A 71793-nucleotide genomic window follows, 5' to 3' on the forward strand; every position below is an offset into this window, starting at 1 on the left:
TTGGAAAACAGACTGGGTCAAAAAATTTGGGGAGACAGTGGGAACCCAAAGTCCATTGAATTTCTCCATTATGAAGGCATCTTAGAACGTCTCACTTGCTCTTATGCCTTATGACTGGGGAGGAACCAATTCTATGTAGTGGTTCCCAAATGTATTTAGTCACAGGATATTTGTCCCCACCTATTTCAAAGGCTATAGTTAAAAAAAATTTTGTTAATTTTATTTAAGAGACAGAGAGAGAGATAGAAAGGCAAACAGACAGAGTACCCCTCTGGTTCACTGCTCAGATACCTAGAATGGCAGGGGCTGGGCAAGGCACAAAGCAGGAACTCAATCAAGGTCCCCACATCAGGGTAACAGAGACCCAACTACTTGAGCAGTCACCTGCTGCCTCCCAGGGCCTGCCCTGGCAGGAAGCTGAAACTAGAAGCCAGAGCTGGGAGTCAAACCCAGGCATTCTGCTAAGCCGAACACCCAATGCAGGGCTAAGGTTTCTTGAAGTACTCCTTGGGCTGTGCTCTTCTGGAACCTAATGCTTACTGGTGGCTCTCAGAGGAAGACTCCAGGAGGATTCTGACAATGAGAAAGAGCAGGACACTGTATCCCTGTCTCCAGAACTGGCTTGGCCCTTTAGGCAAAGACTTGAGTCATAGATTAGTAGCTCCAAAGATGGAAGGAAGTGACTGGTGTAGCGGCTGCAGAAGCACAAGCCAGGGCATGAATCCTTGCTCTACAGCTTACTAACTGTGTGACTTTGAGTCAGTCATCCTCTCTGAGCCTTGGTTTCCTAATCCCCAAAATGGGGACACCAGTACGTACCTATCTGGTAGGGTCACGATGAGGCACAAATGAGTTGAATGCATACAGAGGACTGCGCCCACTGCTCAGTACACAGTAAATGTTCAGTGGAACTCTTATTATTACAATGATGCAAAGATGTCATAACATTTCATGTACACCCCATTTTTTCTCCAGTTTTCTATTTCAGGGGAGAGGGAGGAGATGAGGAAAGAGAAGAGAAAGCGCAAACATCCTGGCTTGGAAGGGAATTTCTGCTTTGAGGCTGACAAGTGTAATTTGTCTTGAGACTCCCAAGCTCTCGGTTGAGCCTTCATATTGGAAAAAAAGAGACGGGGGAGATTAATCTGGGGCCTTCATTACTTACTCCATCTGGCCCGGCTTGGCACGAGCCCTTCCCTCTACGAACCGGCTACTCCTTCAAAGCCTCAGCAGAGTGGTCGCTAATGGGTTCTGACATGGCAGGGATGGGGGCTCACGAAGTCGGAGATAAGAGCCCCAGCCTCAGGGCCAGACGCTTCCGGAGCTACGGCCCAGATGCTCTAACAGAAGGAAGCAGGCTGAAAAGGAGCCAAGGCCATGGCGAACCTGAGAATTCCCAGGAGGGCCTGGGGTCCCATAGAGGGCAGCAGCAGGAGCCCAGGGACTTGGATAATTGATGGAGGTGTGTTCCAATGACCAGGGACACTTTTTAATCTGGCAAAAGCCCGTCGTCACACTGAGGACGGAAGGTGCCTGGGAGGAGTGAGGCAGGTGTTGTTTCCGATATTCGCTGTTAAGAACTTGCTGATGATGCTCTCTCACAGAATTCACCTTGGGCTGATGGCAGCAGGGACAGGAGGATGAGGGGTGGAGGGAAGAGAATCTGCATTTTTTTTGCTAAGCCACCACTCTGTTCCCAGTTTGGTGCCAGGGGCTTCCACGCTGCTGACTCCACACAGCACAAACCTGAGAGGCAGACATTGCCACCCTCTTACTGAGAGCAGGTAAGGTGCTTCTGCTGAGTCATGGTATGAACAGAGACTGTCCACGTGCACACCATGTGGGTAACTGTGTGAGTTTACATTCGCAGTAACCAGCTACATTTGGGAAAGAACTCATGAGTAGTGAGACTTCCACAGCCCCAGGAGGTACCAGCCCTGGGGCCTGAGACTTTTCTCCCAGGACATCTTAAAGCCTAGAGGCTGAGAGGAAGCCTTGAGCCACTTTTGGGAAAGTAGATTTGTCGAGCAGAGGACGGAACCAAATCCATCAATAGTGGGGGGTGGGGGTGGGGTGGGGGTGTTTATCTTGGCTTGGGGACAGTTGCGGAAACAAAGGCACTGCTTCACAGCTGCCTGAACACTCACAGCTCTTTCAAAGAGCCATGGACGTAGCTTCTGTGTCTTGACAGGTCAAGGCCCAGCCCGGTATCTCCCAGGCCTCAGAAAAGGGATTCTGGGAGGGTGGGTGAGTCAGAGACTATGCAACACTGCCATCTCCCGGGAGCCAGGTCCACTCTGGCCTGCTCACACAGAAACCCGGCTCAGACAGCCTGATGAGACGGCTGGTGACACCGTCTGCTTCCCCAGGGAGCCCTCCACACTCACTCTGTGAATCAGGGCTGCCAGTGTTTATTAGTCAACAGAGTCCCTGGAGATCAAACACAAGGGCTTCCAAGCGAAACACTCACTCATGCATGCTTTTTTAATTTGGCAAATATTAACTGGGCACCTATTTTGAGCCAAATACTGTGCTAGGCACCAAGTACCCAGTGAGGATCAGAACAAATGGTCCCTAATTTCAGGGAGCTCACGGTCCAGTGGAGAAGATGGACTATAAACCAAGAATTGTCTCACTGTAAACAAAGAATGTGTTGATTATTCCTGTGATGGACACTTAGGAGGAAAAGCACAAGGGGCTGTAGGAGGGGAGGTTGGGGAGCCCTGGACGAGTCCAGCAGTCTTAGAGATGTCTTGGGAAGGACACAGTCTACAAACGGGCACCTGGACAATGTGTTGGAGTAAGCCAGGAAAGCAATTTAGGAAAACAATATTTGTGAGCAAGAGACAAGAAGGAGCCAAGCACATTTGAACAAGGGAAAGAAATTCTGTACTGATGGATCACTGGAAGAGAGGAGAAGAGCGGTGGGGGTAGGAGTGATTGGTCCAACTTGGGAGTCAAATGCCCACCCATTGGACAAATCACTGTCCACAGGGATGTGGGATGATGATTGGCCAATCCTGGGCTGTGGTCCTACCCCTGTGGCTAGAACGGCAGTGAAGGGAAAAGAAAGGAGGGTCAGGGGCTACTACTGACAGCCCAGGGCCATATAGAATATGGGTGGAGTTTCCTCCAAGGAAAAAGAGAGATGCTTATAGAAGAGAAATGGGAAAGATTGTGGAATACTAAAAAAAAAAAAAAAAAAAAGAGAGAGAGAGAGAGAGAAAACAATAACATAATGAATAGAAAGCTATGAAAAGTCACTGAAAAGTTATGTGAAAATGAAAAACCAGAAATTAAAACAAAACTTTTTTAAAAGTAGGTGATTTTTGGGTCCAGCATTGTGGCACAGTGGGTTAAGCCTAGGCTTGCAACGCTACCATTCCCATACTGGAATGCTAGTTGAGTCCAGGCTGCTCTACTCCCAATCCAGCTTCTGGCTAATGCCCCTGGGGAAGCAGCAGAAGATTGGCCCAAGTATTTGGGCTCCTGCCACCCCCATGGGGGACGTGGGTGGTGTTCTGGGCTCCTGACTTTGGCCTGGCCCAGTCCCAGCTGTTGCAGTCATTTGGGGGATGAATTGGTGATAGAAGATCTCTCTCTCCCTCTCTTTCCCTCTCCCTTGCTCTGTCAGGCATTTTGCAGAGTGAATGAGTGGATGGACCCTATGTCTCTGTCACTCTGTCTTTCAAATAAATTTTTTAAAAATAAACATTTTTTAAAAGATGGTCTTAGAACTTAATTAGTTGAGGTGTTGGTTAAGAAGTCTTTTATAGTTTGGTTCTCAATTGAAATGGTTTTGGGGGCTGGTTCTGTGGGTGCCAGTTTGAGTCCTGGCTGCTCCACTTCCGATCCAGCTCTCTGCTGTGGCCTGGGAAAACAGTGGAGGATGGCCAAGTCCTTGGGCCCCTGCACCCGCATAGGAGAACCGGAAGAAGTTCCTGGCTCCTGGCTTTGGATCGGCTCAGCTCTGGTTGTTGCAGTCATTTGGGGAGTGAACCAGCGGAATGGAAGACCTCGCTCTCTCTCTGGCTCTACCTTTCTCTATAGCTCTTTCAAATAAATTTAAAAAAAATTTTTTAAAGAAATGGTTTTTGAGTAACTTTTTTTAAAAGAAATTCATATTTAGTTATTTGATTTATTTGAAAGGCAGAGGAAGAGAGAAAGAGACAGACAGAGGAGAAGAGGAATCTCCCACCTGCTGGTTCACTCCCCAAATGCCCTCAACAACTGGGCCAGGCCAGGCTGAAGCCATTAGCCTGGAACGCCACCCTGGTCTCCCACACAGGTGGCAGGGACTCGATCACCTGTTGACTTCAGGGTCTGCATTAGAAGGAAACTGGAATCAGGGGTGGAGCCTGGACTGAACCCCAGGCACGCTGCTATGAGACGTGGGCCTCCCCAGCGGCATCTTACCACTCTGACACACGCCCACCCTGAGAAGATCTTTTTAAGAAATCACACTGGCTCTTATAAGGCTGGAATGGAAGTTGCATGAGTAGAAGTACAAAGGACTGAAGCTTCTAGACAACCTGAAATAACTCCCAGTACCCACACATTATCCGGAAATGCTCAACAAACAATAGCAAAGGCCCACTGGAACACACAGTAAAACTTGCACGAGGGCACGCAACGTCCTCGTGGGCCAATGACAAGGAGGAAGCAGGAAGACCGAGGTCCCCCTGCGTAGCTGAACTGCAGCTGCCTTGGAAAGTTCCTTCCCCCTTAGGTAACCGAGAGGCCTGGAGAGACGAGCTCTTGGCCCTGAACGAGACAGGTTTTAGATCTGAGCAGCTCACTGCCCACAGCAAGGTACTTGAAAAAGCTCATGGGAAAATGGAATTATAAATTTATTTTGGTGCAAAAATAATCTTGAAATCCATGCAGAGCTTGTTCATAATATATATTTTCCATGAACTCTTTGAAGACCCCTTATATGGCTGGACACTTAGCAAATGGTGAAATATGGAAAAAAAGAAAACACTCATCACCATGGAGAAATGACAAGGGGTATTTGTGTCTCTGTCTGGGTGCTGGATGGAAAAAAGCCTTTGAAATTTTATACTCATGAGTGTTTTCAGGGGGCTGGGTTAACACTCATCCCACTGGCAGGGTCCTGAAATCCTCTAGCTAATACCTTGAACATGCTGCCAGTCCCATCAGCTCCTGGGGGTACCTGGAAGAAGTCCAGAACTTCTCTATTTTTTTTTTTTTTTATTTTAGAGGCCCCTCCCAACTTAGAGACACGGAGTTCCCGTAGTGGAGCCCCAGGGCTATGCCCAATCCCACACTGGCAAACTCGGACGTCTCTTCTGCCCTGCGAGGACCACTTGGATCTTTGCCTGGCCTCCAGCCTCCCTGGCATTTGTGACCCTCCCAACCTGTTTCTGACCTTCTGTGTCTGTGGCTCCACTTCCAGCCTGTAGCCTGAACAGAGCCAGCCATGGCCCTTAGATTTGCACCCTTGCTCTGGCTTAGACATTCAGCTTCTCTCTCTCTGTCTCCTGTCTCTCTGTATCTTTGTCTCTCTCTCAGCCTAATCTGGCCCTCTGTTTCTGAGGCCTCTGGCTGCCCCAGTCACAAATTCTCTCCACCATGTAAGCTCAGGCTGGCCTTAGGGTCCTCCTTCCTGGAACGACTCCATGTGGGTGAGGTCCCAGCGTGTCCTGGCCCTGCATGCTGCACCCAGACAGAGGAGCAGGGGAATTGGAAGCAGGCTCTGGGCTGGTCTGTGTTCCAGCCTGTGCCATCTCCTGGAGGTGTCAAGGCCTTAAAAAGCCTAGGCTCCCCCTGAGCCCATAGCCCCTGCACCCACCTGCTGCCAGGCCCACATCTGGCAAGAGCTAGCAGTAGGTGTGAAAAGGCTCTCCTGACCTCCACCCACCTGCATGGAGGAGTGCATTCTTTGACCCAGCTCCAGGAACTCAAATTCCTTTGCACACTATGGCCTGTGCTGGTGGGGCTGGTAACGCTGAGTGCTGGCACTGAGTTCTGATGTGGAAACCAAATAGCTATCTGACTTGGGAAAACAGATCCAACACAGCCGTCTTTGTGAGAAGAGCAAAGCCCTGAGTAGGCCAGAAACACCCAGGGAGCTGGCTGGCAGCTGCACTCTGCCCTGCAGTGGGAAGCCGCTTGCCCTCTTGAGAGACAAAGGCAAGGCCTTCATAGCCACTGCCGGGGCCACCTTCTCCACCTTAGGTGCCGACAGGCCAGGGCCAGGACCCTTCCCGGAAGCCCCCCAGGGTGTTGAGGAAGGGCAACAACAAACCCGAAGAGCTCTCACACGGGATCTGCTCTGCCAAGCAGCAGACAGGAAGGCTAGCTCAGGCCCGGGGCTGTGTGTCCTACACAGGTGCCTGCACCCTTCCATTCCTACAGCTCTTGATGTACACAGACCTGATACAGGGCAAGCTCATTGTGGGCTAAAGGACCTTGATTTTTATTTTTCCGTGGCCTCCCACGTGGTGTAATAGTTGGCACATGGTAGGGGCTCAATAAATTGCTACAAGTGCTTTATGGACTTCCATTTTCTCACTGTAGACATAGGCAATTCAACGCCATTGTTTAAGGGCTTTCCACTGCATGCAGTTTAGAAGTGTGATGCTTCAAGTCCATGGCCAGGAATCCAAGTTCTGTCTTCTCCACCTGCTAGCTGGGATGTTCAATAAGTTATTTCACTTCCCTGTGTTTCCTGTCTGGAAAATGGGGACATGACAGTACTGATCTCATGGGAGTGTTAGGAGGGTACAACAAGGCGACCTCTGCAAAGCAATCGGCCCCATGCTAGGCTGACAGTGAGCACTCAGCAAAGTTCAGACTCTCAGTCCCTTTAATGTCTACACACATGGACTCATAACTCATTGTGAATTCAGAGCACCACGAAGACAAAGATTAAAAGAACCATCTCCCTACTGGCGGAGCTCACAGTCAGGGGCCTTGGCTTCGTGCTAACATAGCGCTCTACAGACACAAAAGGCCACAGGGTCTACAATTCCATTAATATAAAGTGGCCAGAACAGGCAGGTCCACTGAGACAGAAAGTAGATTTGTGGCTGCCCGGGACTTGAGGAAGGAGCACAGGGAGTGACTGCTCTTGCGTACGAGGCTTTCTGGGGAGGCAGAGGCAAGGGAGATGTTCTGAAATTGGATAGTGGTGGTAGTTGCATAACCTTGTGGATCCACCACAAACCAATGGAGTGTCCACCTTAAGAGGGTGAATTCTGTGAGTTGTGTCTCAATTTTTAAAGACTCTACAGTCTGCCTGCCTGCCACTGACAGCCACTTGCCCCTGGCCTGCTGCACAGCTTCCCCGTGCCTCAGTTTCCTCACCAGCACAATGAGGATGAGAATAATCATCCCTCGGACCACAGAAGAAAGTAACTCACTCATTGTGTGGACTTTTCCAGTGTGCTTTCCCTCTGCAGTGCCATAAAGCCATGCCAAGTCGCTAAGCAGGGCCTGACGAGAGTCAGCCCCATTTCAAAGCATCTTTGATGAACACTCCATTTGGGCTTTGGGATCCTTCACGGCGCAGGATCTGCAGAAACCCCGGATGCGCTGGGACCGACACCACGCTGTGACTGACGCTCTTGACTTGCAGAGGAGGGCGACCTGGGACGCAACTCTGCTCTCTGGAACATTTGACTCAGAAATTACAGTTTTCAAAAGCAGGCAAGCATACAGGCATCGAACAAGAATCCCTTCTTAAACCAATGGCAACTTAAATTAATATTTCAAAACACATCATTTCCAACTATATTTAATCAATTTTCCTCTACATTTCCTAGAATGTCCCTGGCAGAAGGCAAGCACACTAGGTGTTAGAGCTAATTATTACAGCACAAGAAGTTCCCCGTCAAAAGTGTGGATAAATTACATACGAATGAAATAAGTGTTGAAGACACGTGAAAAAGGAAGGGACAACGTATGGTGGAAAGGAGCTGTAAGTGAGAAAAGCATCTCATATGTTCCTTCTCAGTACTTCCTGATCCAGACAGAGGTAAAATCTGAGAAGTGGTTAGGAGCAAGGACTTGACCTGACCCTGTTTTATCCGGGCCCGGTTACTTACTACCAAGGTGACCTTGAACAAATTACCTAAACTCTCTGCATTTTTCTTTTTCATATAGCAAATGGGAAGGCAAATCATATTGCCTCTATTATTTGAGCACTAAATGAATAATGTTAAGTGTTCGAATTTTAAAATATTCTGATGGCCTAGTGAAATTGGGTCAGAGACAGATTTAAATTGCTTTAAGATAATAAAGAAAAGTGAATTTATTTTTTTTGGCCCATCTGCATTTGTGGATTCACTACACATCTACTGATCCCCTAATGTAGCTCAGGCATTGAACTAGACCCTAGGGTTATAATGCAAGACATCACTCTTCTCCAGAGAGCATCTGTAAGAAGTATTAAGCATTAAGAAAGTATGAAGTGTCATTGCCATCTAGAGGAGCGGTCTGACTCCTGGCTTGGTAAATCAAGGACGTTGCGTTTCTTCAAACTTCTCAGAGAGAGTCTGAACTTTTCTGCGCCAAGCTGTAGGTCCTGGGTTGTGCAGCACTAGCTAGCCAGTGGATTGGGTTCCCTTGAGTCAGGTGCTCACCTCTATTCCAATTAGCTGTGCTTAGGGACTGAGAGCGTGGCTCGTGGTACCAATCATGACCTTGGCCCCTCCTACAGGAGCCAGTTTCCCTTAGAAGGGGAACTGAATGGATGAACACCAGGACTTGGCAGAGGAAAGTGTTCCAACAGAGGGAAGAGCAGGTGCAAAGTCAGGCCGGTGCAGTAAAGTATGGGATACTTGGGAAACTGTGGAGTGCTAGACTGAGATTGGACTGAGCTGGGAAGGGGGGTGGGGGGGCAGGAGCAAGCTGGGAGCCAGGGAGTTTTGTTCCCTTGCTCTGGAAGCCTGGACATTCTTGTAGGGTGGGAGTGAGGACAGCAGAATTCATGATCTGACAGACTCACTGAGGGCCCCTTCTGGGTGAGCACTGGAATGGGAGTCCCTGGTTACTGCTGCCAGAACTCACCCCTCACCAAAAAAAAAAAAAAAAAAAAAAAAAAAGGTATCTTGAAGATAATCTTTAATTTCTTGGAAGTTGTTAAACACATATAAGATAAAATAAAGTCTACCTTGAGTATGGAGACACACAAATATGAAGGCAGAGGTCTTGAATGAGCTGCCGGTCCTTGGGGTGGCCAGCACTTGCCTGGCAGAACACCCGGGACAGGTCTAAGGCAGGGAGACTATGCAGACGCGACAGCCCTTCAGAATCGGCCAACCTGCAAGGGGTGATCTATGGGTTACACTTAGGAACCTGAACTCAGCTTCCATTTTAAATTAGCTTTGACCGCTTCTTTGTAAATGTGTCTCCCATCATCAGTCAAAAACATGATAATCTTGCCAAGAACACCATATGAAAAATTAGATCTAAATAAAATTTTATTTTCCAAAGGAAGCATCTGAGGTCTTGTCTGTAGTTCTAGATTTTACTTGGACTTCAGAGCACAACTGACTTGAGTTCAAATCCCATTTCCACCATTTGCTAATTTTGATCTTAAGCAAGCTATTTAATATATCAGAACTCCATTTCCTCATGTATACAAAAGAACCAATAATAGCCACCTTTTGTATAAAGAGAATTGAAAATGAATCTTGATGTCAATGGAAGGGGAGTGGGAGCGGGAAAGGGGAGGGTGGGTTGCGGGTGGGAGGGAAGTTATGGGGGGGAAGCCATTGTACTCCATAAGCTGTACTTTGGAAATTTATATTCATTAAATAAAAGTTAAAAAAATAAAAAGATAAAAAATAAATAAATCTTTAAAAAAAAACAAAAAAAATAGCCACCTTTTGGTTTGTGATAGAATGAAATGATGCAGTGTAAAGTGAATAAATGCTTCCTGGTACCTAAAAGATGATCAATATACTAGTACCAGTAGTGACTTGCATGACTTGGGAAAAAGAATATGATTTTGAAATGTCATGTTTACTGCAAACTTACCTATTGTCTGTGAAGCTCAAGTGTGAGATATGCGCTGAAGTGCTTGCAAAAGCACTATGGGGGCGGCGCTGTGGCGTAGCGGGTAAAGCCGCTGCCTGAAGTGCTGGCATCCCATATGGCCTGGGAAAGCAGTAGAAGATGATCCAAGTCCTTGGGTCCCTGCACCCATGTGGGAGACCCAGAAGAAGCTCCTGGCTCCTGGCTTCAGATTGGCATAGCTCCAGCCCTTATGGGCATTTAGGGAGTGAGCCAGCAGATGGAAGATCTTTTTCCCTGTCTCTCTCTTTCTCTCTCTCTCTCTCTCTCTCTCTCTCTCTCTCTCTCTAACTCTACCTCTCAAACAAATAAGGTAAAAAGAAAAAAGCATTATGTAAGCTTTAGGAATTGTGCAGCAAGAGGGACTGTCACAGTTCAGGCCCTGAGCGGGCATATGGAAAGAGCCTAAGTATTGAAAAAGCTGGAGTCAACTTTTTAAATTTACTTGTGAATTTTTTAAAAACTGTAAAATTACTTTATCAATATTTTATACTATTTCTAAAGTCAATTATAATTTATCTCATTGAATAGTAACCACTAATTTTCTCCATATTTAGCACACATTTTTCATCAATTTACAGATTGTCTGGTCTATTTAATTAATTAACTATTTTCATTTTATTTGATGAGCAGAGAGACAGACAGGGACATAGAAATGCAGCACACAAGAGAGATCTTCCATCCACAGAGTTCACCTGTAATAACCAAGACAGAGTCAGGTATAGGTCAGAAGCCCCGAACTCCATCACGAGTCTGACACAGCCCCAGGAATCCCACTTGGGTGGCAGAAACCCAGTTACTTGATGCATTACCTGCTACCTCTTGAGTGTACATTAACAGGAAGCTGGATTGGAAGTGGAGTAGGCAGGACTTGAATCAGGCACTCCGATATGGGATGCAGGTGTCCCAAATGATACAGGTGCTCCAAGAACAACTGAATTATTGAGCCAAATTTCTGCCCCATGGTCTATTTTTAAATAGGCTTTTGCACTCAAAAAATATTAAATACTTGTGAAAGTAATAAGGCAGGAATATTTCTCAGAAATGGCAAATAGTTTTTATTCACATCTCCACTGCATTGGATTAATATTTCTTTTTAAAACAGATTTATTTACTTAAAGTCAAAGGAACACACATAGATACACACACACACACACACACACAGACCTTCCATCTTCTGGTTCACTCCCTAGATGGCCATAACAGCCAGGGCTGAGCCAGGAACTTCATCTGGGTCTTCCATATAGGTATCAGGGACTCAAGTACTTGCACTGTCCTCTGCTGTTTTTCCCAGGCCATTAGCAGGGAGCTGGATGGGAAGTGGAGCAGCTGGGACGTGAACCAGTGCCCATATGGGCTGCTGCTATCATTGGCAGTGGCTTTTTCCACTACGCCACAACACCAGCCCTAGTATTTCTTGTCCAGTACATTTTATCGAGATTTCTGGAGTCCTATTGGGCCTTAGTGAAATAGTGCTGCAATTGATTTATTGTCTGTCACGGGCAAAGAAATGTGATAATAACCCAAGTCTATTTCTATATCATTGACAAATGGATGACCGTGGTGAAAATAGTTGAGGGAGGAGCACTAATCTGAGAACTGTAACAGATTCGGTATGATGGGTTGGCTGACAATTTTTCAACTTTACAATGATGCAAAAGTACAACATGTATTTTTTACTTTAATTATAGTATTCAACAAATTACAAGAAATAATCAATTCATGATTATAAAACAGACTGAGTTAGATGAGTAGTTTCCTGCAGATTTTCTAGATCCTTGAGATGAATTGAAAGCTCATCACTCAACATGGATTAAAGGCTTAAATCTAAAACCTGACACCATCAAATTATTAGAGAGCATTGGAGAAACCCTGCAAGATATAGGTACCATCAAAGACTTCTTGGAAAACACCCCAGAAGCACAGGCAGTCAAAGCCAAAATTAACATTTGGGATTGCATCAAATTGAGAAGTTTCTGTACTGCAAAAGAAACAGTCAGGAGAGTGAAGAGACAACCGACAGGATAGGAAAATATATTTGCAAACTATGCAACTGATAAAGGGTTGATAACCAGAATCTACAAAGAAATCAAGAAACTCCACAAGATCAAAACAAACAACCCACTTAAGAGATGGGCCAAGGACCTCAATAGACATTTTTCAAAAGAGGAAATCCAAATGGCCAACAGACACATGAAAAAAATGTTCAAGATCACTAGCAATCAGGGAAATGCAAATCAAAACCACAATGAGGTTTCACCTCACCCCGATGAGAATGGCTCACATTCAGAAATCTACTAACAATAGATGCTGGAGAGGATGTGGGGAAAAAGGGAATGCAAACTGGTTAAGCCACTATGGAAGTCAGTCTGGAGATTCATCAGAAACCTGAATATAACCCTACCATTCAACCCAGCCATACCACTCCTTGGAATTTACCCAAAGGAAATGAAATTGGCAAACAAAAAAGCTGTCTGCACCTTAATGTTTATTGCAGCTCAATTCACAATAGCTAAGACCTGGAACCAACCCAAATGCCCATCAACAGTAGACTGGATAAAGAAATTATGGGACATGTACTCTATAGAATGCTATACAGCAGTCAAAAACAATGAAATCCGGTCATTTGCAACAAAATGGAGGAATCTGGAAAACATTATGCTGAGTGAATTAAGCCAGTCCCAAAGGGACAAATATCATATGTTCTCCCTGATCAGCGACAACTAACCGAGCACCAAAGGGGAAACCTGTTGAAGTGAAATGGACACTATGAGAAACAGTGACTTGATCAGCCCTTGTCCTGACTGTTGAAATACAATGTAATACTTTATCCCTTTTAGTATTTTTTTTGTTCTAGTACTATTGGTTGAACTCTGTAATTAACACACAATTATTCTTATTCTTTAACTTTTCAGTTAAAATTTAAAGTTAAAAGTTTAAAAAAGAGAGGGAGGAGATGTACAATTTGGGACATGCTCAATCGGACTTGCCCCAAATGGTGGAGTTAGAAACGTGCCAGGGGATTCCAATACAATCTCATCAAGGTTGCATGTACCAATGACATCTTACCAGTCCAAGTGATCAATTTCTATTCACAATTGATCACACTGATAGGTCTAAGAGTCAAGGGATCACACAAACAAGACTAGTGTCTGCTTATACTAACTGATAGAATCAAAAAGGGAGAGAACGATCCATCATGGGAAGCGGGATACACAGCAGAGTCATAGAATGGCAGATGTCCTAAATAGCACTCTGGCCTCAGAATCAGCCCTTAAGGCATTCAGATCTGGCTGAAGAGCCCATGAGAGTATTTTAGGCATGGAAAGCCAAGACACTCTGGAAAAAAAAAAAAAAAAAAAAAAAGGACCTAAATGAAAGATCTCTGCGAGTGAGATCCTAGTGGAAAGAACGGGCCATCAAAGAAGAGGTACTTTTCTCTGAAGGGAGAAGAGAACTTCCACTTTGACTATGACCTTGTCGGAATAAGATCGAAGTCGGCGAACTCAAAAGGCTTCCATAGCCTTGGCAACTCATGACAAGAGCCTAGGGAGATTACTGACGCCATAAACAAGAGTGTCAAATTGTTAAGTCAACAACAGGAGTCACTGTGTACTTACTTCTCATGTGGGATCTGTCCTTAATGTGTTGTCCAATATGAAGTAATGCTATAACTAGTACTGAAACAGTATTTTACACTTTGTGTTTCTGTGTGGGTGTGTTGCTCCTCCGTGGGCTTGCGGGAGAACGACACCAGACGCTGTATTCTTTCCCCGGTCCTTCCTGGATTTGCTGCCGCTCCCCCACCTCCGCGGAGGAGCGGCACCAACGAGCTCTCCGACCGATTCTCTCATGGGGCCCCGCATGTTGTCTCTCTCCCCCTTTTATAGTCCTCTCCCACCAATCCGTGCTCTGCTGCCCGCGCGCTGAGCACGCCGCCTTCCTCCAATCAGAGGTTGGATCAGGAATCAGCCAATTGACGAAGCAGCTGTGCAAGATTTGTTTACTCCCTCTCAGCGCCACATGGTGGGAGATCAGACGCATAGAGCTAGTTTCAGTCCACAGTCTCAGCACCTATCTGTCTCCCGGGCGCCCCGCCATGTTGCAGGAGACGGACCCTGTTCCCCACATGAGTGCAAACTGATGAAATCTTTACTTAATATTTACTGAATCGATCTTCTGTATATAAAGATAATTGAAAATTAATCTTGATGTGAACGGAATGGGAGAGGGAGCTGGAGATGGGAGGGGTGCAAGTGGGAGGGAAATTATGGGGAGGGGGAAGCCAATGTAATCCATAAACTGTACTTTGGAAATTTATATTTACTAAATAAAAAAAAAAAGATGAGTAGTTTCCAACATAGGCTAATGTAAGTGTTCTGAGCAAGCTTAAGGTAGACTAGGCTAAGCTATGATGATTAGTAGTTGTATGAAATGCATCTTTGATTTGTGATATTTTCAATTTACAATGAGTTTCTCCATTACTTTACTGGTTCGTAAACCCTTCCTAAGCTGAGGAGTGTATGTACTTTCCAGAGATGACCACAGTATCTCCCACATCCCACATACCTCCACAATGTGTCCTTGGGACTCCTCCACCAAGAAGTGGAGTGCAGCCCCCCCACCCCCGCCCGAAGCTGGGCTGGCCTCAGTAAGCTGGTTGTAACTGACTAGAGATGGCCAAAGTGATGATGCAGGATTTCCAGACGTAGGTAGGAAAGGAGGACACAGCTTGCATCTAGCTGTCTTGGGAAGCTTGCTCTTGGAAGCCAGCACCATGCTGTGAGAAACCCAGGCTACTTGGAGAGCTCACGTGTAGGTATGACATTTGACAGTCTGTGCAGAACCCAGACATGGAGTCATCCCAGCCATGAGCGTGAGAGCGCATCCAGACCACCCCAGCCCCAGCCATCTGAGTCATTGCCAGGTGAGGCTCCAGACGTCGCACAGCAGACAAGCTATCTCCACTGCCCTGATTTCCTGACCCACGGAACCTGTGAGCATGAGAAAACCAGGCAAATATTTGCCACCACTAGATTTGGGAATGCTTTGCCAGATAGCAATGGTTAACCAGAAAAAGAAAAAAATATCCCAAGGGTGGATGGAGGTGGTGTGTGTGCTTCATCGTGATTGTGGGACCCTGCAGAGGCCACATCAGTTCTCACAGTTTCCATTTCTTTGTCTTGGATAATAACAGCCCTCCTATCATGGTGTAAAAATGAAGTCAGAAACCAGTGGAGACAGAACGTTTCCAAAACAACAGTCCCCACGAAGCAGCTGCTGTAGATTGCACAATTCGCCCGTCTGCCTGTGGGGAGCAGCACTCCATGTGTCGCAGAAAGCGTGCTTTCTAGAAAACAGGTATCAGCCCCCAGCCACAAGTCCAACCTCATGTTTTTCACATTTGGTGAAAGACAAACAAAAGGCCTCAAAAGTTCCCAGAGAGCAGACAGACAGACATGAGGCATGGTCCTGTCGATGGTGACCTCACTTCTTATGCAGCAGGACACCAATTTGTGAGCATGGTTTTTATTCCAGTAGCAGAAAGCAAGGTCCCCTCAGCCTTCCAGAAGTGCACGCTGCGTGCCTGCCGGGGCAGGCCCAGGGCCAGGGCAGCCACCTTACTCCAAATGGGCTCCTTTCTGTGAATCTGCTCAGGGGAGCTCCAGGGCTTGGGTCCTGCTTTGTTGATTCTACTCCAAAAGAAAAGTGAACACATTCTGTATTCAACGGAACTCTGCCCACACTGTACCCTCTCCCAGTTAGTTTTTGTAGCAGGGGGAGATAAAATGCTCTCTAACATCTAAATTTTTATTCCAAGTGATCATGATACGTAGCTCCCATCTGTGGCTAGTATCCCCCCCTCTCCCTTGGGTGACCTCACCATCAATCTCTACAGCTTTATGAAAGAGTTCTTGGTCAGCCAGGCCCTAGGTGTGAAAGTTGGCCAAGTCACTTGTCACCTGTAAAATTAAGATAATCCTACCTCATAGGTCAGGAAGGTCATAGCATAATGAAACACTCTGCATGCAAATAGTAGGTTTCATTCACTCATTCCAAAAGTATTTAATGAGGTTTTTGCCATGTGCCAGACACAAGCCTAGGTCCTGGATAAACACTGGTGAGAAAGGCAGCCCCTGGTCTCCAGCACTGCCTGGTGCAGTAGGAGAAACAGAAGGTACACAGGTGATTAACCTAGAGTGTGATAAAGGCCACGCAAGAGGGAACCCAGGTGCGTTAGGAACACTATGAAAAGCTCCCAAACCAGACACTGGAGGCTCAGAAAAAGCTTCTTGGAGGAAATGAGGTCTAGGTTGAGTCCCAAGGAACTAGTAGGAGCTGCAGGAATATGGGGGTGGGCGGGGAGAGAAAGGAGATTCAGGCAGAGACAACAGGTGCAAGGGCCTCGAGACAAGAGCCTGTTAATCCCAGGGAACTGCAGGTGGTCCTACTTGGCTGAAGCATGGGATGCAAGGCAGGAAGTGGAAGGAGACAAGCTGGTGGGATGAGTGACAGGAAGTGGAGGGAGACAAGCTGATGGGATGAGTGACAGGAAGTGGAGGGGGAGAAGCTGATGAGGTGACAGGCAGGTCACGGGGGCCTTGCAGGCTACACAGAGGACTTTGGACTTGCACGGACTTAGCCAGTGATACGGAGAGTGGATCAGAGGGCACCGGTGAAGGCTGGAAGGCAGGGACTCCAGCACAAAGGCTGTCATTGCTTTTGGATCCAACCACATTCCCTCCACTGCGGTGTCTCTTACCCACAGGGCAATTGGTTTTCTGGAGGATTCTTAGGCAGCAAGGCCCGCTTTATTTTTCTTAAGATATATTTATTTATTTGAGAGGCAGAATTACAGAGGAAGGGAGAGAGACACAGAGAGAGAGAGGTATTCCACCCACTGGTTCACTCCTCAAAGGGCTGCAATGGCCAGAGCTGGGCCGATCTGAAGCCAGGAGCCAGAAGCTTCCTTCGGTCTCCCATGTGGGTGCAGGGGCCCAAGCACTTGGGTCATCTTCCATTGCTTTCCCAGGCCATTAGCAGGGGGCTGGATTGGAAGTGGAGCAGCTGAGACTCAAACCAGTGCCCATGTGGGATGCCAGCACCGCAGGCACAGGATTAACCTTCTACACCACAGCGTCGGCCCCAGGACCAGCTTCTTTCTAATGAATCAACATCAAATGCTGCAGACAGCACCATGGGTGAGCTTTGAGGAAGTGAAAGCTGAGGGACTCAGTTTTCAAAGCCTAGCTTTGAAGGGCCCAGGGAATGACACCCCCAGCGCTGCAGAGAAGTTGGCCTCTGCTTTCCCTGGAAGCCTGGCTGTTTTCTGGGCCCAGGGAACATCCCAGAACAGGAAATGGCTTCTCAGACATGAGAGCTGAATGTCAAGGCGGAGGAGAAAGTGAAGTTCCAGACAGTTCCACCCTGATGTTCATGCCACACCCCAGTGAAAACATGCCTGACTCACAGACCACATCAGCCCCGGGACGCAGGGAAGCCAGGCCGTGTGCTGCTGCCCAGCCTCTCAGAGTTCTGTCTCCCACACCCACAGTGGGCACACGTGCTGGGGTAGCTCTCTGGCATCCATAGAGGGAGGAAGGGTAGCCCCTACCCATGCCCACCTCCATTCTCCATGACTCCAGCCACCTCCCTCTTCCTCCCCTGAGCTTTTAGCTCCAAGCTGCAGCTGAGTGGGGTGAGGGAAAGCAGCTGATTACGATCAGGGACAAAGAGGAAATATTTGAAGCCATTCCAGGGGCCACAGAACTGGGAGTGTCTGCAGCTGATTCAACAGACGTGGAGGAAGAAAAGAGTCAAGAAAGTGAACAGATTTAGGATCAAAATCCCAATGCGACCACATGGACCTGAGCACCTGGGGCAGATTCTCTCTGCTGAGTTTCAGTTGCCTTGACTCTAAAATGGGAACAGTGTCTCATTTGAAGGCTGCTGGAGAGCATCTTGCCCAACATCTGAACTAGAACAGGAGCTCGTGAAATATGGATTCTTTTTTTTTTTTTTTTTTGACAGGCAGAGTGGACAGTGAGAGAGAGAGACAGAGAGAAAGGTCTTCCTTTGCCGTTGGTTCACCCTCCAATGGCCGCTGCGGCCGGCGCACTGCGGCCAGCACACCGCGCTGATCCGATGGCAGGAGCCAGGAGCCAGGTGCTTCTCCTGGTCTCCCATGGGGTGCAGGGCCCACGCACCTGGGCCATCCTCCACTGCACTTCCTGGCCACAGCAGAGAGCTGGCCTGGAAGAGGGGCAACCGGAACAGAATCCGGTGCCCCGACCGGGACTAGAACCCGGTGTGCCGGCGCCGCAAGGTGGAGGATTAGCCTAGTGAGCCGCAGCGCCGGCTGAAATATGGATTCTAACAGCAAGTACTGCCCACACACCTCATAACATACATGCTATAGTCTTTTATTTGTGCTAGACGTGATTCCCAGCTCATCTTGCAGGCAGCTTGAGGGCACCAACTCTGTATTACACAACCTTTCCTCCCCATGCATCTCACAATGTGGGCCTATGCCTATTTTCTGGCTGGTTGATGCACTCAGGTATCAAAATCCCTGAGAGAACGATTGTACCAAACCAAGAGTCTTTGGCATCCAAGATACACAGGATTCCCCTTTAATAAGAAGATGAAGGGCATCTGCACATCTTTCTTCCACTAGTTAGAGGTAGCTTAGAAGTAGTCCATCAGTAGGAGACAGAACGGGAAGTAGTGGTGAACCCCGGAGGGCTGGAGCTACAGTGTCAGGGAGGACCTACTGCTTGCCAGTGGTGTCTGTCACCTCGGGTGAGTAATTGGACCTCATCTGTAAAGTGGGCAGTGCTACCTCAGAGAGTGCTGGGAGCACTTACAGAGTGTCAGGCATGGGGTTCATGTTCCAAATGAAATCTTCATCATGGTCAGCTCAGTTCCATTTGCCGGGTAGGAGTCTCTTATTGACCGGCAACATGGAAATCTCACTCTAGGTAGAGATCCTGCCACCTGTAATGGGGAGTCCACACTGAGTGGCTAAGGGGAGCTACAGGGCTGAGCTGCCTTTTTGCCATATGACAAGTGACTTTGTGGAAGTGCCTTGAAAACTATAAAATGTATTACAAATATCAGCACTATAGCTTTGGGTTTATCCTATACAATCGAGAAGCAAAATTGTAAACACAATCCCAGTTCCTACTTTGACAACTTACCATGAACTAGATGCTCACTGCTTTCTACAGCCATACTCACTCACTGTTCTCAATGACTCTGTAAAGTTACAAGTATTTTTATCCTTGTTTTATTTATTTATGGAGATCTTATTGGCTTTATTTACAGTTCTACAGTTGAGCAACATTCAAGTCCATAAAGCAGAATAAGTGTTCCTAATCTCCATTTTATTTGAAAGGCAGTTACACACATACACACACACACACACGAGACAGAGATCAAGATCTTCTATCTGCTACTTCTTTCTCCAAATGGGCGAAACTGCCAGGGCTGGGACAGGCCAAAACCAGGAGCCAGGGACTCCATCTGAGTCTACCATGTGGGTGGCAGGAACCCAAGTACTTGGACCATCATCTGCTGTTTCCCACCTGCATTAGCAGGAAGGTAGATTGGAAGCACAGGCAACACGGTGTCCCAGGGACTCTGATATGGGATGCAGCTGTCCCAAGCAGTGGTGACCTGCTACACCATGATGTCTGTACCTCCGCACCCCCATTCTGAATATGAGGGGAGTACTATTCAGAGACTCACGGTCCCACACAGCATTCAAATTTGTGTTGGTTGGTTATCAGGTCTATGCTTCAAAAATTTTATTGATTGATTGATTTTCATCTTATATAAAAGGCAGAGAAAACAACAGACAGACAAAGATAGAGCTTCCATCTGCTGGCTCACTTTTCCAATTCCCACAACAGCCAGGAGTAGGCCAGGTTACTGGCAGGAAGTCGAGTACTTGAGCTGTCATCTGCCACCTCCCAGGATGCATGTTAGCAGGAAGTTGGATCACAAATGGAGAGGCAGGGGGCGAGGGCTGTGGCTCAGCAGATTAAAACTGCAGCCTGCAGTGCCAACATTCCATATGTGCACTGGTTCGAGTCACGGCTATTCCACTTCCAATTCAGCTCTCTGCTAATGTGCTGGGAATTGGGAAAGCAGTAAAAATGGCCCAAGTGCTTGGGTCCCTGCCATGTACGTGGGAGACCCAGAAGCTCCTGGCTCCTAGCTTCAGCCTGGCTTAGCCCTGGCTGTTGCAGCCATTTGGGGAATGAACCAACAGATGTAACTCTGTCTTTCAAACAAATAAATAAATCTTTAAAAAAAAAAGAAGAAGAAAAAAAGAAAAGAAATGGAGGAGCTGGAGCCAGTGTTGTGGTACAGCAGGTTAAGTCATTGCCAATCATTGCCAACAATGTTGGCATCCCATAAAGGTGTCAGTTCTAGTCCCAGCTGCTCCACTTCTGATCTAGCTCTCTGCTAATGTACTCAGAAAGCAGCAGAAGATGGCCCAAGTGCTTGGGCTCCTGCACCCATGTTGGAGAACCAGATGCAGCTCCTAGCTCCTGACTTCAGCCTGGCCCAGCCCCAGCTGTTGTGGCCATTTGGGGAGTGAACCAAAAGATGGAAGATCTCTCTCCCTTTTTCTCTGTAACACTGCCTTTCATATAAATAAAATAAATCTTTAAAAAAAGAAAGGAAGAAATGAAGGAGCTGGAACCGAAACCCAGACACTCTGATACAGGATGTGGGCATCCTAAGTGGCGTCTTCATGTGTTCTCAAGTCTATGCTTTTAACTACTGTGTTATATGTATGGACTGACTATGGATGTTCTAAGATGCATAAGATGCCAGTGAGCTCAAGATTTCCAGCCAAATGCTAGTAATTCTCTTAGATTCTGGGAGTTCTGCCTCTTCCCTTCAACAGGCATCATGGCATCCCAGCTTTACCGTTTAAATCTCCTGAAAGCCATCTTCCTTTCCCTCATTCCAAGTCAACCATTTCAAGCTTAATTTGTCTACCTTTGAAAGAGTGTGGGCTCAGCTAACCCTGGTAGGATTTAAAATTCCAGTTTGTGAGTGTAATGTTTTGCAACCTAGCACAGAGATCATTTTGTTTTCTGGCTAGGACGTTAAAACAAAACATACTAATCTCCTCCTCCTCCCCAAAAAGAAATCTTTTTGAAATCAAACCAGCACTTTGTAGTTTAGGAGTAAAAAAAAAAAAAAAAAAAAAAAAGACAGCAAGCAACAGCAACTTATTTTGCTTTAATAGCCCAAAATAATTGTGTAGCGGGACCATGTTGCAAAACAAGGCAGAAATCTAGACGAGTACGTCTCACTCTGAGGAAAAACTGATTGGAGAGAAGGCACCAGAAGTTGCACTTTGTTGGGTAAAATGTAAACAGTAAATGGGGGAACGATTCCCGAAGGGGAAAGCAACTGGCACTGGCACTGCACTGGCATAGCCCCAGGATGGAAAGGGGCCTCTCGTGGATGCCCACCCTCCTCCTTCCACAGCAGTGTAATGGTACCTGAGGCTAGGAGGCAAGCACCCACCCAGGGGCAGTGCAGGAGGGCAGGATCAGGGACTGACGTTAGCAGAAACCTCGGGGCCCCTCCCTCCTTCCCACGTGGCTCCCAAGGGCCTCTCAACCAGCAGTGCCTCACGAACGCGCTGTTTGGCAACAGTTAGTGTAAAGATCAAATCCCAGAAAGTCGGGGCCTATCCACTTTGTTTCCGTCCATGCTCTTCAATCAGATGACTTGGGGCGGAGGGACGTACATCATCTGGTCTGTGTTCTTAGGTGATGACGGTGGGTGCAGTGCGTCCTGTCCTTTCTTGGAGTTGGGACACCTTCAGAGCAATGGAAATGAGGGGAGCCAACATGACCTGAGGGAGACACAAAGAGAAAAGCCTCTTCTATCACTTCCTCTACAAACACGGATCCATAGCTCCAGCCCTAACTTCACCTGTGAGCTCTAAACCCATATGTCGCATGCCTGTTCCCATGTCTCCAAGCTAAAACTAAATACATGTCCTTCCTCTCCAACTCCAGGGAACCCACACCGCTGTCTGTTATATGGAATGAACAGCTACCAATCAACTCGATACCTTCCTCTCCAACTCCCCTTGTCCAATCCATCAGCAGGCCCGAGTGACATTTACCACCTCTTGATGTCCATGGGTCAGAAAAACTTATCTTTCATTGATTCTTTGTACCTACCTTATAGCAAGCATTTATCTTGAAGACAAACACAATTTCCTCCCTTCTGCCCTCTTGTGTTAATATTCAAAGTGTCTAGGAAGCAGACTTCACTGCCTTTGGTTTAAGTTTTAGGGATGCCAGCAACACAACAGGGATCTGGCAATGATTAAAACTGGAGTCTGGCCCCTAGGAAACATGTACAAGGCAAGCATTCTCTCACCTCCCCCTTTCCATAATGAAAGCTATTATGCTTGGGGCCGGAGGCATGGTGTAGTAGGTTAATCCTCTGCCTGAGGCACCAGCATCCCATATGGGCACTGGTTCTAGTCTCGGCTGCTCCTCTTCCAATCCAGCTCTCTGCTATGGCCTGGGAAAGCATTGGAAAATGGCCGAAGTCCTTGGGACCCTGCACCTGCGTGGGAGACCAGGAAGAAGCTCCTGGTTCCTGGCTTTGGATTGGCACAGCTCCGGACATTGTGGCCATTTGGGGAGTGAACCACTGGAAGGAAGACCTTTCTCTCTGTCTCTCCTTCTCACTGTCTTTAACTCTACCTCTCAAATAAATAAATAAAATATTAAAAAAGAGAAAGCTACCATGCCACTTACAGAGGGTGTCTTGCCAATTTCATAGACACAGGAAGTAGACTGGAGTTACCAGAGAATGGGGGGAGGAGAAATGGGGAAGCGTTGTTTAGTGGTGCAGGGTTTGTTTTATAAAATTAAAGTCTACTCAACCATACACTTAAGTTAAGATAGTAAATATTATGGTTCTTACCATAATTTTTCAAAAAAAATTAGACTAAAAAATGAACTGTAAGAGCGGCTCTTTCTCAAAAGTTTATCCTATTGCCAGCCTTAGGGTTTATGCACTTTAAAAGATTTATTTATTTACTTGTTTATTTATTTGAAAGGCAGAATTATATAAGGAGAGGAGAAGACAGAGGTATAGAGATATACATATAGATAGATAGATAGATAGATAGATCAATCTTCCATCCATTGCTTCATTCTCCAAATGGTCACAATGGCCAGGCCAGATCCAGGCTGAAGCCAGGAGCCCAGAACTCCACCTAAGTCTCCCACAGGGGTAGCAGGAGCACAAGTACTTGGGCCAACTTCCGCTGCTTTCCCAGGTACACTGGTAGGGAGCTGGATCAGAAGTGGAGCAGTCAGCCAGAACTCAAACCTGCGCTCTGACGTGCGATACCAGTGGTATGAGAGAGGCTCAATCTGCTACACTACAACACCAGCCCCACAAGCATTTTTCATTCATTGTCTCCTTAAATCCCTACAACTCTACGACTTAGGCATCAGTCTGCCACTTTATAGACAAGGAAACCATGACACACAAAATTGAAAGGATTTGTCCAAGGATACACAGTTAATAAGTGGCAGCAACCAAATTTAAAACAAGATGTCTCTAACTCTGAAACCTATGCTCAAAACCATTATGCCAGGGGTTTCCAAATGAGTTTTATAGGAATTTTGTTAGAGTTAGAACAAAAAGGCTTTGTGGGAAACTATGCATGACAAATGCTGTTGGTTTTAATTTTAAAATAGTTGCTTGTATTTAAGGTATACAACATGATGTGTTGATTATATACATACATATATAGAGAACCAATTATTATAGTCAAACTAATTAACATATCAGTCTCTTCACCTATTTACATTTTTTGCTGTGATGTTGGTAGTGAGGACACTTAAGATCTACTGCCTTAGTAAATTTCAGATATACAATACAGTATAATTCATTACAGTTCCCATGTTATACATTTGATATCTGGATCTCATTTGTCCTACTTAATTGAAATTTCATACCCTTGGACCAAACTCTCCCCATTTCCCCCAGCCCTGCACCATATAACTAACCCTCTCCTCTCTGTGTCTATGAATCCAACTGTTTTTAGAAGCCACATGTAAGTGAGATCATGCAGTATTTGTCTTTTTGTGTCTAGCTTATTTCACTTAACAAAATTTTCTCCAGGCTCACCCATGTTGTGGCACTTGACAGGATTTCCTTATTTTTTTAAGATGGAATAATTTTTCATTGTGATACACACACACACACACGTACACACAAATATCAAACAACTATTTCCCATTCTTCTGTCAGTAGACACTTAGGTTGGTTCTATATCATGGAATAATGCAGCAATAAACTTGGGAGTGCAGACATCTCTTTGAGATACTGATGTCAGTTCCTTTGGATATATACAGGTAATTCAAAAAGTTCATACTAGAGTGAAACTAAAAGATACACCTATTACGGTGCAAAAAATTTTTAAACCCACACATTTCCATAACACACATTTTCCATGAACTTCTTTGAGATTACTCATATATCCAGAAGAGGTAGGCTGGATCATATAGTACTTCTATTTTTAATTTTTTGAGAAACTTCCATACTGTTTTCCAAAATAGCTGTACCAGTTTACATTCTCACTAACAGCATGCAAGGATCTTCACATTTTCCTCAATGGTTGTTATTTTTGATTTTTTGGTAACAGCCATCACCATTGGGTGGTATCTCAATTTGTTTTTGGTTTGCATTTCCCGGATTATTAGAGATACTGACCACCTTCCTCATATACCTGGTGGCCATTTGTATGTCTTCTTTGGAAAGATGCTTGTTCAGGCCTTTAACAAACATTCTCTGAAGAGGCGTCTTTACTGGAAGTCTCCTCAGAGCCTTTAAGGTGCAGTGCTGTGAATCGCCAAGAAGTGGCCGTGCACTGGAACACCTCCTACGCTGTTTTTGGCCATGGAGCTCTGGCTAGGGAGCATCACTTGGGGAAACTCCCCTGTGCATCACTGCCTTCCCTCGGGTTCCCCATTTTGGCGGCTGTCCCACCCTTCGCTCCGGGACCTGGCCTCACTCTGATATATTTATGGAGAATCTTTGGGTGTAGCCTCAAGTCCACAGACTTTTCCATGAATATGCATGAAACTGCGTCTCTCTGTCCCTGCCAAGTTTAGAATCAGTGTGTGTTCTGCCACAGCAAGTGATCAGACTAAGCCAAGTGATGAATGATTGATGGCGGATCAGACAGCAGATGAGGGGCTGATGAGTTATCCTGAACCTGCCAGGTACCAGGCATGCAAATGTGTTAGCTCTTCCTGAAGGTTTCTGTTCTCAGTTTCCTTACTGTGGAGTAAGGAGAATAGAGTCTACCTCATTTAAGAATGAAATGAGCTAATTCATGAATGGGCTCACAATAGTAAATGCTCAGATGGTTGTTAATTCTGATTGTTGTTATCTATCACTGCTGCCAGGCCCTACTGAGAGAGACATGGAGGACAGCAAGCGTAGCTCATATCCTGCGGGTCCTTTGAGAAATCAGTGATGGTAACTCAGTAGAAGCCCTACCCTTCTCTTTGAGAGAACAAACTGATCAGGGGAGAGGGCCTGGGCATTACCTGGGGGTCCTGGTTGATCTTGGCATTGTCCTTCTCATAGCTATCAATGTACAGCCGGATGGTGGCTCCCGCACTCCCGGTACCGCTCAGTCGGAAGATGATGCGAGAACCATCTGCAAAAATGAGCCGCAAGCCCTGGAAAAGATAAACGGAGATTTCTTTCCCCTCACATCAGATGGGAGGTTGAAGACCGGCAAATTAAGAGGCATCTATCTGAAGACCTAATTTCACCCATATTGACCAACTGGAGGCTTAGATCCTTGATGAATGACAACAATTGGGCCTCACAAGTCTGCCCTCTGTCCGCCTCTCACTGCATCTAGGCAACAGGGGCTTAGCTAACATGGGAGGAACACTTCCAGGGCCATGTGGGAGACCTGATGTCAGTGACACTGGACAACAGGAGGCTTCCCCATGAGGTATGGACCCATCGTTCCAGATTGGATAATATATAAGTAAGTCAAAGCTGCTAGATGGAGAAATCTAACTCCCAGGTCAGGAGGAAAACATGGACAGAATGAGCTGAAAGCAGGGCGGGAGAGGTTTCCGGCAGATGTGGGGAAGACGTCTACAAAACACTGGTAGAGGGCCTCATAGAGACGTCAGGGAGCCTCCTGGCCCAATGGCAGAGCAGCTACTCCTGACCTACCGAGCAGGCCCCCGGGGCAGCCAGCCTCCTGCTGACGCCTGCCGCCTCAACCTGGGGCCCCGTGTCGGGCGGTGTCGAGCCACCCTTCTCCAGCCACTGCCCCTCTTCTCCCTCCCTGGCAATACCGTTGGTCCTCAATGATCCTAGTTCAGGAGGAAAGGCTGAGTATTCACTCCTCAGCCTGTGGGACGAGGGTGGGGTGAGTTGGCCGCCTGCGGATCCTGTCTTTACGGGTCTGTAAATTCTTCATGCAAAGATGAACTTTGCCTAATACCAAAGACTGCAAGGAAGGACGCGGCTTCTCACCTGCTGTTTGTCACCCCTCCCTACTCAGTGCTTAACGGTGCCAATCACTAGTGTTCATTAGTGAAGGCAGCAGGTGAAGTACGCAAAATACACGTCCCAGCCAGTCATCCCGAGAGGATGGAGTTCATTTCCACTTGACATTTCGTGCTTTCTAGAAACCCTAGAGTTAGTCTCCTCCCCCTGCAGCTTCAGCCTGAAGCTTCTAAGTTCTTTTTTCTTGATTGCAGATGTTGTCTCTACTTTGGAAGATTTTCTCTCCTACCTAAATGTTCAGCATTTTAAAAAAAAAGATTTATTTATTTGAAAGGCAGAAGGACACACACACACAGAGAGGGAGGGACAGAAAAAGAGGGATCTTCTATTCACTGGCTCACTCCCCAAATGGCCACAACAAATAGTATGAGCCAGGCCAAAGCTAGGAGCCAGGAACTCCATTCTGGTTTCCCATGTAGGTGGCAGGGGCCCATCCATCGGCTGCCTTCCCAGGAGCATTAGGAGGAAACTGGAATGGAAGCGAAGCAGCTGAGACTCCAACTGGTACTCTGACACGAAATGCTGGAGTCATCCGCGCAGCTTAATCGGCTGTATCCCAACACCGGCCCCAGTGCTCAGGTTTGGTTCTAGAACGTGGAGCTGCTGCCTTCTTACCAAGCACAGAGAGCAGCGCCTCCCACACACACCCTTGCTCCCCTGTTCTCTCCCAGCAGGTGTCAGATGCGGCGCAGACTTGGGGGTCCCTTTTCCTGGCCTTTTTGTTCTCCCACTGATCTGCTCGGTCTCACCTGCTCCGCCCCAGGCCTCTTTTGTTCTAATCATCTCAGACATAATTTATAATAATCTAGCCTGGCCTCAAGGTTCTCAGAGATGGTGAAAAGGCATGAAGATGAGAAGCCACTAGGCTAGAATTCTGAAGGAGGGAGACCCCAGGCCCTGCGGGTCACTGTGCCCAGGTTCCATAGACCCTCCCACCACTGCTCTCCTGAGAGAGGCTCTAAAACAAATTGCACAGGCCATCTTCTGCAAACCCTGTTGGACTGGATGCCTTCCAAAGGACTGGGCCAAAATTCTGGACCTATCAGGAAAAAGCAAACCTGGAAGGCTTCGTGCCCTTCTTGATTATCTCTGCTCCTAGCTTACGAGAGACGAGTCCCTTCCACAAGAGGCTGGAAGAAGGGCTGACCCGGCCTGCTGCCTGGGGCACCAGGCACACAATGAGGGGAACCTTCACAGGTCTGTCCACATCCAGGACGGGGCAGAGTCTCAACTGTGGGATGCTGCTACACACTGCTGCGTCCCGTGGACTGTGGACAACAGCAGTTGACATTTCTAAGTCTGGGAAGGCCTTGCCTGTGTTTGTCTTCTGTTTTAGAAATTGGAAACACACATGAAAGAAATATGTATGACAATGCCACTCCTGCTGTCATTCTGCAATAATCTGTCAAGAGAAAAGAGAGTTGATACCTATGGCCAGAGTTCTCCCGTCTTTAATTTCCAGGGCTCCTAAATACCTGACATGGCATACTGCATATAATTCTGGAAGGGTCAAAAATTCCTCTTGGGTCTAGGCTAAAGGTCCCAAAATGAGGTCATTAGGGGATTGCTTAGAATCAGGGCAAAGTTCCCTCCAAAAGCATGTGACAGTCACATGAAACTCGGCAGAAAAGTCTGTTGTGGGCAGTCATTTAGCCTACTAGGTAAGATGCAAGTAAGACACCCACATCCTCATCACATCTCACATCAGAACCCACAGAAGGTCCAGTTCCTCACTCTGGTCCGGGACTCCAACTTCCTGCTAGTGCAGACCCTGGGAGGCAGTAGTGGCTTAAGTAAATGGATTTCTGTTACCTACATGGGATTGGGGTGGCTCCTGGCTTTGGGGTGGCTCCTGGCTTTGGTCTGGCCCAGCCCCAGCTGTGGCAGGCATGTGAGGAATGAACCAGCCGATGATCTCTCTCTTTCTACGTCTCTCTATCTCAAATAAACACTTTTTTTTTTTTTTTACATTTAACAAAGAAAGAAAGAAAAGTCTTTGAGAACAGCTACTGGAGAAAAACGAGCCAGCAAAGGAAAAATGACCTCGAAACCTCAGAGACAAAGCCTTGGGGCCTGTCTCCTATAGACAAGGAAATCTGCTCCCACCTGGTTTTTGGAGACGCTTCCATCCACCGGGTCATGGTACTCAAAGTTGTCAGCTTTCTCCACCGTGTAAACCTTGTCATTCGCTGAGAACTGCTTCCCCACGAAGGAGCGATCGAACATGAGGGCCTCCAAGTCCTTCATCATTTTGGTGGCGCCCTCAGCTTCCACCTCCTCATAATCATACCTGGGAGAAAAAGAGGGTGAGTCCCGCGGGCTAACTGCAGCCCACACCAAGGGCGAGCGGCACTTTCTTCATCATCTCTTTGGCCCGCCCCCAAAACCACGGAACTTTAGAAGTCGGCAAAACACATGAGCTTGTCAGTCACTGGGGACTGAACAGGCCGGGGATGAAAGGGTTTGGAGGATTTCGGGAAGGGTTAGGAGCTTCTGAAATGGCAGAACCTGCCCGTCTCGGCTTTTCTACGGGATAAAGCTCTAAGGTGCTTCAAAGGCGCTGGAGAGATCCTATCTAACATCCCGAGGAGGCAGAGTTAAAAGCAACATTATCTCCAGAGAGCTCTTCAAAAATCTGCCATGTGGCTTAGCTGCTTCTTTTCCAAACTCCTTGAGCCTCTTTGGGATGAGGATGACGGCTTGGATGGCTCCTGGCCTGGGACCTGCCTGAGGCGGCTGCGACCTTGGCTAAAGAAAGCTCCAGTCTCCACAGGAGCTTCCTAAGGCAAGGCCAAGGTTTTGCTGACCAGATGCGATGCTTCCCGCCTTTCGGGTACAGTGAAGTCCACTGTGCTTTGGATTCACCCTGACAGCGGAGGCCTGGTGTGGATGCAGAAGGGCCAGGGGAAAGGAGTGCACTGCAAATGAAATTTCATGCCAATTACTTTTCCTCCGAGAATTGTTCTTGACTTCTATCTTATGAACATGAAGACTCTAGCAGGTGGCTTTTCTTGACCTAGTGGCATGCACCCTCTGGAGGGAGTTATTTTTCAGAGGCTCAAGTTAGCAGAATCCATATTTACTTGCAATAGGGAAGCAAATTCACAGTGTGCAAGATGACACCTGTGAGACACGAGAAATACTGGGGAATTAAGGCCAACCCCCATTCTGGCTCCATTATTCTATGATTCAAGGACAAAACAGTCCCCTTAATCTTGAAGTCAGCCCTCTCCCCCTGTTAAAATGATAAACAGCAAGAAATTACAACCAGGTGTGTGTGCTTTACATCTGTGACCTCTGGGTGTTCGAGGCAAATGCTTTCCAAATCCTAGGTACTGCGGGGTGGAACGGAAAGAATCAGGGCTTTGCACCGCATTCACATAGGACTAGCTATGAACACAGCCTCTACCAATCGCTGCCTGTGCGACCACAGCTGGCTGCCTTGGCTCAGAATCTCAGGTGCCTTATCTATGACCCCTTGGAGGTTAACATGAGACAATGTGTGCAAAAGTACCTAGCATTTTGGTTCCATAAAGAGAGTATACTAGAGTCTTAACTAGTTAGAAATGCAGATTTTAAGGATGTGATCCACAATACTTGTTTAGCAGTCATATTTGACAATTAATAAAAATATGTTAAAAATAGTTTAATATGGGGACTGTTAATTAATTCAAAAGTGGCCCTTTCTCTGAACGAGCTCCCCTAGCCTTATTCCAGTCTGGCTACTGTTCACTGATTAACTCAGTCCTTTATTTGAAATGCATTTATACAGGGTCTACTGGGAGATAGCTGTCTGGGGATACCACATGGCACAAAAACAGACATGGTCCTATTTCTGTGTAACTGCAGGTCCTTGAAACTCCATGCCTGCTCTTACAGAGTGATTCTTGCCTTGGGTCCCAGGGCTACTGTGGTACCAGGTGTCAGTTATCACTTCTGTCTTCCACAAAAGAATAACTAGAGGGAAGAAGAGATCAATACATTTCTCCAAAGTTAATAAGGATTCTGATCAAGGAGCCCAGGTTGCTTAGGGTTGGACCCTTTGCTGACTATCCAAAGGTCATGAACTATTACATCTGGAATGCAATAGTTCATCGTCCTCTAGTCAAACTCACTCAGTTACAGAAAAGACAACTGAGGTCCAGAGAAATTCTATCCACACATTTCCTACAGACGCATATTTTACCCAGCAAATATTTCCTTTCCACAGTCCAAATACTAAAGGCCAGGAAAAAACTTTGTTAGATTTTACATTTCTGGGAGAAACGTGTATTGGAAAGATTTTTAAAAATTACTGGTTTAAAAAAATGTAATATTTAAAAAAAATAAGTATGCACGGAAAAGAATTCTTAAGTGTCATTATGCATTTGGTTCACTGCTGAATCCCTGGTGCCTGGCAGAGAGTAGGTAGACAGTAAAGAGTTGTTCAGTCAGTGAATGCGGTACTGACAAGCGCACAGCCTTTGGGGATCTATTTTAATGAGTAGGAAATGTTGATTGGGAACTACTCATAATTGTTCCCATAACTTAAACCAAGGTGTCCATACTCTTGGTGACTCAGAATTTACAAAATGCTTGCAGAATCCTATTTCATTCGAGCTTCTCAATAGTGAGATCGCTGTTCCCATTTCTCCAATGAAACAACGGAGCCCAGAGAGATGTCAAATGACTCCCCAGTTTAGTAAGGGGCAGAAACCAAATTCTAACCCATTTTTGAGAAACCAGATCCAGTATAATCACCATGTTCACCCAATGAGTATATTTGAACATACTTATTAGAATGTGTATTCTTTTTGATTATGTTAGTAAAATGTTTCAGGCATGTTCTTCATGGCTGACTTCAAAGTTAACTTAGTCTCATTCCTAACTGAATGATTTTTAAAATCCCCTGTGGGAAGAGGCTGAATGAATGAGGGCTTTCTTATTACTGGACACGGGAAAGACTTTTCGTGCACACGAGAGCCACCTGCCGCCCCGCCCCACCTCTGCCTCACCAGGCTGCAGCTCACCTGGTGAAGAAGTTGCGGCCGAACTTGTGCCAGTGGTCTTTGAGGATGTCCTCCACACTCTGTTTGCGGGTGGCCAGAATGGAGAGCCAGGCAAGCACAGCCCACAGCCCATCTTTCTCACGAATGTGGTCGGAACCTGGCAGGCAGAGCGAGCCGCTGTGAGCAACATGACTTCTCCAAAACACTTGGGCACATCCTCAACAGTGAGCATCCAGGGGCCGATGTGTGGCACCGTAGGTTAAGCCACCACCTGCAGCAGCCACATTCCATATGGCAGTGCTGGGTCAAGTCCTGGCTGCTCCACTTCCCATCCAGCTCCCTGTTAGTGTGCCGGGGAAAGCAGCAGAAGATGGCCCAAGTACTTGGGCCCCTGCCACTTGCCTCAATGACCAGAGTTCCAGGCTTCTGGCTTTGGCCTGGTCCAGACCCAGTGATTTTGGCCATTTGGGCAGTGAACCAGCAGATAGAAGATCTATCTCTGTCTCTGTCTATCTCTCTCTATCAATCTGTCTTTCAAATAAATAAAATAAATTTTTTGGGAGGGGGAGAACCCAGTAAGCATCCAGCAACCACTAAGTAAGTTATAAAACTTTCCTGGCAACTTGAGTACCTGGAGGGAATAATATGCAGATTGAGAGTCCCTAATCCAAACATCCAAAATGCTCCCAAATCTGAAATTTCTTGAGCACGGACACGACACTACTACAGGAAAATGTCACATCTGATTTTCAGCGACACATCATAGTCAAAATGCAGGTGCACTGAAAATGTAGTGTCATACTATTTTCAGGGTATATGGATGCTATGGCTGGAACAGCATTTAGCTCCCCAAGCTCATACAGAAGTTTGAGGCCCAATTTTGCTAATGACGACTGGATTAAGGTTAGAGACTTGATTAGCTGGGTTTCCTGAGGGAGGTCTTTAGATCCTCGAGGGCTTGTCCTCTGAGTGCAGCTCTCACGACAAGGCTGCTTCTTGAGTCTCTCTGCTTCCTGGCTCATCACGTGGCCATTCCTCTGCACACGTTCTGCCATGGCCAGCCTCCACCAGATGTCAGACCAATGGGGCCACCCTGTCTTGGACTGTGAACCCTCAAACTGCAAGCTGAAAGAAACCATTTCCTTCCCCCAAGAAGCTTCTCTCAAGTATTTTAATTTAACAAAAAGCATATAAGGTGCATGTGAAACATAATGAATTCTGTGTTTAGACTTGAGCATCTGCCTCAAGATGCCTCATTGTGTGTGTGTGTGTGTGTGTGTGCATGTATGCAAATTTTCAAAAACCTAGAAAAAGCCAAAATTCAAGATGCTGTGGTCCCAAGCATTTTGGGAAAGGGATACTCAACCTATTTTGAGTAAAGAACATCATACAGAGAAGAAATGGATGACTGTCAAAGCAATTTAGAAATTTAAGGCAAATGCCAATGAAATTGTCAGTGGAATAATTCAGTAGAATATGGTACAGCAATCAAAAAGTATTAATGTTGCTATAACTAGTACTCAAATAGTACTTTACACTTTGTGTTTCTGTGTGGTTGCAAACTGTTGAAATCTTTACTTAATATATGCTAAATTGATCTTCTGTGTATAAAGATAATTGAAAATGAATCTTGATGTGAATGGAAGGGGAGAGGGAGCGGGAGATGGGAGGGGTGCGAGTGGGAGGGAAGTTATGGGGGGAAAAAGCCATTGTAATCCATAAACTGTACTTTGGAAATTTATATTTATTAAATAAAAGTTTAAAAAGTATTAATGTAAGAAAAATAAATCAAAATAAATCTTACAGAAACAGTTTAAATAATTAAATTATCAGGGGCCAGCACCGTGGCACAGTAGGTTAATCCTCTGCCTGCAGCGCTGGCATCTCATATGGATGCTGGTTCTAGTCCCAGCTGTTCCTCTTCCAATCCAGATCCCTGCTGTGGCCTGGGAAAGCAGTAGAAGATGGCCCAAGTGCTGGGCCCCTGCACTCACGTGGGAGACCCAGAAGAAGCACCTGGCTCCTGGCTTCAGATCAGCACAGCTCCAGCCAATTGTGGCCATTTGGGGAGTGAACCAACAGAAGGAAGACCTTTCTCTCTGTCTCTCCCTCTCACTGTCTGTAACTCTACCTCTCAAATAAATAAATGAAATCTTTAAAATAATAATCCCATTGTAATCCATTATTCGTACTTTGGAAACTTATATTCATTAAATAAAAAAAAAGAAAAAAAATAATAATTATTATTATTTCTAGAAGATTTATAAATTAAATTTTTAAATTTTAAATTAAAATTTTTATTTTAAATTAAATTATTTAATTAATAGCCTGCTGGCTCAATGGAACTAAAGAGAACACCTAGAAACATGCAAGCACATATGAAGTTTGAGTTTGGGATAAGGGTGCCACTTCAAGGTTGTGGGGAAAGAATGGATTCATCTCTAAATGATGTTTGGATAGCTGGTTAAACAACTTGGAAAGACTTTAGTTATTTCCTATCAAACACTATCCCAGAAAGAATCCCAGATGAATTAAAACTTGATTTATACAATCTGAAGCCTTTGAATACTATATATATATATTTACTATCTTGGAGGTGATAAATAAATACAAACCCAGTATACAGAGGGGCAGGGTTTGGCACAGCAGTTAAGACGCCCACATTCCACATGGAGTGACTGGGCTTGTGTGCTGGCTCCATTCCTAATTCCAGCCTCCTGCTAACGTGAATCGGGGAGGAAGCAGGTGATGGCCTGAATACCAGGGTCCCTGGCACCCACAAGGAAGACCTACAGTGAATTCCCAGCTCCTGGTTTTGACGTGGCTCAGCTTTGGCTGCTGTGGGCATTTGGGGAATGAACCAGTGAATGAAAAGCCTCTGTCTCTCTGCCTTTCACTCTCTGCCTTTCAAATAAATAAAATCAGTTTTTAAAAAATTCAGTATTTGGGTGAGCATTTAGCACAATGGTTAAGACAGCACTTGGCATGCCCACAACACATACTGGAGTGAGTGCCTGGTTCAAATTCTGGTTCCACCTCTGACCCAGCTTCCAGCTAACATGCATCCTGGGAGACAGCAGGTTCAGGTACTTTGGTCTCTGCCCCCGATGTGGTAGACCAGGACTGGGTTCCAACCTGACCCAGCCCTGACCCCAGCTGTTTGGTGCATTTGGGAAGTGAACTTACGAGTAAAAGATCTCTTTCTGCCTTCAAAAAAAGTGAAAATAAACAAATATGTTAAAGAGAACAACAATAAATTAAAAAAGACAAATGAAATATTCCTTAGAAAATAATGATACATCTGCCTATTTAAAAATTAGCATTTTATGTAGTAAAACTACCACAGATAAAATTCAAAGACCATCAATAAACTTTAAAAAATAAACACATCTACAACCATAAGGTAGATGTTTAACACTCAATAAAGGAATAGTTCTTATATAGTAATAAGAAAAAAGCAAAAACTCACTATAAATAAAAACAGCCTAGAATATAAACAAGAAATTCAACAAGAAATAAATACAGGTAATGAATTAATATAATAAAAAGCTGGCATTTTTTAAAAAAGACATTTATTTACTTGAGAGGCAGAGTTACAGACAGAGAGAGGTAGAGACAGAGAGAGGTCTTCCATCCATTGGTTCACTCCCCAGATGGCCACAATGTTCCAGAACTGGGCTGAACTGAAGCCAGAGGCAGGAGCTTCCTCGGGGTCTCCCACGTGGGTGCAGGGACCCAAGCAGTTACTTGGGCCACCTTCCACTGCTTCCCTAGGTGCATTAGCAGGGAGCTGGGGGAGACTTAACCTACCACACCACATCACTGGCCCCACATTGTTTTTAAAAAGAAAAATTAGGGGTTGCGCTGTGGCTTAGAGGGTTAAGCCGCTGCCTGTAGTGCTGGCACCCCATATGGGTGCTGGTTCAAGTCCTGGGTGCTCCTCTTCCAATCCAGCTCCCTGCTAATGTGCCTGTACAAAACCTCTGGGGTGGCATCACGCTCCTGGAGCCTCCTTCATCTAGCTATGAGCCTTTCTGCCCACTAACCATGTGCTTCCTGGAGGCATCTCTTATTTATCCTTGTAACTGAGTCTGGTGACTAGCACAGCACAGGGAACATGGCAGGCAAGTGCATGAAAAAATGTCTCAATCAACTAATCCACTACTGCAACATTTTCTTTTTGGTTCATAAAAATATACTACTTTTTCTTTCAAAATGTATTCTCTCTTATGAGACACCACTTTTGGAACAGTCCTTAAAACTTGCATGCTGGCAAAAACTAGAGACAGTAGGCAATATTTTTAGTGCTTTACATAACGAACTTTAGATTTGTTTACCCAGTTTTATTATAAAAGACACTTATTTGCCTTTACTGCTATTTTAAGTAATAACAAGTTAGCTCCCTGCCTCTTACAGCTTTTGCAAATGAGGCTATGTTTTGGCAACAGTTCCTCCTGAGAAGCAAGGTTCTGGCAGCTTCCCCGATGTACTGGGAATTCATGACAGCAGTACACAGCTTGGAATTATTTATCAGTACTCCATGGGCCATTTTTCCTCCTTTTTTATCAAATTTTTTTCTTTTTTCCTTCTGTTACTTTTTTTTGCTTTGCTTTGCTAGATGGAAAGCATGGAAGCAGTGTTTCTGCTCTACGTAAGGAACTTGTCTTTTTTCTTTCATGTGGAAATTAAAATAAAAAGTAAAAATCTCATCCAGCACTCACCAAGTTACTGGAGATAACTAAATCACATACCTAATATTATGGTAACATAAACAACCATTCTATCCCACTCACAATGATCCTCAGTCTCTTTGGATATTCTGATTAATTTCACAAATCACATTAGATGTGCCAAAGCTCTAGGCAATTCAATAAATACTCAGAAAGGCTGAGTAGGTTTCATTTCCTTCAGTGTTCTGACGAATGGTGACAGGTTTCTAGCCAAAAAGGGCAACACTGCATGTGTGTGTCTCCAAAACTATTGTTTTTACAGTTGTGGTTCATGGGAAAATGCTTTGCTTTTTAAGAATCAGAACGCTTGAATTGGAGGCTCTGTTCCTGATAAGCTATTTGAATTTGGACAAGTCACTTCACTTTTCTGAGCCTCAGTCTCCTAGACTACAAAATGGGAATTATGCTAAACTCATACCATTGCGAGAAATTACTGTGATAAAGCAAGTAGGGGTAGTAGTTTACAGATGGTTAAGTACCATATGAATGCAAGCTACCATTATGAATAAAGAGAGAAATTAAAAAAACTTTTAGGGAATATTTATATTTTTCCACTGACCTTATTAAGCTTTGAAAAAATGATGTTCCTTTGCTGTACATATTGGGGAAGAAAGCAGAATATAATCCCTCTGGGCAGTGGGAATCCGGAGCATTTTTTTCTCCTTCCTTTTTCCCCACAATGCATGTGACTTACTTGGACCACCATGTTTGCATTTCTTTCAGAAGGAAAAAAGACCAAGCTCACTGAATAGTGAAACTGGGGAAACACTGGTGGCCAGGCCTGCCTATGCTGGCCCGACAAGGGTGGTGCTGGGCTCTGCACCGGGTCCCTGCACTGCGGCCCAGCTCCGAGACTCAGCACACGCCGTTCTGCCCCGTCAGCATCTTCAAACACCTGTCACTCGACTTGGGCCTAATCAGCACCTTGTGGTAAGTACAGACTCGTCTCCGTCAGGGCACACTCTGGGTCTCAGCCAAGAAAAATGTCAGCCCTTGCTGGGGGAGCCAAGAGCTAATGGTTTAGGAATTAGGTTACATCTACTGCTATGGGCCTCCCAGGAGCCACCACAGTTCTGCCTCCGTGGGTATCAGGCCTGAGGACAGGGACGTGACAGCTAAAAACTGTTCTCTGAAAGTCTCAGCGTCTGTCTGTCTGTCTGCCTCTCTCTCCTCCAGCTCCCAGGCTGTTCTCCCTGCCTGGAAATTGGCAGTCAATGTCCATCTCAACCCCACCCTCATCCAGGATGCATTCCTTGCCTTGCTCTGTGCTTCTGTCAGTCCCTGTGATCAGACCCTACCCTAGGCTCCGAGTGGTACACCCACAGCAGCCTGGCCCACAGTCAGTGTTCATGCAGAATCTGCCCACACTGAAGGGCCAGGTCCCACTGGGGTTTCCTGGCTGGGCAGCTCAGCAGACCTGCTCTGCTCGCAATCCCATCCCTTTTGCCTCCCACTGTACAAATGGCTTCCTTGGAAAGGAAGGCGAGCCTTGCAGTAATTTTCCAGATCCTTCCAGCCCCCAGGAGTGTTCCCACATAGCAATTGCTCCTGTACTACCTTGAGACTGCCTGTGGGACTTGGTTTCCTTTCCAGAAGGTGCCTTTGGAGGAGGGTAGTGAGTGCCTGAGGGCAAGATCTGTGTCTGAACACAAACTTCACCCCACACTCAACAAACATGACTCGGTGTCAGCACATTCAAGCACACAACAAAACACTCGCATGAGTAAGACCTGTCCCCTGCCCTGCCGGGGTGAGCACATTCAGGCGAGGAAGGCAGACACCCAGGGCACTGCTGAACTGCGTTTGTCCCGAGGAGGGTCAAAGCCTAGCGCTGTTGGGGTATTCTGTGTGGGACACCAGATACAGGAAGCTGCAACCTTCCCTAGGGAGCTTCACCTACAGGGAAATACTGTATTCAAGATCTGTGTAAGCTGGAATGGGCAGAGAACCTGATAGAAAACTGAGCCCTGCACCACCAAACCAGACCAGGTGCTCCTGAGTTCAGAACTCCCGCAGCCCTGGGTACCTCCCTGCTATCACTGTGCATAGCTGTAATTACTGGACAACGGCTGACTTTTTCCCCATAGGTAAACTCACGGAGCCTTCCATGAGAAGCCCTTTCTCACCATTATGTCTCCAAAGCTTACCCAGTACCTGGGATTCAGCTTAAAAGTTTGAGGAATTTGTTGATGCAAAGAAGTAGCAACATGAAGGACTTTTTATAAGAAACTTGCAAAATATTAATAGCAATTTCTTTAACTTATCTCTCCTGCATCATGCATTATCACTAGCACCCTTTAAAGATGGGACAGGGAAAAAAATACTGCTAAGCTCTAGTCTATCAGATCATCACTTACTGGCATACTGCCAAGTGACACCAAGTTCATTTTCAACCGTGTTTCCCATTCCTCTTTCCTGGTCCTCCCATTTCTCTGAGGACAGTGACATTCAATGAGTCCACTCTCAATTTCCTATCAAGTCCAAGGTGAGACAGAACTGACACTCAAGCCCCTGCATCATCACCCACAGTCAGGAGGGACAACAGCTTTGCATCAGGAGATCAGCTGACCACAGCAGGTTCAACCTGTCTAGTTCTGCACACACACACACACACACACACACACACATACACACACACCCCAGTTCTGACTCTCTCACAAAAATCCACTCTTAGCCCTGGAGTTTGCAATGCTGAGGTCTGGGGAGGTGTCCTGGCCTCTGTGGTTATGAAAATCATGTGAGAAAGCTGTCGTTTCTCCACCATGAAAGAAGATGTGTTACATGTATGACTAACATGTAATGTTAGTAATACAGTATTCTTGGCTTGCTCTTTCAACGCACTGCTTCCTTCTTCCACTTGATGAGCTGGTTCTTCTCAAGTCAGACTCTTGTGCACCTCTTTGCAAGTAAGCATCTTATGCAGACACTCATCTCTTTCCACACAGAGCTTGGGGTTTCCAGCCCTGGACTATGGAGCTGAATGGTGTTGAGTCCTCCCAAGAGCCCCAGACCACTGTGAGAGGACAGGTGGGTGTCGAAGGAGGAAAGCAGCGCCTGGCCCTTTATGGTTCCAGCCAGGAAAGGACACCCAGTGACATTTAAAGGTCCTCCCTCTCGAGCAGCAGGATTCCATTTGCTTACGTGGAAGATACCAAATAACTGCTGGGCTTGCTAATCTAGTAAACAGTATTTAGTGAGCACCTATTCTGTGCTGGGTTCTATGTGTGGCTCTAAGGATACAACGGAGAAAGAGGGAAGATTCCTATCCTCATGGAACTCACAGTGGAGTCATAGATAGTAGTGAAATAACTGTAAATAATAATAAAATTACAGATTCACTGAGTTCAACAAGGGAGAAGTACGTATTGCCAGGAGAGCCAATACTCTTGACCCACTCGACCCACTCTGGAAAGTTCCTGAGAAAGTGCCTCTGCTATTGCCAGGAAAAACACAGAAACAAAGCACCTTGCACTGAAGCTATAGAATTCAAATATTTCAAAACTCATAGGATGGCCAACAGCCACCCTGAGGAACTCTCAAAAGGACCTGTTGGAAATGTCACCAGCAAGGGGCGTGGTGGTGGAATCACCTCCTGTGTAAACACGGAGCGCCAAAGTTCACTTAAACAAGGTCGACAGCTCTCATTCACAGCACTGGAGAGCCCTGGCTTGCAGCCTTGTTCTGAAAACATTTATCTTTAACACATTGTTTATCTTTAGCAAACTGTTTATCTTATTTATTTATTTTTTTTACAAACAGAGAAAGACCTTGTGGATTACTACATGATGCACTCTCTCTTTGTATATAAAAGATATTGGAGGGGAGATAAAACCATGGATGGATAACCATGACAAACTTGGTATTTGTTGAACGGGCTAATGAATAATAACAAATTTTAGCAAAGAATAAAGTCTTGTATTTTGGTGCAAAGAAATCAATTCTACAAATGCAACAGGGGTGATTTTTCTTGGCCAATGATCCCTGGTAAAAGCTTGAAGGGTTTAACAATCCACAACTGTTCATGTACTACATTGTATCATAACACTTCCTAACAGCTAACCTAAGTAAAAGTTATACAGAGAAAAGTACAGTGCCCAGGTCACTAGGTCACTAGATATAATCATCCCACCCCACCTTCACTTGCCCGGTCAACCTAGAAGATTTCAGCATGGCCTTCCAACAGGGGGCACTGGAGAACTCAGAAGCACCTAGAGGTTGGTGTTTGGGCTGCAAGCAATGTGAAATGAATAATCAGAGGGCCCAAGGATGGGCAGTGTGGAGAAAAAGGACTGAGAGTGGCTTCAAGTATTTGAGGGGTCTGTCATGCAAGACAGGAGCAGCTGTCCTGACTTCAGGCCTGTGCCTTCCAGTTAACCAGAGACTCCTACTTGGCTCTGCTCTCTCACTCTCCCACTCTCTCTCTCTCTTTAATTCGAAACACAGAGTTATAGAGAGAGAAGGAGAGGGAGAGAGAGAGAGAGAGAGAGAGAGAGAGAGAGAGAGAGCTCTTTAGTCCACTGGTTCACTGCAATAGCCTGGACTGGGCCAGGCCAAAGCCAGGAGCCAGGAGCTTCATCTGGGTCTCCTACTTGGGTGCAACTTGGGTCCCTCTCCACTGCTTCCCCAGGCACATCAGCAGGGGACTGGATCAGAAGTGGAGCAGCCGGGACTCGAACTGGTGCCCATATGGGATGTTGGCATTGCAGGCAGTGCCTTAACCTGTTACTTCACAGCTTCGGCCCTGGCTCTGATCTCTTTTGTGGGTCTGTGGGACAAGATGTTACTGGATGTACTACCAGAAGGAAGACATTGTGGTTAACTATGTTTGGACAAAACTGTACTAACAAGATTCCTTATAGCAAGCAGAATGTTTCAGAACCTTCAAAGGTCAGTATCATTGGGAATATGCAAGATAGAGAAATATACTCCAAGTTCCCCAGTGTTTGCTGATTCCCAGAACCTTCTTGTGGAACTAGTATTCTTCTACACTCCCACACACTCTGGGAAACCTGATTCTGGACTTTTCTCTTTTCACTAGGCTCAACACTGATTAAATATGGGATAGGGAAAGTGGCAAAAAAAACCAAAGGCTTAACAACAATGCCTGCCTTCAGAGACATTTTCATTCATAAAGAATGACTGATATCAAGCCTAGACTGGGCAACGCTTGGAAGAACTTCATGAGAGAAGACCACTTCACAGGTTCATTGGGTATCCATGTAGTGTCCCATGGAATAACGTGGCACTATCCATATTTTATGAAGTGAGAAAGGATTAAGCAATGGCCTTATGATCTCTGATCAAAGATCTAGAATTTTGGGATGCCATCTCTGCCTTCTTAGTGGAATAGTCAAGACTCATCTTTCTTAATGCTTTCCAACTCTATAAGTAATAATTCACTGCCCAAGAATACTGCTATTGTCTCAAGGGTATGAAAGCGCTCAGAATTTTATAAATATGTGCCTCCAATTTACCAATTTACTCTATCCATCTACCTCCAGAGCTATGGGAAAGGAAAGGAAATCTTTGTTCTGTTCCATTTAACCTAGCAACCGAATTGTGAGGCTGACAGATGCTTGGTTTTGATCTTCTCTTTGCTAAAGAGTAGCAGTAGAGTTTTAAAGGCCCGAGAAGACTGGTTACTTTACTTCAAAATATTGGATAGAGAGGACAGAAGAAGAGATGTGGCCATCGAAGTACCTTGCAACCTGGCAGGAGACCAACCCATGGGAAGAGGCCACACACCTGAATAGATGTTTAGAAAAGAGAGATTAATGGAGGTGCGCCGGGGTCCTGGGGAAGGCCGTGGAGGAGGTAGGAGTTCAGGTCAATATTTGGACAGGCATGGAGGCGGAGGGAAAGCACAGAACTAGTGTCTAAGGGTCTTGGGTCACCCCCAGAGTATACTCCGTTTCACTTTTTCACTGTACTGCAATTTAGACACATACCCTCATGCACAAGGATGTGTTTTTAATTTCTTGATCACCTGGCAACTTAGTTCTACCTTAATGGTCTCCCTTCATCTAGCCTTGATAAATTGTAACTGTTGCTACAGAAAACTTGGGCCTATGAAAGAGAAAGATTTAATGCTATGCTAAAACCTCCCTTTAAATAAAAACGAAAAACTGACTTGCTCCATCATATTTCTTCCCCCAAATGAAAACATTTATAAAGGTTTCCTTGACCACTGAGGGAAGAAAAATATGTTTATCACTCTGTTTAATCCCTGCAGACTCGATGGTCACGCCACCAAGGAGGCCCCTAAACTTCCTGTCTCCTAGATGTGATCCTCTGAGAGTAAAATTAGCCCTCCTGGCTGAACGAGCTTGTGCTCACTGCTTTTCAAATGTGCACACTGCATCAGGGTTGTTATAAATAAATTGTGTCTGGGTCTAGGACACGTCAGCCACTGTTGCTATTTCAATGCTATCTCAGCGGGCTAAGCTTTCACCAGAGGTAGCGTTCCAGGGTAGAAAATGCTAGCACAGAAGTACGACTTACCAGTACCGAAGCTCTCCTCCCCACAGAGGGACAGTTTGCTTGCATCCATCAGATTCCCAAAAAACTTCCAACCAGTTGGGGTCTCATACAAAGCGATCTTTGTGGCGTTCGCCACCCTTCAAAGACATGAAATCAAAGTTACATCACAGCAGGACTGTGCACAGGGCCATGTGAGGGATGGAAATGAGCGACCGTTATTGTAATCAGGGGTCCCATTTAGCACTGCTCAGAGGTAGACATAATTCTAAGGCTGGTGGAAAATCATAAGAGGAAACTTGCACACAGCGGGCTATTCTGTGTGGGTACAGAGGAGGTGGGTAGGGAGGAAAAAAGGAAGAATTAATTCAGATGACAGAGTTTGATGTTTTAGAAGCAACAGTAACAAAGTATGCAGGGCTGCTGTGCAGGCGATTTAAATCCACCTGCTTTGGATATAGACTGCCTCTATAACCCTTCTGTAGAGAACAGAAGAATGAGGTTCGGATGCACTGGTGATCACAGAATCATAGAATATTGGGTCTGGGAGGTCAGCATTTTCGAGAGAAGGAAAACGGGTCAAGAATGTTATGTGATCATGCCACGGTCACACCTGATGGCCGGTCCCAGGCTTTGACTGCTTGTCAATTTCCCTTGTTTTATCAGAAGGCCCCACAAGGAGAGCAGCCAGTGAGGTCTCCCATTGGTACTCTCCATCCACTCCCATCAGTGCTCCCTTTTCCTTCCAACACTTTGACTTCTCCCTATATATCCTTAGACTATTTAGAATCTTTGGGTGAGGTTTTTTTTATTTTTTTTAATTCCTCTCCTTTTCAGCAGGAAGTTAGGTGGTCAGCTTCATTCACTGTTTTGATGAGTTCTGCTTTCCAGGACACTTGCTTTACTCCCAACAGAACAACACTGTGTTTGGACTCTAACATTGGAGAAAGAGCAAATCCATGATTTTGAAAATTATAAAAATACAATGAACTTTTATTAAGGAGGTATTTTAGTGGCAATTCTACAAGTGGATCATCCATTTTTTCCCCAAACATTGTAATTATGCTGCTCTTGCATGACACAGAAGATATTCCAGGACCTGACAGGTCTGAAGTGTGATAACATGGCCACAAACAGAACTGCCATCCATCCACTGATGCAATAGCATTCATCGATTCATTTTTAAAAACTATATGTAGGTGTGAGCTACTCTGTGCTAGGAACACCATGGGCAGGTAGAATCCAGACTTTTTCTTTTTTTCTCTGCAAGAGTATTAAGCAAATAGGATATCAGAACTCCATGATAAGTATCAGTACGGAGGAAGTACCGGATGCTAAGTGAACACTGAGGGTGCACTGAATCCGGGACAAACTTCACCCGTCCTTCCACTTAGCACACAACACGCATCAAATGTCTACGCTGAAAAGAGGGGAAGAGTGTTCTCGGCACAGGGAAGGGCATGGTGGGCACCAGGATGAACTGAGGCGGCAGGGCCGAGGGAAAGGCGAGGCCTACCTGTCCAGGGCACCACTGGTGGGCATGCTGCGTGCAAAGCCGCGGACCCCGGTCTGCTGGAAGTATGGAATGCTGAAGATGTTGGCAGCAATGACAGCCACGGAGTCTGAGGGGTTCACAAAGAACCCATGCTTGCCCAGAATCATGTTCCGATCCTTTGAGAGAAGGGAGATGCAAAGGGAGACTTTTAAACCAAACTAGGGAAGAAATCAAACTACCTGCCAGGGAGGGTTTATAAAATTTAAACTTGACACACTTACTCATAGAGTACTGGGCTTTGAATGCTGGGCTTTATTTTTCACGGATTTGTGCAGTACCATTGGGTCAAAGGCACCTCCATACCAAAGCGTTAAAACTGTTTTCAATTAAAGTGCAAGCACAAACTTCTTTTGAGTCAAATACTGTGTTCTCCCTCCAGAGGCCAGCTAACTTTAACCTCCAAGACCTTTTCCACACTCTGGAACCAATCACTTCTCTCCCAGAGGGGAGCAGTGAAGGCAACGAGAGAGGAAACCTTGGCTGTTTACACAGTTTGGTGGGTCTACCAGGGCTCCTTTGAGGAACAAAGGCAGATTTCTTCATCTGCTTCTAAATCGTGACCCCTCCATTTGGTACTGGGACCCAACAAAATATGCTGCCACCTTCACTGACTCCCTGGCTGGCCCACAGCTTCCACTCAGGTAACTGGGAGAATATAAGGAAAAAACTCCCAGCATGCACTGCATCACACAGATGCAAAACAAGGTCTGCTAGGAACCCCTTTAACTTCGTGAAACTTTGATAAGGAAAACACTGTTTTTCAGGAAATTGTGGCTTCTCACTGCTGGCAAAGAGCATATCAATAACAAAAACATATCCTCACCTGAGCAAGGGTACACAGTGCCTGCTATCTGTGATACACCAGGGGCACAAACCTAACTAAGACACCTCTCTTCTTGTCTCTTACACAGTCACCAGTTTAAATAATCTTAAAAAGAAACAACAACCTTAATTATAGAGGAGTAAAATTTTGATTCAATATGGGCTCCATATAGGCTATAAAATTATAGTTTCATCTCTCAGCTAATGAGAATGAATGAAAGGATATATTCTTTTTTTTTTTTTTTTTTTTGACAGGCAGAGTGGACAGTGAGAGAGAGAGAGACAGAGAGAAAGGTCTTCCTTTTTCTGTTGGTTCACCCTCCAATGGCCGCTGCAGCCGGAGCGCTGCGGCCGGCGCACAGCGCTGATCCGAAGCCAGGAGCCAGGTGCTTCTCCTGGTCTCCCATGCGGGTACAGGGCCCAAGGACTTGGGCCATCCTCCTCTGCACTCCCTGGCCACAGCAGAGAGCTGGCCTGGAAGAGGAGCAACTGGGACAGAATCCGGCGCCCCGACCGGGACTAGAACCCGGTGTGCCTGTGCTGCAGGTGGAGGATTAGCCTAGTGAGCCGCAGCGCCCGCCTTTTTCTTTTTCTAAGATTTATTTGTTTATTTGAAAGGCAGAGTTACAGAGAGAGAGAGAGAGAGAGAGAGAGAGAGAGAGAGAAGGAGAGAGAGAGAAAGAGAGACAGTTCATTTGCTGGTTCACTCCCCAAATGGCCACACTGGCCAGCGCTAGGCCAGTCCAAAGCCAGGAGCCAAGAGCTTCATCTGGGTCTCCCACATGGGTGCAGGGGAAACAAGTACTAGGGCCACATTCCACTGCTTCCCCAGGAGCATTATCAGGGAGCCTGATTGGAAGCGGAGTAGCTGGGACTAGAACAGGTGCCCATATGGGATGCCAGCGTTACAGGCAGCAGCTTCACCCACGATACCACAATGCTGGCCTCCCTGGAAGGGAATATTTTAGGACTAAAAGCTTTTCCAGAGAGTAAATGAGTAGCCATTTACTGGTGGAGTAAATGGTGGAGAGCAGAAACCTACCTCGGGACAGGTATCCATGACTCAATAAACTCATGGAGAACCAGTCATTACATCCTATCTGGAACCTAATCACCTGGCCACTTCTAGCAAATGTGAATGAAATGAATACGTTCCATTTCAATGCCTCTCACTGTTTCTGCTCAATGGAGTCTTCTAGAAATTCCTTCCTGGCCTCAGGGACAATAAGGGACCCTTGGCAGTTGCTCACCAGGCTCCCAGGGCCTGGTGGATACAGCCCGATTTTATTTCCCATCTGCACCATCTGGCCTGGCCTGTATCAGAGTTTGCTTAAATGTGCTTGTACCTACCCCATCTCCATCAAAGGCAGCCCCGAAGTCATGCTCTCCAGACTTCATCGTCTCCACCAGGTCAGCTGCGTAGGTGAGGTTGGGGTCAGGGTGGTGGCCCCCGAAGTCCTCCAGAGGAACACAGTTGACAGCGGAGTTTGCAGGGGCACCGAGTTCTTCGCAGAGGATCTTCTTTACGTACGGTCCCACAACTACGTAAAGCAGGGAACCAAAGTAGCAGAATCAGAGAACAGAACTTGTTGGGGTAGGGAAGGGTTGAGGGGGGTGACGGGGAGGTGGGCGTATCTGGATAGAAGAGCAGGAGCAACAACGAGAATGTACACATTCGGAGGCTGGCGGAGAGGTAAGCTCTGAGGGTAAAGATTCAGTCTGGACTCTGGAATCAGAGTGTCTGGGTTCAAATCCCAGCTCTGCCACTCACTGGCTGTGCGACTTGGGGAAAGTTACTTAATCTCGCTGTGCCTCGGTCTCTCCCATTTGCAACATGAGGGTGGTGACAGTGACTACCTGCCAGGCTTGATGGAGGATTACAGGAGTTTATAGATAGGAAGCACGGAGAACAGCACCTGGCACACACACACTATAAATTATGTTAGGACTCCCACCGCCTCCCATGAGCAAAGGGAGGTTCTGAGATGATATTTGCCTAAACGCACGCAGCTAGTAGGAGTGGGAGCTGGGATTCAGAGCTCTTCTCTTCCCACTAGATCAAGCTATCTGACAAACTGGTTGAAAAGAGTCCAAACTAAAACCAGGAACAGCAACAAACCACGGGAGAAAATAGTCACATGCATTTACAGTGACGTTTCGTAAAACTACCAAGAGCTCTTATCTCCACAAAGGTTTCCAGCCAGGAAGGCCCCCAAACCCACTACAGGCCACAAAGGGCAGGAACCCTACAGGTTATGTGCCTCCTCGGAAGGGCCATGTATGAAGCAGGCAACTGACGCATCAGAGTAAGGTCAAGGCAGCCTACCTATGGGATATAGAAATGGAGGCGTTATCAGGACAGCTGAAGATGTGCCAGAAAGATCAGCTTCTCCTAGCCAGGACCCATGCCCCAGCCTCACAGTTGAGGCGGTCTGCGCTTCCCCTCACCCCTATCACATGACATTCCCTTTGAAGCCTTCGTGCCTTTGCCACAGTGATTGCCTTAGTGGGGAAGGACCCCAGCTTGATTTTCATAAAAGCCATGCCTTCTTCCACACTCCAAAGAGAGTACCTAAAGTCCTAACCCCCATTGCATCAGCCGGTCAGTGGCTAGTTTTACACCCACCCCACCTGCCCCAAACATCACAAGCTCTTTGAATGCAGTCACCTACCAGGTCCCTGCCCGTGCCTCAGGCACTCCTGCATCAAGTTGACACTCAACAGAAGCCTGCAGAAGGCTTCAAAGGGACTGCATGGCTTTCGGATGGAGAAGGAAGTGGACCACCATTCTGTGGGACTCCCAGGAGCCAGCTAGGACCCAGGGAGAAGTTCCAGAGGTGGCAGATTTCACTGCATCGGGAGAAGTCTTGCTACTCAAAACTGGTAGTGTAGCAGGAGTGTTACTGAACCTTGTGTGGTTTCCACCCACGGGAGAGTCCCTGTCACAGAAAGAGCCTAGAATTCTCAATTGCTGACAAACACAATAGCCAGCATCAGTGTTCAGGAATCCTCCTGCTCCTACAAGGGAGAAAATCTCGCCTTTCCGGCGCCAGGGACGGCTGCTGTCTCTACTGGCCTGGCCACACAACCCTCCGGGGAAGCAGACGGGGAGCACACATCCTGCCGCTCCTGAGTTTTAGCCTCAGCTTGCTCTTGTCCTCTAAGAACAGGAGCATGCGGGAGCAGGTGAGAGGGAGCACGGGGCTCAGGAGCATGTTTGCTACAGCTAGCAAACACCCACCCCCTTGGAAAGACGTGGGGCCACATAGGAAAACTGCAAGGTAGGGGGGACGAGTCCCCAGCCAAGTGGCACGGTACTGCGAGCCCAAGGCTGCCACGTGAGAACACCGACCTTCACACTGCTCACCAGGACAGTCTCTACTGTTTTTTGCTGCATACAATTAGATTATGATCTGTGTGATTATTGTTCTGAGACAAATGCAAAATAGTTCTAAAACCTGTCCAACCCAGAGAGACTTGAGGCAAGACTTATGAAAACTTCATGCTACACACAGTAGAAAGTAACTTCTTATCTTAGAGAGAAGGGAACAGAGGACCAATCGTCCCATACCTCCATGCATGGCATCTATACGGATCTTTAGTCGGTTTGGCCCAGAGAGCAGTTCTTTCAATGCATTGAAATCAAAGATGTTTCTCAGCATCGTAGCATAAGCTTCCACTGAATCCACAATTTCCACTGTGAGAATAAGCGAAATGAAAAGATGGAACAGCATGTAACATATGTAGAAAGATTTTTTACTGCTGTAACCCTGCAAGAACTATTTTCAAAGGACAAGAATTGAGTAACTCCAGTACACCAGGGCTGTAAAATGCTACCCTATCCAATACTAACAGCTTTCCTGAGAGGTCCATGTTCTTAGTCCTATTTTACAGATGAGTGAAGTCTAGGCCTCACAGGGTAAGACACTTCTGCGCACAGCAGGGCTGGGACACCTGTAGGACGTCTGCTATCTACGCTGCCCTGGTACTTCCCAATTCATCACCCCGAAGAGGAACACTGGTGTCGTAGATAACAAAATGTAATGCCTACTTTTCTTCTTTTCCTTTTCCAAGGTCCATTGTCATCAAGACTTAATGGTAAAAAACAGGAAAAATATTCTTTTCAATGCATTTCTTTTCATAGGAGTTGTAAAGCAATAAAACAAATATGCAAACTTGGCATTGTTGTTCTTGTTATTTGATTTGAAGGGGTTCTGAACATTTTTTTTTAATTAATTAATTTGAAAGGCAGAGTAAGAGAGATAGAGGTCTTAACATCCACTCCTCAAATGGCCACTATGGCTGGAGCTGAGCCCATCTGAAGCCAGGAGCCAGAAGCTTCTTCCGGGTTTCCCACACGGGTGCAGGGACCCAAGGACTTGGGCCATTCTCTGCTGCTTTTCCAGGTGCATTAGCAGGGTGCTGGGTAGGAAATGGAGCAGCCAGGACTCGAACCAGTGCCCATACGAGATGCTAAAACTACAGGCCAGGGCTTTAACCCACTGAGCCACAGTGCTGTCCCCAAATATTTTCAAAATATAAGGAGTTTAAGAAACCTCTCTAGTGGTGTTTTCTGACCACCAAGATTGTCTTCAAGATGGACCAAAGCACCTTTGTTGAGATGCAATTGTCAGCTCTCTTTGTGCATATTAAAAAAAAAAAAATGCACTCCATGAAGTCGCAGCCCAGAGGCAGGAAGTCATGTTGGGGCAAAGTAGAACCGCAAGTCCCACTGCCAACCATCAACATGAACACATTTCTAGACATTTATCCTGTCAGTTATTGTAATCCCTTGGCATTCCAGAATGAAATGTTAGCCACAGCTGCCCATGCAGGGGTTTCAGGGCAGCCCCCACAGGGTCTGACTAATTTTACTAATTTAGGGCAGATTTAAAAAAAAAAAAAAGCAAAGTCCAGGCATGGGAGTCACCCACATTGCAGCTGGAATCCTGATTTTAGCACACCCTGACCACGTGAGCTTGAGGAGCCTGGGCCTTAACCTTTCCCTGCCTTTCTTTCCCCATCTGTGAGCAGTGACTCCTGACAGTGTGGCCCTCACAGGGCTATTGAGAGAGTAAAGTGGAATACAGACTGAGCACCCTAATCTGCAAATCGGAGATCCAAAATGCTCCGAAATCAGAAACTTCGGGGAGCATTTCAGATATTCAGATAAGGGACACGTGGCCAATCTGATCTATGCAAATATTCTAAAATCTAACTCCAAAATCTGAAACACTTCTAGGCCCAAGCACTTGGGATAAGGAATACTGAACCTGCAATGCATATGAAGAGCTTGTACTTAATAAGAGCACCGTAAAAGTTAGCTGTGATCCTCTTTCTGTCTCTCCCTCTCTCTCTGTAACTCTGCCTTTCAAATAAATAAATAAATCTTTAAAAGGCAGGGAGGGGGCGGCTTTATGGCATAGCCAGTAAAGCTGCCAAATGTGACGCCAGCATGCCTGCACCCACGTGGCAGACCCAGAAGGAGCTCCTGGCTCCTGACTTCAACCAGCTCAGCTCCAGGTGTTGTGGCCATTTGGGGAGAGAACCAGTGGATGAAAGACCTTTCTTCCTCTCTCTCTCTCTCTCTCTCCCTCTCTGTAACTCTGCCTTTCAAATAAATAAATCAATCTTTAAAACAAACAAACAAAAAAGTAAGCTGTGACTGTAATCTCCCAGGTCTTCTACTGGAGGCTGTAGGTTGTCCAGGTATGGAAACTGGGGCCTTACCAGGTACGGGAGGGACTTACCAAATGCCAGGAAGCTGACCCCTGCCCAGGTCTCTAGACTTCCAAATCTAACTCCAGACCTGCCAACTGCTTAATGCACACAAAGCTTAGGGACCACCACCTTCCTGAAGCTGAAGACCCACTTTATTCAAAGCCTAAAACAACATTTCTCAAGGTAGATGGAGGAGTAGACAGGAGGAGGAGGAATGGAGTGAACCTGCCTGTGAAGGGCTTGAACTTGTTTTCCAGGTCAAACTGCTGCTTCCCCAGAACACCAAGGTCTACTTTCAGGTCAGGGCAAATCGCATATTCTTCAATTGTCTTGCTGATTTGGAAAATTTTATCAGTTATTGCTTCTGGAGCAGGACCTGGAAATCAAACAGCGTGCAGTGCATGATTTTGTGCAGCTCAGTTGAAAACACAAAGAATCCAAAGCTCAGCAGTATCTCTTCACTGGCACACGAAGCATCTCATCAGGCAAGAGGCACAGTGCGGGGTTATTCTAAAAGGAAACCCTCTGTTAGTGGTGACTCGTGCATGGCTTTTCATATTTGGATATAGTAGAGTGTGAAGCATTGCACTGTCACCAAAAGGAAGCAAAGGTCCCTCCACTTGTAAAAGATGAGAGCCAGAACCCGAGCCTCCCAAGGCTTCAGATACTGGTTTATCTGAAAGAACATACAACTGCCCGTCCTAGAAATGACAGCAAACTCACCTCCATTGGAAATATTAAATTTGATTCCAAAATCTCCATTGGGCCCTCCGGGGTTGTGACTGGCTGTCAGAATGATTCCACCAATGGCTTTGATTTTTCTGATGATGCAGGACACAGCAGGGGTGGAGAGGATTCCATTCTGCCCAATAACCAAGCGCCCAATCTAGGAAGAGAAACCCAGAACACACCCTTTAACATCCATATATCCAGGGCAACAACTCACAAATACAGAACAATAGGCAGATGGGCAGAGAAATATTCTATGGGACCAGAAAGGATCTTGGATCAGCAGGCACAGCTTGGATGTCTCCCTCACAGGGTGAAGTAGAATCAGCATGGTGGAATGAGACCCTTCCCTCAGACAGTTCCAGGAACTGGGGAATTACAGCATAGTGTGTGCTGTGGGGGTACTGTATGGCTCAAGCAAGAAAACACAGCAAATTCAAAACAGCTTTTTCAGATCTGCCTTGTAGTTTGGATTCACTGAAAGGCTGGGAGAAAGCCACCATTTTTTGCTGAATGGGAGAAAGGATATAGGTTTAGCTAGGTACAGGTATTCTCCCCAAAGAGAAGGCTTTGGTAAAGTAAATTTTTCAAAAAGGAGAAAGGGCAAACTTTATACCAACAATATGACACAATGCATCTTATAAAATGATCTTTCCCGTCAAGCTTGAGCTGTTCCTATCGTAGGTTTCCTACGTGCATGTTAGGGTGTACCTGGGTGTACATGCATGTACGGCGGCCTGAGATAAGAATGCTGGGAGTTACTACCGAGACACCACTCAGAACCAGCGACATGAAAGGGCCCGGGGTGGGGGGGCTTCAGTTGCATTCTTAACTCACCTCTCCATCCCTCCCATAGACAGTATCAGCACAGCTCCTACATCTTCCTTCGCTAAATCAGCAGTGATTTCTATGTTTCAACTTGACCCCAGGAGGAAAGGAGAAGTGCTGTCAGTTCCTCTGACATGTTGGAAACACCTGATTGCTATAAGGAACGACCTACGGACTGGGGAGTCTGTGCTTCTCCTGCACTTCCCCCTGTGCCAGAGGAAAGGGACAGGGATGACTTTCAGATGCTACTGGCCACTCCTTTTTTTCCACGCAAGATAAAGATGGTTGAGGAAATGACTGGGTGATGGCAGATGTGTTTCTTGTGCTGAAGATACCAAGAAGACACTGGGTTTCCCTGGGGAAAGTTTCTCTGGGCTGTTAAGATTTGTTGCCCCGCCCCGCAACAGGTTACTGAGAACTTGACCCCTCCACAAACAGCCACCTCCCAGAAGGCATCTGGTTCATTTCAGTCACCTCCTTGCCCTTATATGTGTGGTCTCCAAATGCTTTCATTGTAGTAACCGCCCTAATGTGTTTTTGACCTGCTTCCCCCAGAAAACAGCACCAGGGCAGGTGCTGTCATTAGGCCCCCTTGCTGATGGGAGGAACCTGCAGATGGTGTGACATCAACGCTGAGGATTGCTGCTGAGCTGCTGAGGGCTTGCCAGCCCCCCCCACCCCGTGCCCCCGGGACTTGTGGTCCATTCTCACATTGCTCCTCCCAGCCATCATTGTGGAGATAGAAAGGTCTAGAGTTGTCATCAGCCTACCCATTCCTTCATTCTTGCATCTACCCCACAACAGTAATGACAGGCATTGTCGGAGAAGCACTGATGGGTGTGGCAGATGCTGGGACAGATGGTGTGACAAGGTCACCCAGCCGGTCAGTGGCCAGAGCTGGGGAAGCACTGAAACCTCCTGGCTCCATACAATGTGAATGGTGACAGCTCACCCCGACCCCCGCCAGTAGTTTCCAGGTGTGGGTGTGATTGAGAGTAAAAGCCCATGGCCAGGCAGTCCCAGAATAGCAATAGTCTGAGCTCAGGGTGACAATTCAATCAGCCAGAGTGGCTGGTAAGGTTATCTGGAAAGTCTACTTGCACATCAAGCACAGGAGATTTTACTAAGATGTTGTACGTGTTTGGTGTGGAAGGAGAGGCTGCTGAATATTTGACTACGGCACCCAGGTCACCCTTAATTCTACCATTCCTGTGGTGACATCTGCTGCCAGCCATGGTCCTAGGTCAGGGAAAGAGTCGAAAGTCAGAGACAGAGTGGAGAAAAGCGCATGGTAGCTTCCCTCTCCTGAGTCCAAGAAAAGGCTCATTAGGTCAAAGCACTCCTCTTCCGACAGACTCTCTGGAGAATCAGCCTCAGGACTACCAAAGCCCCATCTGATGCAGGGAGATGTTGCTCCAGTATCTTCCTTCCCCCAAAGGTGCCTGAACCATTGTAAGCACTCCTAATTCCATCTCCCCCGACTCTCCCCTACCCAAACTGCCCTTGCTCTACCCCAGGCGAATCCATCCTGTCTACTCAAGCCCACCAGCTTCACTTTTCTCAACCATAACTTGGTGTCCCTCCTTTTACTCAAAAACCTTCCTTGCACCACAGGATGCAGAAATTCCACTTCCAGGGACATATCTAAAGAACTGAAGGCCACACAAAACAGATGCTGAAACACCCAGGTTCACAGCAATAGCCAAAAGGTGAGAACAACCCCAGTGTCCATCAATACATGGACAGCTAAACAAAATGATGTTTGTGATACAATTTTATATCATGCAACCTTTAAAAAGAAGGAAGCCTGTCACACACTACCAATGGATGGACCTTGAGGACATCAGACGAAGTTAAATAAGCCAGTCACAAAAAGACAAATATGAAATGACTCATCTGTATGGAGTTCCTAAAGTAGCCAGAACCATAGCAACAGAAGGTAGAACGGTGGTTGCCAGGGGCTCAGGGGTAGGGGAAGCAGGGGATTGTTCAACAGACACACTGTTTCAGCTGGGCAAGGTGTAAAGGCTCTGAAGAGCTGTGGCACAGCAATGTGAACACAGTTAACGGTGCTGGACTATATGTTCAAAAGGCTTAAGTTGGAGGCTGGAGTATGGCACAGTGGGTTAAGCTGCCACCCATGACGCCAGCACCCCAAATCACTGCATCAACTGGAATCCCAGATGCTCTGCTTCCAATCCAGCTCCCTGCTAATGTGCCTGAAACAGCAGCAGAGGATGGCCCAATTGCTTGGGTCCTACCACCCACATGGGAGATCTGGTTGGAGTTCCAGGTCTCCGACTTTGGCCTGGATGATCCCTAGCCATTGTGGCCATTTGGGGGAGTAAACCAGTGTTGGAAGATTTCTCTCTCTCTCTCTCTCTCTCTCTCTCTATATATATATATATATATACACACACACACACACACACATACATGTACATACACTGTCTTTCAAATAAATAGATCTTTTTCTAAAAAATGGCTGATACAGTTCACTTTATGTTGTGTTTACCACAATTAAAAATATTTTTGAAGTTGGTCACTACTTAAAGATGACATTGCAATCTGTGGTTATGGATGTGACTGAAAGGATGCACAAGACAATGTTCTTTCCAAAACTAAAAACAAAACAAACAAAACCAAAAAAAGTAGAACAGAGTTCTAATACATGTGATATCATGAATGAATCCTGAAAACATTACGCTAAGTGAAACAAGCCAGATACAAAAGGACAGGTATCTTGTGACTCTATTTCTGCGAGGGACCTAGAATAGGCAAATTCATAGAGACTGAAAGCAGAAAAGAGGTTTCCAGGGGCTGGAGGGAGGGGAATAAGGAGTGACTGTCCAGGGGTATGTGGTTTCAGTTTGGGACAATGAAAATGTTCTGGGGACGGTGGTAACAGTCGTACAACACTGGGAATGTCACTAATGACACTGAACTGTGTATGGCACATACTCAATATGACAGCTTTCATGTTGTGTGCATTTTACCTGTCCTGGCTCCACTGTGAGATCCTGAAACAGCCTCAGCTTGGCCCTGGGAGCCCATCATGAACCAGCCTCTCCTGCTTGCCTCCTCTCCCACTACTGCCTTCTCATAACTCAGGTCTCGCCATCAAGATGGGTACTTCATTGTCTCCCAGAAAAGTAATAGCCAAACATGGCAAGGTGTGAACTTAGAAATTTCCTTTTTATTTGAAAATAGGGTTGCTGTTTCCCTATGTTTCATTAAAAAAAAGAACAAAAACGAAAACAAACCTGTATTTTCTTTGTCCTACTAGTCATCATACACATGGTTCTGCTCTCACTTCTAAACTCACCTCTGAGGACAGAATGAGATATCAATATTCTAAATGGGGCCCACCAAAGTTTCATTTTGTGCATTAAAATGTCCTGTAAAAGCAGACAGCTATGCAAATAAGAACAAAGGGAAACTCCTACTGGAGACAAATTATATTCTAGGATTCATACACGCACCAGATAAAAGTATCCTCAAGTGGGGGAGAAATATAACGGTCTCCACTTAGCTCTCCAGGCTGCAGAGTGCTCCAAGAACTGGCTCATGGGTGCAGTGGGCACTGACAAAAGTGAGGAAGTAACTTTTATGGAAATCTGTATCAATAATTATCCTAGATTTCCTCCCTGCTGTCCTGCCCACCATGAAAGGGGTGTTTAAAGTCGCCGGAATTTAGGATATGTTAGGAAAAGAAGAAATCAAACACTTTAGGATTTCACAGGTTTTATCAGATTAAGGTGCTTTATCGCTCCACTAAATGTTTCAGGTAATTCAGCTGGGCAGCATGACTGCTTTAAATGTAACACTCTTTTAAATAAGGAATGTCCTTGACAAGCCTTGAAAATATTGCTGGGGGTGCCACAGCTCTAACAAATAGGCACTTACCATATTTAGTCAATGATTACCACTTAAATGTATTATTTAGCAAACCTGCGGACAGTAAATCTGAGGCAGTCTATGGGGTCTGCGGAATTATACATTCCCATCACCGCTTCCACATGCTTCAGCTCCACACAAAAATGAAATGAAGCTCAATATATCACAGCAGAGGGGACAGTGCACCAGACCCGTTCAATGGTAAGGATACCTGCAGAGAAATCAGGTTCCACTCACTCCCTCTCAAAAGATGAAAAGCATCTTAATACCATTCCCTCTGCAGCTCTCCTTAAGAGGAAATTTATGGCATGTCCCATTTTATCTTAAAAATGTGTATGCTTCATAATAATTTCAGATTTGAGTGCTGTTTCAGCAATTTTTACATGAGAGGCATTCAGATTCAGATTCAGTGAGCATCAAAGGCAAATTCTCATCACAAACACAAGGTTTGACAAACATTTTTACATTTTAGTTTTTTTTTTTTTTTTAATTTGGTTTTCGCAAACATACCTGCTTGGCAGGTTATTAAGACTGAAACGAACACCTAACACATTTGGCCACAACACAAAATTCAGAACCAGGATCTAACAGACTTTTTTTTTTTTTAATTTACAGGTACTAAAGAACTGTGCACTTCAAATTATTGCCACGCATTATCTAAAACACTAAAAATATAGTTTGGGTCCAGCTGAGGACTTTGCAGAGCCAAAACAGTGGTGAACGGATGCCCACCTCCCAGTAATCAGCAGGCTGTGCAAACTGGTGGATCATCGAGATCAATGTTTTCTGGTGCAATATTCTCCTGATTTGCTTAATCCAGTCAATGTGGCTTTTCATGACGCAGAGCTTTAGCAGAGCCTGCTTATATTATAGTCTTACAGGAGTTATTATCACTACCCTGCTGCACAAATTCACCGCACACAGGGCGGCTTTGTGCCCGGGGTCATTATAAGCAGGTCCCCCTGCACCAGGTCCTCTTGAACAGCTCACACCTAACATTTTCCAATCCGCTCCTAGCATTTCTGCATGACTACCAAGATCCATAAACAACAGCTTGCCCTGGCTTTTGTTTTCCTGTTTGACAAGTGACTGAACTTCAACAAGGAAGCCATTGAAAGAAGACAAAATCCTCCCCTCTCCACCATTCATTAGAGCCCTCTTACATAGGCTAGGGGTGCCCCTTGGAGCTAGTTAGAATGATAAAGATAAAACAGCTGAAGGCTGGGAGTGTGCTTTAAATGTCTAAAAAGCAACAGGTAGTTTTTTGAGCGACAGGGACAGAGCACAACACATTAAGAAGCTGAACCTGCATCCCTGTATCCCTGTATCCCAACGTGACTGATGGAATTTCTGGAGCCTTGGAACAATATACAATCTCTGAAGTCGCAATGCAATTTAACTGAATGTTAGTAGAATTGAGGTGTCAACCATAGACAAAGCTTTGCTTATTTGTACACTTCTGCAAAATTAAGAGGTTATTTGGAGAGCCAGGAACACAGTAATACTTATCGTATACCAACCCCATTGGCTGCCGCCATCTGCAATATTGTTTCTATTGCCGATTTATTAAAATACCGCCCATCTCCACCAACCACCAGTGACGATCCCTGGCGATCTTTTAGGTCTATGGAAAAGAAGATACTCTGGATGAAATTCTCCAGATAGCATGGTTTGTCCTCGAAGTAATAGGTTTTCTTCCGTAATCCGCTCGTTCCTGGTTTCTGGTCATGGTAGGGAGCTGTTGCAATGGTCAACAGAGGGAGAGGACCTTGTTCCATTTTTCTGTATGTTCCGGAAATCCATCCATCTGAATCACTCATCTTTCATTTCCACCACTTGGCTCGGTGAGCGTGTCGGGAGAGTGGATAAGGGTCCCCCAAATGTTCTGTCCAACCTGGAGCTGCAGCAGGGTCCTCTTGGGTAAATGAAAACCAAGGTTTTGCCGGGACAGTCACTCACAATGAGAAGGCTTGGTTGATTCCTTGGTGTTGATGCCCTTTTGAAAAAGTGAAGGGCCACACGCCCACGCACACCCACCCACACAACAGCCTTTCAAAGTTGTTTTCCTGAAGACACTCCTGCCAGCGCAGCCCAGCCAAACACCCCTCAATTACTTTTGCCTCATTTCCCCGTGAAGGTAGAGATCACTCCAAAGACTGCTGCCTGCAACAGACTTCAGTTACAAACACCAGGTGGCTGCCAGCGTCCACGCTGCAGCCCAGGGCAGAGGCAGAGCAGGATCACGAACCAGACACCCTGGTGTGACTCTCACTCCGCCAGCCACCCGTGGAACCGGAGCCTCTCTGGGCATCCGTCTCTGGGAAGGCCATCTGCAGCTAAAGTCGATCCGTGCCTCCCCAGTGAGAGAAAGGTCAAGCTTAAAATGGAAGGGAGGGAGCTCAGTTACCTCTGGTTTCCTGACATCACCATCATTTTGTTACTCATGGGACTTTTTTTTTTTCTTTCCAAATACAATCCCAGGTAGAAGAAAAGACACGGACTAATAGAACCGGTTTATTCACTGGCCATGAAAGATTTAATATAGTAGTATACAGTTCTAGAAGAATAGATCACCCCCGTGTATGCCCCTAGTGATCAATAAAACAAGCTGGCCACTCCCTTGACTTTATGGGAAAGTGGGGAGGAGGCTACAGAGCCTCGAAAATATGAGCAGAGCGGAGGCAAAAGATAGATTTCTCTTACTACATGAGGTTAGATCAGGTTATTATTTAGAAAAGTACTACAGGCCGGTGCTGCAGCTCACTAGGCTAATCCTCCACCTGTGGCGCCGCCGGCACCCCGGGTTCTAGTCCCGGTTGGGGCGCCAGATTCTGTCCCGGTTGCTCTTCTTCCAGGCCAGCTCTCTGCTGTGGCCCGGGAGTGCAGTGGAGGATGGCCCAAGTGCTTGGGCGCTTCACCCGCATGGGAGACCAGGAGGAAGCACCTGGCTCCTGGCTTCGGATTGGTGCAGCGCATTGGCCATAGCGGCCATTTGGTGGGTGAACCAACGGAAGGAAGACCTTTCTCTCTGTCTCTCTCTCTCTCTCACTGTCTAACTCTGCCTGTCAAATAAAAAAAAAAAAAGTACTACGAACTTGATATCAACTTTAAAACTTTTTGCTCAGTTTTAAATAGAACTGACTCTTAAGAAAACAATTTGCATAAAGCACTTGAAGTTCTTTGCATTTAAAGAACCTAACACTTTTAAAAACATTTTACCTGAATTTAATATCCAATCCTATGTCCTCCCTAAGATTGCTATTAATAATGTATTTAAATACAGACACGTGTGTTTTTTATGTGGTTCAGCAAAGTTGCCAATTAAGCAGTTCTCTTCAGTTACAGCACATTTTTTTAGAGTTGGGGTGGGGGAGCAGCTGGGAGTGGGTTCCACTGTCAAGGGTTTGGTGAACTTGGAAGGATGCTTCAGAAGTGAACCAGGACTGAGCACACTGTGTGTTTGGGGAGTTGGACACGCACTGAGAAGTCAAGGTTTTCAAGGGAAAAGTTAATCACCACTTGAGAAACAAAATCTGAGTACTTTTCTACTCATGTGTCAAGCAAGCTGTGAATGTCATCAGGCAATGGGAGCAGCCAAGTGCCCCCTCTGAGGCAGGAGGACCACTGGCTTCCAGGGCTCCTCTGCCCAGGACCAGCCAAGCAAGTGGGCAAATGAAACCTTAGGCAGAATGCAGGCCACAGGCACAGGAGCCTGGTCCCCTCAAAGGACACACGAGGCCAGCTGTGTGCCAACAATATCTCTAGATACACACAAAAACATTTCACAAGACACGTCTATATCAAGCTGAAAACCAGCCGGCCACATAGCAGCTACTGTTTATAGTCTAAAGAATTATTTACTTGAGAGGCAGAGATACAGAGAGTGAGTGCCCATCTGATATTTTCAGTTTGTTTTAACATTTTTAATTTTTAAATTTAAATTTTAAGTTTTTTAATTTTAAATTTCTTCATTTTACTTATTAGAAAGGCATAGAGAGAGAAAGAGAGACCCCTTATCCACTGGTTCACTTTCTAAATATCGGCAAAAGCCAGGGCTGGACCAGGCTGAAGCCAGCAGCCTGGAACTCCATCTAGGTCTCCGACAGCAGTGGCAGGTACTCCACCACTTGAGCCATCACCTGCTGTCTCCCAGGGTGTGCATTAGCAGGAAACTGAAAATTTGGAGCAGAGCCAGACCTTGAACCCGGGCACTCCAGTATTGCATGTGGGTGTCCCAAGCAGCATCGTAACTGCTAGGTCAAATGCCCATCCTTGCTGTAGTTTTTAAAAGTAATATTCTCTAGAGACTAATTTAAAAAGCAAACTTGCCTTATTAATGACTTACATATCCACTGTTTCTTGACTTATCAGGAATTCATTTTTAAATTACTATTTAAGTTCTGTGGCAAGAGGTCTCTGGTTTGTTTTTATCTTTTATTCCATAATTTGTTTGAGAAGTGTATGGAGGTGGGGGAGAGGTTACATTCGCTGGTTCATCCCCAAATGCCTGTGATGGCTCGAGACTGGGCTGGAGCTGAAGTTGGAGCTGGGAATGGAATCCAGCTTACTGGTTTGGGTGGCAGGAGCCCAGTTCCTTCACCCATCATGGCTGCCTCTCAGGGTCTGCACTGGCAGGAAGCTGGAGTCAAGAGTTGCAGCTGGCCTTTGCTTCTAGCGCTCAGGTGTGGGACACTGGGATCTTAACTGGTAGACTTCACACTGGCTCCTGACTCTGGTTTTAGGTAGGCTTGCAAATTAGGCTGACACATGGGTCTTGACACATTTGGTACTAGAATCCGATTTATGAAATATTCCAATAATCTCTTCATTGGGCTAACAAGAGCAACCAAGCATGTAAATGGTAGTTTTCTTAATGAGATCTCAAAATCCCAGGGTGATTCAGGGGCACAATATCGCCCATCAGAGCTTCTCGCCCCACCCAGCACATCACGTCACATGTCAGCCATTCTCAGCTGGTGGTCTGCACGCCCTCAATGAAACTTGCTGCAGCTGGAGCTAACGTTTTGCGCAACTACATATGCAGAGCATGGTGATTGTCGATATGCAAAACAAAGCCAAAAGGACATAATCCTTGCCTTAGAAAAGCTTCTATTCTAGGTATGGGCCCGGGTCATAATTTTCTGGGCACTATAGAGCTCAACCCCATATAAAAATATTACCAGAAGCAGCAAAGTTAGATGGACTGTGAAGTATGGTAAAAAAGAAGAGGCACTAAAAACATTAAGCTTCCTAAGACACTCAGACTAAGTGGGGCAGCCATTAAGAAACTCATTTGTTTCCGCTCTCCAGCAAAGGTTGAACTTCATCTTCAGAAACGTTACTGTCGAGCATAGCGAACCCAATTTGGCCTAATGAATTCGCCTGCATTGCCAGTACTCCTTCACAATGACACAAATTACATTTAAACCATATGGGGGATTTAAGGATTACTCCCTTCAGACAAGGAACTTTCATACTGGTCTTGGGTCCTATCAATTTCACAATGGCAGAGTTATGAACCCCTTTGTTCCCAGCCTCGCAAAAGACTCCAGCTCCCATTCTCACCAGCAGTAACATCTTCCTAGTAGAACATGGCAGATACCATAGACTTGCCAATCCTTTTTGCATCCTTTATTTCTTTCCATCAACAAGTCTTTACAGGGCAACTAACTACTGTGTCTTGGGCCTCATAAGAGGAGCAGACTCAGAGCTTGAGTGGGGTCATCTCTTCACACCAAGAGTTCCTATTTTAGCAAATGCCACAGATGGAACTTTCTAACCCTATCTCTACACATAAGCGCAAGAAAGAAAGCTACAAATCTGGCTATATCAGCAGGGTTCATCAGACTCCCCCAGCCCAAAGCCCTAGGCTGGTGATGGCTGCAGGTGCCTGCCCCTGAGCACTTGGTGTGTTTGTCCCAGTGGTGAGAAAACATGGTTGGGAAACAATCATTCATTTTCCAATCAGCATAACTAAGCAGGTGGTAAATGCCAGCCCCAGGTCAAGCACTGCAGAGCAAGAAAAAAGAACACAGGTTTAGGAGCCAGACCCAACCAGGGCTCAAATGCTTGATTCTAAATAGAGCAAGCTACTTAAGCAAACTGAACCTATACAATGGGGATAGCACCATGGGCTGTTCTGAGAATACCCGGTACTGTGCCTAGCATCAGTCAGTGTGGCCTCCACCACTCTGAGCATCAATTCCCTCCTCTCTAAAGTTGGATAACAGCTGATTCACAAGGTTTTCATGACGGCTGCCTCAGCAAGTGTCTACACAAGCCTTTAGCAATCACGGAAAGCTAGGAATCGATCTTCTTCACACCAGCAGGAGCTGTGACAGCGGGAGGACTTGGTGCTGTGCCGGAGGTGCATTCACGGAGCTGCACATTTGCTCATGAGGCTGCCGTGGCCGGGATCAGACTGCAGGAATGGTTGGGGCAAAACTCTAGAATTTCGAGAACCACGCTCAAGTTTATTTTGTAGGTACTGGGGAGCTGTGGAGACTTTTAAGCAGAAAAGAAGACATACACTAATGTCTTTGGAAAGTTACCGGCAGGTGACGGTGGAAAAGAAAAGCTTGGAAAAAGAACAGCCAAGGCTGCGAGACGCCTTCCTTCCCTTAGCTGGGGAGGATCTTGCTCAGGGTGATCTTGTCCAGTGCTGCCCCCCTGCTGGCCTCCTAGACACAACGGCGACTGTGAGTGCCCGACCAGCCTCGGTGCTGTGGTTTCTCCTCCTCCAACATGAAGAGACTCCTTCATCAAACTCCTTCCTCCGATCCCTCCCTCACACAATGCCGTCTACTCAGTCTTGCTCCCGTCAGAACTGTCAGTGGACTCCTAGTTTCCATCACGTGGATGATTCTATTACAGGACCCGGTTCCAGGCCGTGATCACCAGGGGAGACACCTAACTTAAGCTAGGTCACTCCTAGCTGGAATTGGGGCTCACAGGTGTTTTAGTCAGATTCAGCGAGCCCTGGAAGCAGGAAGATAGGTGAACCTCAGGAGCTGTGCAGCAAGAAGACTCCTGTCATGAGAATGCCCAGAGAATTGTTACTGACAGGCTGATAATATGTGAGATCCAGGCAGGCTCCAACTCTGGGTCATTTAAATATCTAAGAATCATAGCCCTCTGGCATGGCAAGAACCAGAAAAGAATTCAAAATAGTATTGAGCAGAAAATAGGTTGGATGGAGCTTCGCAAGTAGGTAGGGGTTCAGACCCATCAGGCATGAGAATTAGGGAACATGGGTTGTGAACACAAGTCACTGGAGACGCCCCATGGGAACTCCTGTTCTGGGCCAGGATGGTTCCAGACCAGAGCGCTGGCCAAGCTGCTCCTCATTCAGCTGACAATGTCACCTCAAGTCAACTGGAAAGGCAGCTCCTAATTGCTTGGGGTGAGAGAATGCTTTTTTAAGTGGGTATTTTTAAACACAGAGTTAAGTATAGAAATGATGAAGTATGCATCATAAAATGTAGATAATAAGATAAACATAGAGTAGAGGTTGAATATTCCTTATCTGAAATGGTTGGGATCAGAAATTTTTTTATTTCAGAATTTTTGAATATTTGCATATACATAATGAGATATCTTAGGGGTAAGACTCAAGTTGGAACATGAAATTCATTTATGCTTCACATGTACCTTATACGTGTAGCTGGAAGGTAATTTTAGACACTATTTTTACTGTGCCTGTGTTTTGACTGAGGCCTATCCCATGAGGTCTGCTGTGGAATTTCCCATGTGGGGTGCCATGTTGGTGTGCAAAAAGTTTTGGATTTCACAGCATTTTGGATTTCAGACCTTGGGATTAGGGATGTCCAACTTGTATTAATATTTTTGGAGTAAGTTTGTATATATTTGGTATTTTAAGTACATTTAAAAAATTCAGGATATTTGCTTATCTAACAACTAGTTTTGGGATTTCAGTTTATGATGTGATTTTGAGTAACTTATTTAGACTTACAAATTTAAGCTAAAGGGGGTAAGAGGGCTTTATCAAAATCATAAACATTCAAGAACACTTGGAATGTGCTCTATGTATAATTTAACTGATTAGATACAGACCTTACACTGTGTTTAAGGAAACAGATTCTAAGGCCAGACTAATAGGATTTGACCCCTAGCTCTACCAGTCCCTGGCTATGTGAACTTGGACAAGCGTTTGAATCTCTATGTGCTTCCATTTGCTCATCTGTAAGAACGGGGATAATGATAGCTGCCTGTCTCACTTGTCATAGTCGTGACTGAATCAGGTAGTGCACTTGTCTTCTCTCAGTATCCCCAGGAAATTGGCTCCAGGACCCACGCCTCCCCTATCCCCATGGATACCAAAATCCACAAGTGCTCAAGCCCCTCATATATACAGATATCATATTTGCACATAACCTACACATATCCTACCATATACTTTAAATCATCTTTAGGTTATTTGTAATACCTAATACAATGAAAATGATGTGGAAATAGTTGTTATACTGTGTCATTCAGGGAAAAATGGTGAGGGAAAAGTAATCTGTACATGTTCACTACAAATATTTTTTTCACCAAATATTTTTGAGCCACAGTTGGTTAAGTCCATGGGTGCAGGACCCACTGTGGGTAGAACATTCTAAAGCAGGGCTGGGTGTCAGCAGGCTCTACACAAGTGTCTGCTGTCATTATTAGATTATATGAGAGCAACTTGGTACTTCAAATGTTGTGCTTGTTAGATAAAGACTTTTAATGTTTTTATTTCTTTTTTCTTCCTTTTTTTTTTCTTGGCCAAGCTACAGAGAGAGGAGTAGAGGAGAGAGAGAGAGAGAGAAATCTTCCATCTACTGTTTCACTCCCCAAATGGCCACATGCCAGGGCTGGGCCAAAGCCAAGAGCCTGGAGCTTCACCCAGGTCCCTCTTGTGGGTTCAGGGGCCTAAGCACTTGAAGGGTCATCCTCCGCAGCTTTCCCAGGCACATTAGCAGAAGCTGGATTGGAAGTAGAGCAGCAGGGGCTTGATCCAGAGCCCATGTGGGATGGTGGTGCTGCAGATGGCGGTTTAACCTGCTGCACCACAGCATCGGCCAACAAAGACTTTTTAAAGAAAAGAAATACTTGATTTATAAATTTGGAATGTTCACAGAACTTCAAATAAATGAGTTTATAAATGAAAAAAAAATCAACCAAAAAAACCCAACTTACATTGACAAGTGGGTCAGGAGAGAGAGGGAAAAATGAAGCAGATATGCTGAGATAAGCAGAGATGAGAGACAGAGATTAGCTGCCTGGGTCCCTCTGTCACAGGCTCCTGGGAGGCCTGGATGCCCACCTTGTCCTTGGCTTCCTGGTGTCGCCCTCATGCCTTCAGATGGCTCACTGCAACGTGGCCGGGCCTCTGTTCCCTGCAACCACCACATCGGTGCAGGGCATGGGGCTCTGTAGTGTCTGGCACCTGCTTGCTGTGCTGATCTCTTCCACCCACCGTCCCATACAAGCTGGAAGAGGAAGGAAGGAAACTCGAGCCTGTTCTCAGTCAACAGAAAGGAGATGGGCTTGGTACCATTTACTAACTGAGTGGCCTTGGGCAAGGCACTTAAGCTCCTCTTGTCTCCATTTTCTCATCTTTTTTTTTTTTTTTTTTTTTTTTTGACAGGCAGAGTGGACAGTGAGAGAGAGAGACAGAGAGAAAGGTCTTCCTTTGCCGTTGGTTCACCCTCCAATGGCCGCCGCAGCCAGCACACTGCAGCCGGCGCACCGGGCTGATCCGATGGCAGGAGCCAGGAGCCAGGTGCTTTTCCTGGTCTCCCATGGGGTGCAGGGCCCAAGCACCTGGGCCATCCTCCACTGCACTCCCTGGCCATAGCAGAGAGCTGGCCTGGAAGAGGGGCAACCGGGACAGAATCCGGCGCCCCGACTGGGACTAGAACCCGGTGTGCCGGCGCCGCTAGGCGGAGGATTAGCCTAGTGAGCCGCGGCGCCGGCTCCATTTTCTCATCTTTAAAATGAGGATTAGGGAGGACATTTGGTGCAGAGGTCAAGACACTGCTTGGGACACCTAGATCCCAGATCAAAGTGCCTAGGTTTAAGTCCCCACTCCACTTGGGATCTAGTTCCCCGCTAATGCAAACCCTGGGAGGCAGCAAGTGAAGGTTCAAGTACTTGCATTCCTGCCACCCCCATGGGAGACCTGGATGTAGTTCCAGGCTTCGGCCTGGCCCAGCCCTAGCTGTTGTAGGACTTTGGGGAGCGACCAGAGGATAGAAGATCTCTGTAGGGCCGGCGCCGCGGCTCACTAGGCTAATCCTCCGCCTTGCGGCACCGGCACACCAGGTTCTAGTCCCAGTCGGGGCGCTGGATTCTGTCCCGGTTGCCCCTCTTCCAGGCCAGCTCTCTGCTGTGGCCAGGGAGTGCAGTGGAGGATGGCCCAAGTGCTTGGGCCCTGCACCCCATGGGAGACCAGGAGAAGTACCTGGCTCCTGCCATCGGATCAGTGCGGTGCGCAGGCCGCAGCGCGCTGGCAGCAGCGCGCTGGCCGCGGTGGCCATTGGAGGGTGAACCAATGGCAAAGGAAGACCTTTCTCTCTGTCTCTCTCTCTCACTGTCCACTCTGCCTGTCAAAAAAAAAAAAAAAAAATCTCTGTATACCTCTTTCTCCCTGTCTTTCAAATAAAATGAAAATTTTTTAAATTTCTAAAAATAGATTGAAGAGTACCTGCTGCATCAGTTTGTTGTACAGAGATACTAACAACAGTAAACAGCTTAGCACTGGTTGGGTCTAGTGCCTTGGGAGCCCCATGTGTTAGCTTTCAGTACTGTCCTACAAATGTGTACCGTGTTTCACAAACCAGTTACTGGGACAGGCCATTGGCCATATGCACTTTCAAAGAGTTAGGAAATTTTCTTTAAAGAAAGGGATAAGTTACATTAAGTTATGGCAAAGGTACAAGGCCAAATGGCTTAGAACTGCACAGAATCCTCAAAAAGACTCCTGAAGACAATTTCAAAATAAAAACAAAAGGACATCTATCTCAGAGTGTACATCTGTCAGTCTGTTGGCCGTCTGTCCATCCATCAATCTATGCATCTGCCCAGTGTTTACTATATACGCTAATTTAGTGCATTCATTTCAGCAGGCACTGTGCAAAGACTCAGGTGGGCCAGGAAACTTTTGGTCTAGATGGAGAGATATGTAAGGGAACAAAACATTAAAAATGGAGTGATAGGTGCTCATCTGGGAGTTGTGAGGGAGCTATCAGTGCTCAAGGGCAAGACAGAAGCTTGGAAGGCACTCCCCAAATGCTATCTGTAATCCATGTGGTTGAGTCTCAAAACAGTCTCCCCAGCTTGACGACACAAGGGGCTTAGGTCCCCCTTGCATGAGGAGTACACACATGAAGAAGATTCCTATTTTATTGCAAATCACCAATAGTCAACCATTTTAGTCTATAAAAAATAGCAATTTATATGGTTACCAAATATTCACATGTATCTTCTGTCTTATTTCCTTTTTGGAAAACCATCAAGTAAATGTTCATTTAGATGCCTTAAGAATATTCCCTTGGAGCTAGTGGAAGAATTTCCTGTTACCAGGAGCTCAGTGTGTATGGAAATCCCTTGGTAAAATGCTTAGTTAAAAAGAACGGCTTTATTTTCAAATCGTTCATGGCTGTCTGTTTCCCTCTTGTGGTGGAAAACGAGAAAACAACCAAGACGACTGCGGCTTCACAGTGAAAGGGGCTGTGGATTGGCTCACGGCACTGACCCCCTCCCAGAGCTGGCCCTGCACAAGGCCAGGGGCCCCCTTGAATTTTGTGATAGGCGGGGGTTGGCCTCCCATCCAATCATTAAAATGTGGTGGGATTCCCAGGCTTTAAAGAAGGGGAGAGAACGAGAACGGTGAGCTTATTCTTGGTGTATCTCATGATTGAGAGATTCTGTGGCCTGGCCAAACTCGGACTTTCAGCCGTGAAGGAATGGGAAGACTGACCACGAAGACTGGACTTTCTTTTCTATGGGACCTTTGTGAGGCTGAGTTTCAGTAAGATGAGGACTCAAACTCTCCTGAAAAGGTTCTGAGAGTAAATAGGGCAAGATTTGTAAGGGGCTTACCACAATGCCCACACACACAGTAGTCACTCAATAAATGCTGTCAGAATGAACAAAACTAGAAAGGGGTTCTGGGGGAGGGGTCTCAGCCCTGGCTCTGAATCCTGGCTTTGTCACCTTCCAGCTGAGCACAGCCCCTCTGGCCTCAGTGTTCTTCCTTGTAGAACAGGACAATGATATCTGCTTTAAAGGTTGTTGTAGGAGACAATCATAGTAGGTGAGGATGTGTTGGGCAGTGTTTCAGGTGCTGTAGAAGCCTTAACTCATTCACTCTTCACCACGACCTTATGATGTCACCACCCGGATTCTCAGCCCGGATCTCAGGGAAGACAAAACTGGGGAGGCAGGGGTTATGTCATCTGTCCAAGGTCAGACAGCTGGTAAACTGTGGAGGACGGGTTTTGAACCCAGGCAGTCTGTCTCCAAACCTGCACTCCTCGCCACCTGCTGCATTGCCTCCTAATAGAATATACAGCCATGTGAACAGCAATCACTCAAGAGACAGAAGCTTTCAAAACAGTGAGCTGAAGAAAAGCAGGCAGGTGCAGGAATTCTGCCACTGAGCAGTGGCTCCTACGGGGCAGCAGCAAGGCACACGCTCTGGGCCTTAAGGCGTTAAGTGAGAGCAAGGCTTTAGGAAATAAAAAGTCAGACTTTAACACTGAAAGTTTAGGAACCCCTAGACTGATGACTATTGAAAGATGCTTGTGGCGGGCATTTGGGCTCACTGTTAAGGTGCTGGTTAAACACTTGTGTTCCATATAGAGCTATCTGGGTTCGATACACAGCTCCCCCTGACTCCAGCTTCCTGCTAATGGAGACCTGGGAGGCAGCAGTGATGGCTCAAGTAATTGGGTTCCTGCCACCCACAGGGGAGACCTGGATTGAGTTTGCAGCTCCCAGATTCAGCACGGCTGAGCCCTGGACACTGGGGGCGTTTGAGGAGTCAAACAGCAGATGAAACCTCTCTCTCTCTCTCTCTCTCTCTAAGAGAAAGAAAGTGAGGGGGGAGAGAGACAGAAAGAGAGTGAAAAAGAAAGAGAAAAGGAAAGGAAGGGAAGGAAAGAAAAAGATTAAATGTCTGCCTTAGAAATTCAGCACACTGGAAACCCAGGTTGGAATCTCAATTCTTGATACTTTTTAGTACTGCTGACCTGAAGCAAATCATTTAATCTCTGTTTCCTCATCTATAAAATCCCAGGGTCTAAATATCAATCTCTCCAAAACTGTTGACATGATTAAATGAGATCCCAGACCATCACATGCAGATCATTTTGCAAGGTTATCAACATTACATGTTTGCACTCTGCCCATTTTACAGATGAGAAGACTGAGATTTAGGGAAGTTACACAACTTGCTCAAGGTTGGGAAGGCAGACTTCAGCACCAGGTCTGATGCCAAAGCTCGTGCTTCTTATCATTGGGCTGTTTTGCTTCTTTGGATTATCAAGCTTGTGTGACCTTGGAGAAAATTAGAAAGAGAGAGATCTCAGGTGACTCCCAAATCAATATGGCCCACAAGCAAAGTATGAGGATACTTCAAATAGTTTGTGGAAAAATGGAATTAAAAGATAAGCTTATTTAGGGGGGCTGGCACTGTGGCATAGCAGGTTAAGGCCCCAGCCTGCAGTTCTGGCATCCCATATGTTCGAGTCCCGGCTGCTCCTCTTCCGATCAGCTCTCTGCTATGGCCTGGGAAAGCAGTGGAAGATGGCCCAAGTCCTTGGGCCCCTGCACCCACGTGGGAGACCCAGAGAGGCTCTTGGCTCCTGGCTTTGGATCAGCTCAGCTCTGAATGTTGCGGTCATCTGGGGAAAGAACCAGCGGAATGGAAGACCCGCCTCTCTCTCTGGCTCTACCTCTCTATAACTCTGTCAAGCAAATAAAATAAATCTTTAAAAAAAAAGATAAGCTTATTTTGACACCAAAAAAAAAAAAAAAAGGAAAAAAGAAACCTTTGAAATCTATGCACAGCTTTTTCTAACATACATTTTTCCATGAGTGTTTTGAAGTACCTCCATATATGAACCCTGGTGCCTGTTACAGCCCCCATGCACCTGGTGAACAGAGCACAGGTGCTACAGTTGAATTATGCACCTTTGCCTGCCCCCATCAAAAAAAAGAAAGCTGTGCTGAAGTCCTATCTCCAGGTACCTGTGGATGGGACATTGCTTGAAAATAGGATCTTTATAGATGTAATCAATTTAAGGTGACGTCATACTGCCTTAGGGTGGGCCCTAAATCCAATAACTCACATCTTATTAGGAGAGGGAGATGTGGGGACCGAGGCATAGAGAAGAAGCCAGGGAAGAACCTAAGTGGAAACCAAAGCAGAGCCCCAAGGCGCTGTGCCAGGGATTGCCAGCCACCACCAGCAACCAGGAAGAGGCGAGGAGGCTTCTTCCCGGAGTCTTGAGCGCGAGCACGGCCCTGCTGCCAGCTCCATTTCAGATCTGAGACGCCAGGGCTCTCACGGAATAATCTCTAGGATGCTCATAGCACAGGTAACTTCACAAGACGACGACCAGCCCCAACTCCAGGGAAATCTGACCCCTCTGCAGCAGGGCTGTTCTGAGCAAAGGCACTTTGGTAGACCATTCCCTCAGCCCCAACAACTCCCACACACACACACACCTCTTCTCCTTGCCCTAATGTGTGAGGTTCCTAACATTAAGTAACACAGCGCTGCTGTGATGCAATACACACAAAGTCGATGGTTGAGAGTCTGGCTGCCTCCTACTCACTTCTAACCTTCGGGCCTGGACGGGGGCTTGGCGCATGGTAGATTGTTAATACATGTCCAAGGAGAAGAAGGCGTGTGGTGCAGAGGTTAGGTTGCTAATGAGACAGCCACCTCCCATACAGTGCCTGCTCCAAGGCCTGGCTACTTGGCTTCTGACCCGGCTTCCTAGTGACGCACAGCCTGGGAAGCAGCAGATGATGCCTCAAGCACTCGGGTCCCGGCCACCTTCATGGGAGACCTTGACTGAGTTCCTAGCTCCTGGCTTCAACTGCTACAGGGAGTAAACTAGTAGATGGAAGATCTCTGTCTCTGTCTCTGCCTTTCAAATAATGAAAATAATTTTTTTAAAAGAATAGTGTCATTTAAAACAAACAAATAATTATTTGAGTAAGCTTTTAAAGTGAGAGCATTAACGACCTCTGTGACAAAGATTTCTGATGAAAATTCCAGGGATTTGCTAAGTAAGCAGCTCCCTTCCTGAGGCCAACCCTAGCTGGGAAATTACTCTCTTCACAGACGATTTCCTAAAGCACAAGACATCTGCAGGGGGACACTCTGACT

The 71793-nt window shown here is 46.2% G+C and overlaps 1 protein-coding gene across 1 annotated transcript; it reads right to left on the minus strand.

Annotated features, from left to right (window-relative positions):
* Window positions 1–2180: 2180 nt before the first annotated feature.
* On the minus strand, window positions 2181–58588 carry PGM1 (phosphoglucomutase 1; the record flags this gene model as incomplete). The annotated part of the gene is given in 12 exon segments (NM_001082316.1): window positions 2181–2202; window positions 21318–21931; window positions 25668–25802; window positions 28762–28945; window positions 31665–31800; window positions 42875–42990; window positions 44367–44521; window positions 46578–46768; window positions 48799–48924; window positions 51178–51324; window positions 51672–51834; window positions 57923–58588. Coding segments are annotated over 11 exon segments (1701 nt in total). The 3' UTR covers window positions 2181–2202; window positions 21318–21841.
* Between the last annotated feature and the right edge of the window lie 13205 nt (window positions 58589–71793).

This window comes from Oryctolagus cuniculus, chromosome 7 (assembly GCF_964237555.1).
Source record: "Oryctolagus cuniculus chromosome 7, mOryCun1.1, whole genome shotgun sequence".
NCBI classification, from domain to species: domain Eukaryota; kingdom Metazoa; phylum Chordata; class Mammalia; order Lagomorpha; family Leporidae; genus Oryctolagus; species Oryctolagus cuniculus.